The sequence below is a fragment of the Prunus dulcis genome, chromosome 3, assembly GCF_902201215.1.
Source record: "Prunus dulcis chromosome 3, ALMONDv2, whole genome shotgun sequence".
Taxonomy (NCBI): Eukaryota; Viridiplantae; Streptophyta; class Magnoliopsida; order Rosales; family Rosaceae; genus Prunus; species Prunus dulcis.
The window spans coordinates 12,483,872-12,555,448 of NC_047652.1; the positions used below are offsets into that span (position 1 = coordinate 12,483,872).

The following is a 71,577-nucleotide window of genomic DNA, read 5'->3' on the forward strand; positions in this document are numbered from 1 at the left end:
GACTGAATGCATAAGTAATATACATCAGATTATCACTTTTCACATGGTATCAGAGCAATAGGCTTTGGGATCTTCACCACGATTTGATTTCTTCTTAGCCTTATGGTCGTTTTTTATTATTTTGTTTGAGAGCTCTCTGTATCTCAAAATTCTACTCTTGATCATGGATCAGTTTTGCTCCACCTTTGCCAATCACGTGGAAACAAACATTACTGGTCTGGCAAGTTCTTATTTTTCTGATTTTCAAAATTCAGTTTCTTCCAATAATTTTTCACAGGTTTGGATTCTTGATAGTGGTGCAACGGATCACATCACATCCCAACCTTCAATTTTTTCTCAATCGTCTTCTTCATCGACTCTTTCATCTATTAAATTACCTACTGGCGCTAACGCTCCAATACATTCCATTGGGTCCATGTCTTTTGATTCCAATATTTCTTTACACAATGTTCTTTGTGTCCCTTCTTTTAGAGTTAATTTAATGTCTATTAGCAAGCTTACCAAATCTCTGAATTGTTGTGTCCTCTTTTTTCCTGATTTTTGTCTTTTGCAGGATTTGGCAACGAAGAAGACAATTGGCTTGGGTAAACAACATGGCGGATTCTATTATATTCACCTTATTCCTACTCATCCATCCTCAAATCACGTTTCCACTTCATCAAATTTTTGGCATCAACGTCTCGGTCACCCTTCACCTGCTCGCCTACAATTACTTACTAAAATAAATCCAGCTATTTCTTCTAACTCTTCTCATCATTGTGATGCATGTCATTATGCACGGCAAACTAGATTGCCTTTTGGTAGAAGTTCAATTTCTTCTACTGAACCTTTTTCTTTAATTCATTGTGATATTTGGGGACCTCATAAAGTTCCTTCTCATTATGGTGCACGCTACTTTTTAACCATTGTAGATGACTATACTCGTTGCACTTGGTTATATTTGATGCGCTTCAAATCTGAAACTCAGCCATTATTAAAATCTTTTCATGCTTTTGTTCGTACTCAATTTAATCGCGATATAAAAGCAATACGTGTTGACAATGGCAGCGAGTTTGCTTCTATGCGCCCATTTTTTATGGAGCATGGCATCCTTTATCAAACTACATGTGTCTATACTCCTCAACAAAATGGAGTGGTTGAGCGTAAACATCGCCACATTTTAAATGTTGCTCGTGCTTTACGATTTCATTCAAATGTTCCTTTAATCTTTTGGGGTGAATGTGTCCTTACTGCTACCTATCTAATTAATCGCATGCCCTCTCCTTTGTTGTCAGGAAAGTCCCCTTTTGAACTACTCTATGATCGTGCACCCTCATTGGATCACTTGCGAGTCTTTGGGTGTCTTTGCTATGCCACAAACGTCCATCCTGTCCAGAAATTTGACTCACGTGCTCGTCGTTGTATCTTCATTGGCTACCCTGTCGGGCAAAAGGCATATCGCCTTTATGATCTCACCACGAAACATTTTTCTCTAGTCGTGATGTCATTTTTTATGAGAATGTTTTTCCTTATTCAAACTCTGCAAGTGACACACGGCCAAACCCAATTGTTTTGCCATGCATAGACTCTTCTCATGAGCCATGTATGACTCCATCCTTCACATCTCCTCATCAACATGATGTTTCACCACATCTGGACCAATCCCATCCTTCAGTGGAGGAGTCACCTTCTGTCATTCCTGTGGATGAATCTAATAATTCTTCCACCATTCATGCGGACCACCATAACTCCTCTTGCAAAGACACTCATCTTGCCTCGCCGGATCCGGTTTCTCTTCCTCCAACTCTTCCCATCGCTTCCGCCCCTACAGAACCAGATTCCTCGGTGACGGCTCACCCATCTCCTCATCTAGAACCAACCCGTCACTCCACTCGTCCTACACGACCTCCTATTTGGCATCGTGATTATAAAGTGTCTCATGCTATGTTGCATACCCAAGTTCCATTGTCCGACTCTATGCCAAGTTCTAAGAAAGGTACTCGTTATCCCTTGTCAAATTTTGTTTCTTATGCACGTCTATCACCCGCACATCGTTCTTTCTTAGCTGTTATTTCAGGTCAAACAGAGCCCACTTCTTATGATCAAGCTGCAAATGACCCCAATTGGCAGCAAGCCATGACTGCCGAGATTACTGCTTTGGAGCAAAATAACACATGGACCCTTACGTCCCTGCCTCATGGTCACAAGCCCATTGGTTGCAAATGGGTGTATAAAATCAAACATCGTTCAGACGGCACCATTGAGCGTTATAAAGCTCGGTTAGTGGCTAAAGGCTACACCCAACAAGAAGGCCTTGACTATCATGAGACCTTCTCCCCCACCGCCAAACTTGTCACTGTCCGATGCTTGCTTGCTATTGCTGCTGCTAGACATTGGCCTCTTCACCAACTCGACGTCCAAAATGCGTTCCTCCACGGACATCTTGATGAGGAAGTATATATGCTTCCCCCACCGGGCTTTCGTCGACAAGGGGAGAATCTTGTGTGTCGACTCAACAAGTCACTATATGGACTTAAACAAGAATCACGAAATTGGTTTTCCAAATTTTCCAACGCTATAAAAATGGTGGGATTTAATCAGTCCAAGGCAGACTACTCTCTATTCACCAGGTCACATGGCTCATCTTTCACTGCTTTATTGATTTATGTTGACGACATTATAATTACAGGCAATGATCCAGCCTCCATTAAATCTCTCATGGGAGTCCTTCATGAAAAATTTCGTATCAAGGACCTAGGTGACCTTAAATACTTTTTGGGCATTGAAGTGTCAAGATCCAAGCGTGGAATTGTCATCTCTCAACGAAAATACACCTTGGATATTATAAAAGATGCTGGTCTTCTCGGAGCACGCCCATATGATTTTCCCATGGAGCAAAAGTTAAAGCTGACTCCAACTGATGGTGATTTGTTACATGACCCTGCTCACTATAGGAGACTTGTTGGGCGCCTCATATACCTTACTATAACCAGGCCAGACATTGTTTACTCAGTACATATACTTAGCCAATTCATGCACCAACCACGCAAGCCACACCTTGAGGCAGTACTTCAAGTTTTACGATATCTAAAGGGTTAACCCGGCCAAGGACTTTTGTTTCCTTCAGAAAACAACTTAAAGCTGACAGCCTTTTGTGACTCTGACTGGGCCAGCTGCCCAACTACAAGAAGATCTACCACTGGGTATTGTACCTTTCTTGGGGACGCACTAATATCATGGAAAACAAAGAAGCAGAATGTTGTCTCACGCTCTTCAGCCGAAGCCGAATATCGAGCCATGGCACATGCAACTTGTGAGATAACTTGGTTGAGATACTTGTTACAAGATTTTCAAGTCAATATTCAAGAGCCCGCTGTTTTGCATTGTGACAATCAAGCTGCACTACACATAGCAGCGAATCCAGTTTTTCATGAGCGTACAAAACATATCGAGTTGGACTGTCATTTGGTACGGGAGAAAATTCAATCTGGGATGATTACTACTGCATACACGCCTTCTTCCCACCAGTTGGCAGACATCTTCACAAAACCACTTGGAAGAGATTCCTTCAATATGATTATTCGCAAGTTAGGAGTTCTGAACCTTCACTCTCCAACTTGAGGGGGAGTGTTACGATATCAAATCTCAATCATAGGAGTAGATTGCTGCAGACCTTTAGTTGATTCTGTTTCCTTCTCTAGTCCAGCAATCCCTGTAGTTTAGGCTGTAGTTATTACTTCTTTCCATATATGTTTCTGTACAATTTGCTATATATCCTTGTAATTGTTATGACTGAATGTACAAGTAATATACATCAGATTATCACTTTTCACAAATTTTAACCATTTAGCACCCGTCATCAGCTGGCGCATTTTGGGAAGTTTGACCTCATATGTGTGCCCTTTTATTTGTTACGCATCTCTAAGCCTTTCGAGCAAGTACATGATTGTGCATAATGCTATTGTGATTCGCAAGGCCGTGACCATGTTTGTCGTTTTGGTCATGTCGGTTGTCCTTATGGCATCAACCGATCTTGACTTGGTCCTTTTGTTTGCAGAATTTGTCATGCCTTAGAGCAAGTCCACTCCAAAAGACTAAGACAAGACAAAGGTAAGGCAAGGTAGTGGCAGCCTTGCTTTTTTTGGTTCCACCCCAAAAGGCTAGGGTAAGGGCAAGAAAAAAAAGAAGATATTATGCAACAAAATATAAACAATTTAGAAATGCAAGAAATAAAATGATTATGCAAGAAAAAAATAAATATGAAAGAAAATATAAACAATTTATAAATGCAAGAAAAAAAAATACAATTTACAAATTACAAATATTGGAAGGAGAAGAGTTTGTATGAGGATTTAGTGTGGAAAGTGAATAAAATTGTTATGTATTTATAGGGAAAACATCAATAAGTTTTTGGTAATTTTTAAAAAAAAATTTGAATTTTTTTCGATTTATTTTGATTTTTTTTTTCACTCGCTAACGTCAGTGCCTTTGGGCTTGAGCCCAGGCAGATCTTGTCCATGGGCTTGCCCAGGTTGGTAGAACCCAGAACTTGTCCGAGCTGCATGTCGTGCGCTAGAGGGTCTTTTGGGCTGGCAGGGGGCCTTTTGCCCGGGTTGGTGGCATGCGCTGGACATGCTCTTAAGGTATGTCTCCGTTAGCTAAGAATGTGTTAGGTCACCTGCGATATTCAAATTTTGCATCTGACTATAATGAGTGGAGACTCTCCCTTCAATTTTTCGGTCTAGTCTCATATTTTCTTCTGGGTCTTTCGGCCTGTGTATTATTATCCCTTGCCTTGCTTTTCCGAGACATCTATTGGGCTTCTTTAAAACAACATTTTCTTCACTATTGGGCCTTTCGTTGTGAGAGGTTGTTTTGGGCTTATTGCATCCCCCCATGTTAAAATTACATCAATCTATAAATGAGTTATGATTAGTTGATAAATGTGTTAATGATGGTGGTGGTGGATGTGACAATTGGGGTGGTTCTGGTTGTTGCGTGTGGTGGTGGTGGTAGGGTGAGGATGGGGATGGTGGTGGTGACGATAGTGTTGAGGTTTGTGGTAAATAAAGACCATGAAAATAAAGTACGGATGTTGACAGAGACTTTAAGTTCAAATTTCTTGTTAAATAGGAAAAAGAAAGAAAATACAAAAAGAAAAGTATGGAGAAAGAAAGAAGACGGTAATTGGGAATGAGGAGAGAGAGAGAAAGACAGAGGCCCGTCCACAAAGGCAACATGTACTACTTTTTCTTGGCCGTAAGATCTGATTCTCGCTTCTCATCTCAGCTCTCTCTTCTGTGTGTGCATTGTATAATAAAATAATAATTTGTTTGTTGTATCTTTTTTTAATTATCATTAAACTTTTAATTAATAGATTGATATAGCGGCAGCCAGCGAAAATCTCCCATTCCCAGCGTCGTCTTCTTCTTCTTTTCCTTCTGGTCTTTTTCTACTACGCAGAAACAGAAACTGATACACCCACCCACCCATCGATCTCTCTCTGTCTTCTTCTCTGGGTGTTGTATGTAATATATCAATGCCTGCACAGAAGCGTTCTTTGCCAGAGAGCCTCAGCGACAGCGATGATGAAGACCCAACACATATCCACCACCACCAACAAGCCAAGCAATCTCGAGCTCAAGATGAATACCAACTACTGCAAGAAGAAGAAAAAGTAGTAGCAGTAGAGGAAAATGAAGAAAATGAAGAAGAAGAAGAAGAAGAAGAAGAAGAGGAGGAACACGATCGAGATGAAGCTGGCGGTTACGTATCATCTCTCTCCCCCATATTCTTTGTTTTTGCTCTGCGTGTATTTGTATATGTATTTTTTCATCTGGGTCGTGTTCTGTTTTTCGATTGATTGACTGAATTTATTTGCTTTTGTTTTTACATTTCAGATTCTGAGGGAAGCCCATCTTCTACTTCTGAAGAAAAACCCGAGTACTCTCCCTCTCTCTCTCTCTCTCTCTCTCTCTCTCTCTCTCTCTCTCTCTCTTGTGCACACACGCTACATTTTGGTTTAGTTTTATTTTATTCTATGTCATACTTCAATATCTTCTGTGCGCACTAGCTAGTTGTAGATTTTTGCTGATTTTAATAACATTTTCGAGCAGTTTCAGAAAGCTCAATGCTTTGAATGTTGATGGGTTTTCCACGTGTCCTAAGATACAAAGTGCCGATTTGTTTCGATGAATGTTGAGTTGTCGATGGTGTTGTTGTCAGTTTTGGTATTGTTATAAGCACATCCCTAAGTTTCAATTTTTGAAAGATACGAGGATTAATGCTTGAGAGTTTGATGAATGTTGGGATCTGAGCCTTGTTTTGTGCTTGTATTACTTTTACGAAGTCGATATATTAATTCTAAAGGGCGGGTACTGGTTTTCTGATTTTCCATAATCCGGTAGTGTTCTGTTACAAATTGTTATTCATGTCATGGTTGTGGATAAGAACTTCCTGGTGGTATCCTCCAACTAGTGTTCTATATGAATTCAAAATTGCACTTGTTTATCATTTTCAAAAAAAGAAAAAAAAAATTTGTACTTCTGAGTGTAATGCAAAGTAATGACTACGTACTTCTTGTTCCCTTGCAGATTTTTATTCGTACAACTGTCAGAAATTCGTAAAGATGTACACTGTCCAATATGTCTTGGTAACTTCTGCTTCCGAACTTTTTGAATGAAATGTCACGGTTTAAAAACAAAATTGGTATGCGTCCACTGGACTCAACTGATGAAGATGCCCCCTTGTGGCATATAGATAGATTGTTTTTTCCCTCCCCATAAAACATAAAGCACTGAGTAAAAGAGGAAGTTTAATGACGCATGTTTACTCTGTACCTCAATAGAAAGTGTCATGATATTGTTTACTCCTCTATGTTGATCTCACATATGAGTGTTGCTTGACTGGAACTTTAAAGTGGTATGTTAACAATTAATTACTGCACTATAACGATTCATGCATGTATATATCTATCAAAATTCTTAGTTCACATTTCTTTTTTCTGATGGTGGTTAACTACTGATTTTGCTATGCACGGCTTCTTCTTGTAGCTATGCACTGACTTCTTTTTGTTGGAATGGAATCCTGCATTGCTTGGCATGGATTCTCAGTGATGCAGAGAATGAATTGCCTATTATTAATAAGTTGTTAAGTGCTGATTCTTATAGTGTTCTCTGTAGTTCTACCACTGTTTTCAAAATATGAAATGCACTGTGGTCTATTTTGAGGCAAATTCTAGGTACTTAGCTATTTAGATAGTAAGTAAAACTAGCATTTGTTTAAAATTATACAAGAGTTGATTTGAGAAGGACAAATTCAAACAAATAGAATGCATTTCAAATTTGATGCTTATAAGCGGGTTTGGAAAACCATGCAGGGCCTGCCATTTGAATAGTTTGATTGGCTCCATACATCCCTCATCTTGTCAACCACAATAGTTTGTGGGTCAAGAATAATCTGGATCTGGAAATAAGGGTTAAATAAAACCAAAACCAACTATCAATGTGTGATTTAGTCGATACGTGAACAAGGGGAAGCTTAAGAAGGGTGTGACTTGAGATAAAATAGTGAGAAAAACTCAGTGATCATTGGTTTAGCATGCTGTTACATAATGGAGAAGGAAATCTGCCTCCTTACATTACACCCTTTTTCTGGGTTTATAAGAAAACTTCTTTTAGTTTGTAATCCCTGAATCCTAATTTTTGTTTGGAAATAAAGTGGTATATGTGGCGGAATACTATTATGTATTTAGTAGATGACTCGTCGGGCCATCGGAGCTGGACGTATTTTAAGATCTAAATAATGACAGAGATATTGATGTGGAAGAAGGGGAGCTCAAGGGTGTAGAAAACACATATATACTTGTGCTGCTGCACAGGCAGATTAAAACATTGAAACAACGATTATTCATTCAATTCCAGAGACATGGTGGTGAAGGTATTCAACTTTGATGATTCCCAAGCTTTCTGGACCTCACCTTCCACCTAGCATGCTCTTCATTACCAATGTTTGGTGTGAAAAATGTCCAGAAGGATCAATATAACAGAACACAATTTCTCTAAAAATGTTATTGTTGGAAAATTTAGTATAATACTCGATAACTTTAACACTTTTTGTATTGAGAAACAGAACTACACAAGATGAGGGATGGATATGTATCTGGAAGCATTGGGGAATAGTATGCTTCTGAACTTTTTGAATGAAATGTCATTTGATGAACATTGTCTACCTAGCTGCTCCATGTGAGTATCTTGAAGCATTGGGGAATAGTGAGTTTTTGGATCTGTGATAGGTTGTGAACCACCAAAATTTAGGATTTCCTGGGTGATGGATAATCCTTAATAGGTGGCCACTCTCCTTCTAGAAGAAAACAAACCATAGCTCGCCTTCTAATTGCCACCACCCCTTTCCTCAACTTTCTGCCTCCTGTTTTTCTCAATCTGGGTCTTAAAACCTTGCTTTTGAGCATTTTTTTTCTGCCTCCGCAAATGTGCTAAGGTGTCTTTTTGACCTCTTCCTCACAGTTCTGAACAATGACACTATAAATGAGATGGAATATGCACTGGCATATTCATTTGCCTTATATTGTGATAACAAGTATACCATTATGCTTGATCTGGTGCTGGTGTAGATATTTCTAATATACATGTATGTGGTTTGACTCACCTTCCCGCAGTGAAACAAGCAATTACACCCATAATTTGTTTTTCCTACTATAGTCCATAATCAAGATGAAATTTGGAAATAAGAGTAAGTTCTTTCCCAACCTTATTTATTAAATTTTAAGATCAGGAGATGGAAGCCTGTCAATGGCATCATAGTTTTCATTAGATTAAAATTTATTTTTTGAATTTTCAATATTATCCACCTTTAATGTAATATATATATATATATATATATATATATATATATGCCAAGTCTGACAAAAGAAATATTGAAATACAAAACGTAGTCACTTGGAAGAAGTCAAATTCAATTTGAGTTTCCTGGGGGGCTGGTATGGCAGTTATCCTCACACCCATAGACTGAATCTAACTCTTGTCTTTCCCTTCCCTTGAATAAAACAAAAAAGTCAATTTGAGTTTCTTCATCTTTGATGAATTGGCTTAGATATCTTAAAGAGAATGTGAAAGACTGAAGTCAGGATGGCCACATGCAAAAGTTTGATTGCTGATACAAAATTAAAAGCTCTGGTGACTATGAAGTGTGATTGCTGAAAATAAAACCAAAACCTCCTTGGAATTTTATAGGTTGAAATGAAGAAACTATACTTCCTTGCTAGAAAGTACAGAAGAAGTGACCATAAAGTACCAACCCTGTACCCTGCCCGTCGAGATCAGGGCCACAGCCAAAGATCAGCTGTGGAATCTTCAAATAAAGTTGTATCCTAAGACCCATTTCTTTTCTGTTTTCTCACTGTAATCTATAATTCACGATTCCTATTCGCAACAGCACAAATGAGAAATTTATTTTATTTTTTCAAATACAGAGCAAATTTCTTCTTTAGGACATGCCAGTATGTTGAAATTTTGACATGAAACGGTCACGATTGTTTGAATATATCAATTATTTAAGAAAGGATTAATTTATTTTTACATGCACATTGAATTCCTGTATGGATTTCCCAAGACTCTAAATTTGTCAGCTTTATATACTATCTGTCCCCAGAAGTTCTCATTAAACATCAGCAGCCATTTGGATGTGTTATTGCTAGTGGTACTGGTAACAATTACTAATGTTATGGTGATCTTGTTAAAAAAAGAAAACTGTGATTCCTGCTTCTTGTTTCGTCTCTTGAGTCTTGCTTACCTCTTCTGTTATTCATAATGCTTTATCAATCTGCTAAGCATTCATTCATCAATTTCTCTTTCCTTGACAGGGATTATTAAAAAAACAAGGACTGTAATGGAATGCCTACACAGGTTTTGCAGGGAGTGTATAGACAAGTCTATGCGGATGGGGTATCCACTGTTGAGCTCTTTACCTCTCTTAACTTTTTCTGATTTCTGTAATAGTGGCATTTTGATTATCTGATTGAAAAAAGGAATTTTTTTTGTTATAATGTAAGTTGAGAACCAATCAGCCTTATTCAGTTAGTTTGATATATAATTTCAGGAACAATGAATGCCCTGCTTGCCGCACACACTGTGCCAGTCGACGTTCTTTGAGAGATGATCCAAATTATGATGCCCTAATAGCAGCTTTATATCCAGATATTGAGAAATACGAGGAGGAGGTATAACTTTTGCTTTTGTACATTTATATTACTGGCAGGTTGACAAGTACATTGCATATGGTCAAGTATAATAAAGGTTGCTGAATATGGGAAAAATAGAAAGAATAACACTTCAAATTAGTTTTACTACAATCCAGTTTTTAACAGACGTAATGAGCAAGGAGATAAATAGGGTTACTGTTGCAGATTGTATGGCCAGCTTGGGTAATGATTGTAATCTGGGTTACCACGTTTTGAGTTGGTCCCATCCTCCATTGTATGCCTTTTGCGTGCTGATCTTCTTGTTTTATCTAGCCCCAGGCTTGTTCCAGTGTAGGTTCTTCCTCTGGCTTTTGGGCTCCCATGCACAAAAACTAAAAAGATAAATAGAGTTTATTATTCTCGTTTCCATAAATTTTTAAATATAGACATCTAAGTGAAGACATAATTAATGACAATTTTATAGTTAGATGATTCGTCATAGATATATGCTCTTTTTAACTTGATCATTTGAACTTGAAAGTAAGTTTTAATCAAGAAGATGGAAACAACAAACTGTCACTCTCACACACACATGCTCATGTATATATATATATATATATATGTTTATGCATAGAGAGAGAGAGAGAGAGAGAGAGAGAGAGAGAGAGAGAGAGAAATTTATTCCTCAAAAGGATGTAGTTTTATTAAGGGTTTTGTTTTGAGAATGTTATGCATCTATTTCGACTAAATAAAGATTAGTGTAAGTTTTTGTTTTTTTTAACGAAAAGATGTGTAAGTTTATCATGTTTTGCAAATTGAGAATTAATTTGTGTATGGTTTCAGGAATTGGCTTTCCATGAAGAAGAGAGGACTCGAAACGAGCAGGTTAGGTTTATGGCTAAAAAATTTATTGTAGAAATTTGGATGGTCTTGTATTTCTTAGGACATGAACACTACTCAGGAAATATGTTGTCCAGCCTGTATCTCTTTATTCATTTCACCTTATAATCATGTGGTTTCATTTGTAATCAACAGACAAATTAAGCAAAACCCTCACCAAAAGAAAGCAGGCTTTTTTAAGTCATTCTAAGATCTGAATCTTGGAACTTGACATGACCCTACTCTTTGACCCTTAAGCGAAGGACCAAGGCAATGGTGCAAATCCAAATGGCCTTACATTTTTTTCCCCTCTATGTTGGATACTGATGATTTTGTTCCTGGTGTGCTGTTTTAATGCTCCAAAACAGATCCAAGCATCAATTGCCCAAATTTTTCAACGACAATCAGAAGCTCTAATCAGGAGACGCACATTTGGAAAAGATACACCAGATGCATTTATTACGAGATCGCAGCGCAATAATCGGAGTTCCTTTTTAAGGAGACGGAGCTCTCGAGCCACTGAAATTCAAGGATCTGTAGACAATGAGGATGAAAATGACAATAATAACATGGGCAAAAATTCATCTTCCACTGATGAGCGACGTACTGAAGTTACGCCAAGACGGCTGAGGAGACGGGCAGGATCTCGATCCTCTCAGCCTTCTTCATCGCTGGCCAATTCAAGTGGCGGATGCACTGAAAATGATTTAGAAGTAAACCGAGAGAACCGCGGAATTTCTCCTGGTATTGTGTGGAGCTCTGAAATGCTTGCTTGGGGGCGGGGTGGTGCTCGAAGTCACACACGGCATGGCATTTCTAGTGGTTGCAGCAATAAGAATTCTCGAAGCACTCGCTTATCAAAGTTGGTTGATTATCTCCGGAGCATAGAGGAAAACAATGATGAGGTATAGGGATATTGTGTTGGACTATTTGTTGGGTCATTTAGGTCCATTCATTGCATGTGCCACCAGTGGAGTATCTTGCTGAATTGTAGTTTCTTGGGGGCTTGAATGAGATACTACTAACTAGTTACTTTGGCTTTCACTGAGCACCGAAGTGACCCAAATAGAATCAGTACTGCTTTCTTTTTCGTGGTTTTGTATCCCCTTTGATGAAATACTTCTTTGTCTGCAGTTAGATGTTCATCTCATGCTTATTTCTTTGGATAAAAGATGTACACCAAGTTTGCAGCAGCCGCACCTATGCTGTCGGCCAAGTTTGTCAGTCAAGCACCTTTGTGATGTGAGATTATTCTCCTGATATTACTAATCTAAAGATGTAAATTTCACTTGTGAAACTTGCCTTTGACTATGTAAAATTTATGATTTCTTCTTGTGCTTTTTTGGATTGAGAGTTACAATTGGGTTGTGAAACTTACTAGTCATGCCTCTTTACCTCATCCTCTGCTGGAATATTTGTTTGCATACTATTGATAGAGAACACAAGCATGACTCATTCTAATAATAAGGCCAACCTTAAGTTTACTAGTTGTTCATTCTAAAAATGTTAATGTACTGCTCTTTATTTCTTTGGTATTCTTCTACATTACACAATACCCATGTGCCTGCGTAATTTTCCCGTGCATTTTTTTATACAGTATGTATCTCGCCAGACGCCTTTGCTGGCAGAAGAAGTTGAATTTTTGGCAGTCAAAGGGTATCACAGTTCCAATGACGAGAAGTTGACCCTAAACCCTTCATCCTTAATGAATGATGTAGATTCTGCACCCCTTCTAGTTGATCCATGCAGATATGACCTGCAAATTCTGCAAGCAGAAGAAACTTTGGGAGGGGTTAAAGCCATTTGCACTTCCAGCAGGGACCATTTGGTGAGTAGACATTAGAAGGGTTATTGTGAGCTCTCAATTTTACAAGCTCTCTTAAGATCTCTACTTTTTACTATTGCCAAGCTAAAAGGTGCACACAACTCATCTTTGGAAAGAATATTGATCCAATGAGCAAAATTTAGTTGAATGTTTCAATAATAAGCATTGATCAAATAACAAATGCATCTCTAGTTAAAGTTCTCTCTGGTTGCATTTCATTTTACTGTTTTGAGCTTAAAATGAGAGAATAGAGTAACTTTTGATGCTCAAACGTGAAGATGCTTACATGATTTGCAGTGCAGAAAACACTATTTGAAAGACAGAATGCTTATAATAAGATCCATGAAACTCCTTCATATGGCAGTATTTGTAGCCATATTGTACAAATTGTCCTTATTGTCAATTATTTGAACCGGTTTGAAGAATGCAAGCCATTCATTCACTTTATTTTCGGTTTTAAAAGGTATTATCATTAACACCATAAATAAAGTTTTAAATTCATTTACAATCCTTTCAAATTTTTTTAAATGATTTTTAAACTTATTTCTGCTGTTAATGGTATTAAAATTACTTTTAAAATCTCTACATAATGGTTGCGTGAGTAATTTTCTCTTGCTAGACAGTGGTGTATTGTGGCTAGAATCATGTGTGAATATGCATAGTCCTGTTTAGAGATCATTCTCTATGATTGCATTGATATCAACAATAGTCAATGAAAACTAAATCATTATCTGCTACTCTTCTCAGATTCTAGCATACAGACGGAAGGAGATTTAGTTAGGAAATTTCAGACTTGCCAACTAAATTCGTACGAGAAGATTGTTGTATCTGGCTGTTGATAAAAGAGTTACTGTAAATCGTTGTAGTAAAAGATAGATACCGGGATGCATTGATCCCCAATTCAGACATTGTTGTATTCTTGATGTTGTAGACACATGTTTCTATTGTTTGTGTAATTTGATGATGTTACTTTTTTTGGCTTCATTTTAGCAGAAACAATTAGCTTACAATACATCAGTGGCAATTTCTATTTTATTTTTACAATTATGGGCAGGCTTTTTGGGATTTCCCAAATCCCACTTAACTCTCACACACTAAATATAGCGGCCGATGTGTGGCATTATATTTTTTTACACAAATTTTGGATCCTTGGATGGGATAAATTTTGACATGGCAAGTTTTCGAGAGGAATTGGTAAGCTGAGGTTGAGATTAAATGTGACATGACGAGTTAGTTTTTAGTTTTTGAGGGTTTAGGGGATTTGGAGGATCACTTTTCGTTGCTTCTTTCTGCTCAGACTGTAGAATTCATTCCACTCATTCATCATTCTTCATTCTCAAAATAGCTCCGGGCCTGTTCATCTTCATTCTCTTCAAGTACAGAGGGTCTCTCTCCTTTTAGATCTTTTGTGCCAAAGATAGTCTCTCTCATCTCCATCTAATGCTATGTCATAAATTTTTTTTTTCATCTCTCAGTTCATTATTTCTCTAGTATGGCTCACGCCCAAGATTTTTTTCTTCCAGATCACTTTTATTAAGGTAAAAATAAATAAATGATATTAAATAGGGAAGAGAGATAAATATTAAGTTAAGGAGAGGTAGTTTAAAAATCCAATAACGAAAAGCAGACATGAGCTTAATCAAAGTTGGCTAGAGAGGATGTGCTCCTCACTTTACATCCGAATTCGAATCCCCCTCCCATGGTTTAGATTAGATAAAAGTAGAATATCGTTTGTATTAAAAAAAAAAAAGCAATAACAAAAAATGAAATTCACCATTGTTACAATTTAGTTTATATTTTATTTAATTCACATGGCGATGTGTGGATCAAACAACTTGATGTGTGAGGGTTGAACTATATTTTTTTTGGGTCTAAAAGGTTAAACTAGGACAGAGAGCACTAAAGCGGACTCAAAGCTGATAGTTTCGTAAATTTCAAGTACGTTTTTGTGACAAAAACCCTTAAAAATATTTGAAAATTTTGAAGAAAGAATTATATTGCTGGGTGTCCTATGATCACCTTTTCTTTTGGGTGTGATTAAATAAAATAAAGGCTAATTTACTGTAGTGTCCCCCGAAACTATGATCAAATCCTACATTGCCCCCTGAAAGTTAAAGCGGCCCACCTTGCCCCCTTGACCAAGGTTTGGTGAATCACTTTACCCCATATCGTTATCTCATTTCTTGACTCCGTCATTTTTTATGACGTGGCAGGGGTATTTTAGTCCTTCTAGCACACGTGGCTCCCCACCCCCTATCCACACTTGTGACATGGCAAAAGTGGGGCCCATTCCAAATCTAAACTTGAGACTGTTGCAATAGTGGGGCCCACTCCCGCGTGGCAATAGTGGGGCCCACCTGTAAAAATTAAAAACTTGCGTATGCCCAATCAAAGCTTGCGACATGGCATAAGTGGAGCCCACCCAAATTCAAATCCCTCTCATTTACCCAACCCATTTCGTGACCCATATCCATCAACCGTTTTTGCCCACCCCCTTTCTCTTCCATTTAAGAGTCTGCAACTTTCGAAGCTCTCAATAAAAAATGGTCTACAACCCTAACAATTGGGCATTTGTTTGAATTGCATCAACAAGCTCCAAAGTTGTTCAATTAAACGGTCTACCAAGCTCTAAAATTTGGCCTTTGCTTGATTTGAACTAAAAGTCAAAGATGAAGCACAAACTTCCATAAGCAGAAGAGGCGAACGTTGCAGCCCCTCAATGCTACTATGGGAAGATTGCTAGGCTTCAAACTTCATGGACAGAATCAAACCCACTGTGGAGGTTCCATTCATGTCCAAAGGTAGGTATGAGTTGTAGTTTTTTTAAGAATGAATTTTCATATAAGTCATACCCTTATGATAATAGTGTGGGTATATACAGAGGCGAAACAATGGCTGTAGTTTTTTCCAATGGGTTGATGGTGAGTGCCTCCACATGAGAAAACTTTGATGGGTTGGCTATTGAGGACAATGAGAGAACTGGAAGACCTAGTTGGACGTGGAAGAGGAAGAGAGATGAAGCTATGGTTTGCTCCGTTGGTTTTATGGGGTGCACTGATTATTAAACACATTTTGAATTAATCTTGGGTTGGTTTGAGTGCAGCAAAATAGGAAGAATGGTTAACATGTTGAATTAATCTTGGATTGGTTTGAGTGCAATGGTAACATTTTGAGGCTAAGATCCATGAGATTGCTTTGTACAATGTTGGAATGGTTAACTTGGAAAAATTTGGAAGAATGGTTAACTTGTGTAATTTTGCTCAATGTAATTTTGAATGGTGAACTTGTGCAATTTTGCTCTGTGCATCGGTATTTTTGGGGACAATTTCATGAATTTGATAACAACTTTAAGAACGCAAACCTACACAACAATTTCATAACAGTGTGAGACATACATGTACAAAATACAATCTGCCTTAACAAGCCCATTGGTGATTTTGGTACAATTTGAAACTACGAACTGCCATCACAAGTTCACTTGCAAGTTCAAAATACAAATGCCACCAGATTCATTGGCAATTCCAGAATGAAATAAAGCATCCCTAACCAATTCAAAATGCAGTGGTGCCAATCTAACACAAACTTCATCATAATTTACAATTCAAAATACTAGTTTAACCTTCATCATTGCCTGGCCTTCAAAATAGCAGTTCAAACTACTACTCCCTTAACTGCCAGTCTAATACAAAACACAAACTGCTAATCCACCTTTTCAGTATCTCCACGGTTGATACTTTTCCAACAATGCTTTCCTCTTCATCAGGGCCCTCTTCTTTGTTGGGGACTTGAATATTTTATTCTTAGATACATTCCTATCCACGAACTCATTCCACCTTGTTGGGGACTTGAACCTTTTGTTTTGAGGCTGAGATGCTTGGGCAGAAGATTGAGCTTGAGATGATTGTGAGGCTAAGATGATTGTTGATGTTGAGATTCTTAAGAAGATTTCTTGTTTTGCCTAGTCTTTCTTCTCCCCTAAATAATGTGAGACATAATTGTCAATTGATGGCAGATTGTAAGAATTGAAACATAAACACAAAACATTTGAAACATAAATACAAATCAATTGAAATAAACCCACCAAAGTAGAGTACTTACAAGTTGTTTCCTTGTTGATTGCCTGGCAATTCTCTAATTGGATGTGCTTGTTTCTGGTTTCTTCTTAGTTTATTTATTTATTTATTTTTTTAATGATACCTAACAAAAATGAAATACAACATAAACACAATACAAGTTTAAAATAAATTGGAGTTAACACTAACAAGAATAAGACAAGTATACTTGACTGCTTGAGCCTCCTTCATGTGCCTTGGGAAATTTCCTCCTATTATGTCCAACTTGTTTACACATTGATCACTTGGTTTCCAAGTTATACTGCGACAACTTTATGGCATTAGGATTAGAAGTTGGGGATGGTTCACCTGCTGACTTTATTCTCTTTTTCCTTATCCTACCTGGTTGCTTGTGATACAAGGGTGGCATCAATTTTGGTAAGTTTGTCTTAGGGCACAAATCTTCGCTTGGCATTGGATGAACCATGGGAGTATAAACTCTCATATAAGCATCTTTCTTGTAACAATTATCCATATAGGCGTAATGATCACCATTTAATTGTCCAATGGCAGCACAAGCATGCATACTTGGGATCCCCATTGATATCCCATTGCCTACATGAATAACAACTCCTTGCCCAATCAACCACAACCTCAGATCCACCATGGTTTTTGACTTCATATGTCCTTGCTCCAGCTAGCTTTGGAATGCACCAAGTTGATTGCCTATTCTTCTTCTCGACAATCCCAAAAATTCTAGGGCCTACAGATGAAGCCATCTTTCCGTAGCTGCTCTCATACTTGCCATCAACATCATAACGTAATATCTAATCCTCTATAAACAAGTTATAATTGACTTGTCTCTAGCATCCATAATTGACCTATTAAATGCTTCAATGTTATTGAGTAGAATATCATATTTGGAATGAGTTTTAAAGTGAGATATACTGCATTGGTGTGCATCTAGCTTTGCCACCCAATCAAATGTTGACCCTCATAAATCTTGCAATTTCTTCATCTCAGCTTGAAACCAAGGCAAAGTTGTGCTTCTTGCAACAAATTCTAGTTGTTGTTGTAGTACAAGACCTCTATGACCAGCAAGCACAAAGTTTTCATGTAGATGTTTCAGGCAATGTCTATGTTCTGAATTTGGAAACAAGTCACCAATTGCATCCAGCAACCCCTTTTGTTTATTAGTAATGAACACATGAGTTGTTATTTTCAATACCAAGATCAGAGCCTAATAGTTCCAAGAATAATGTCCATGTGTCATAGTTCTCCACTTCTGCCACAACATATGCAGTAGGGTACATCATTGTTGGGATTAACTCCAACTGCAGCCATAATCTGGCCAGAGTGAGGCCCTTTTATATGGCAAGCATCCAATCCTATAACTGGCTTACAACCCTTAATAAAACCATTCTTTGTAGTTTCCAAACAAATATATATCCTTTCAAACCTAGGCCTTTCACCCTCCATTTTAGATTTGATAATTACTCTACTTCCCTCATTTGTTCTTTTCAACTCAGCAGAATACTCCCACAGTAATGTAAACTGTTTTGTGTAATTCCCCTCAACTTTTACTGTTGCATGTCTTCCTCTGTAAATCTGTGATCTTCAAGCTATTACACATAAGTCTTCCTTCACTTGGTCTTTAAAAGACCCCATATTCCAATTGTAAATTCTGGATAATTGTGTAGCAACCTCTCTGATAACCACTTTGAGTTAACATGTATATTTTGCTCAAATGTCCTACATGTATGATCATCCACGTAAGTTTTAAATTGCACCATGCTACTTCCGTTGACTGTTGATGCATAGCATATCCATGGGCATTTCCTATCTTCAACACCTACACAAACTGCCCTCACCTTGTCTCTATCATTCTTTGTGAATCTAAGTTCCCTCATATTCAACACAAAATAATTTCTCACTGCTTTTCAAAACATTTTTACACTTGGAAATTTTAAACCAATCTCAAAAATAGGGTTTGTCAAGTCTGTTTTAGGCTTGAAGTCCTCAATCTTAGGCAACTTGCTCTTCATTTTCTTCACAGGCCCCTCAACCTTTGAACCTGAGCTACTGTCCAAACTATTAACATCACTTGCAGCTACATTAACAGAGTCATCTTCTTCTTTTGCAACATTTGGGTCAGTATCAGGAGCATCGTGGTCAACGTAATTATCAAAAGCCTTGTCATCTTTCTCCAGCAAGCATTGGTCTTCATCACAATACTCATATGCAGAATCTACAACTTCAGGGTCGCTTTCTTGACCCTCAGAATCTTCACTATCTTCTACCATAACAAACTTCTCATTGTTTGCTCCCTCAAACTCCCCATGCCCAGAATCTTCATTATTTTCCGCCACAAACTCCTCATTGTTCGCTCCCTCAAACTCCTCATGCTCAGAATCTTCATTATTTTCCCCCACAAACTCCTCATTGTTCGCTCCCACAAACTCCTCATGCTGTCAATCTTCATTCCCCCCCCCCCCTCTCAAACTCCTCAGTATATACCCCCCCCAATCCTCATTGTTTGCTCTCTCAAATTCCTTACACAGATTTCTCACAGTTGAAGGCTTGTCATTCGTATCCAATACATTATCTTCCAAGTAAATTACCACCACTTTTTGATAGGAACGTGGTACCAAATCACACTGCTCAAGTAGCTTAGCATCTGTATCTATATCTAGCCATTCATCATTTTTTAGCCCTTTCACACAAACTATCTCAAAGTACCCAAGCTCCTTTGCAATATGATAAATCTCTAACAGAGAGATGTACTCCACCGGACACCAATCGTAATATGAGACAGTTCCACCCACAGAAGACCCCTTGTTGTGTTGAGACTTGACAATTGTACTCCCATGATGTATTTCAAATGTGACTAGGCCTTTGTCATCTACACAATACAAATAAAGACACCATCAACCATTGGAGTACAGTAGAATAAGGACATTATGAGTCAACAAAACAGTCCAACAAACATGTGTGACTCAACACTTACGAAAACTTAGAATCCTCTAATTTTCAAAATAGTTAAACGCTTATCAACAAAACAAGAAGGGACCACACCAATTTTAAATTCACTCCACAATAAGGAACCTTTATAAACCCTTTGCAAACTGACAACATAAAACATAGCATTACAATAAAGAACCTTTATACCCAAGACCACACCCTAAATATGTCATAGTCTTCGAATCCACTTACCAAGGTTGAGATTTTGATTCGTGCCTGGTTCCAAGATTTTGATTCCTTTGCTTCCTTGTTCAAACTCGAATATCACTATCTCTTTGTCTGCCTATCTCAGTCAATTAGCATGTGAAAACCCTAAATGGTCACACTCTTATTTTCCAGATCTAGGGATGGGCAAAAGGGGTTGATGGATGCGGCTGTTGAGGCCCAAATATATTCCCGGCCTAGTTCGACACCTTACTGAGAGGAAACCCGATTTGGGCACGCGAAGTTCGTCGTACGTGCTCGCACGTGCCACGGTCCACATGCCAAGCCAAGCAAATATGTAATCCGTCACGCTAAAAGTTGTAACGAGCCTGTAAAATGTACCGTCTCTATGAACCCATGCTCATTATCCCGTCAAAGGTCATTTTGACTCGACCATAGCCCTTTACAATACAATAAAATTCAAGCATGAGAATGTCAAACAACATGCAATGCCAAGCGGAAAATACTTATTTTGCACCTAGCCACGCTATAAGCTAAAGTGGGCCCAAGCGACGAAAATGCCGGGGCTTGTTGATTGGGTTGTGGTATGTATGGTACGAGCATTCACGAGGCTCATTGATGAGCCAAGAAGCGGAAGTTTTGGGCTGCTTGGGAGCTTCACAACTCGAGTCCATTTCTTGAGCCCAAATATGTGGGTAAGCATGAAAGAGAGAAAAAAAATAGCCCATCACCTTAGAAAATCCAAGACAGACCATCTGAAAAATGGAAGGATACTTGCGTGTGTAGGCTGCTAGGAGCAAAGCACCCTTCAGGCCAACACCATTTACCACTTCTTTCCCCCACCAGTTATTGCCATAAAATAAGGGAGGAAAGAAGGAGAGGGTATTGCTAGAGATAGGAGATTGCTACAGGTACAGCTGCGGGAAGACTCTAGAGCACTAAAAAAACTTGTCTGTGTGTGTTTCGATTAGGAGGATTTCACAAAATAGGGATGAATCAAAGGAAGAGAAGAGGAATGGAGGAGGAGATTTGGCAGATTTAGGAAGAACCTGTTAGAGAACAATCAGTATAAAACCAAATAACATAATAATAAACAAATTGAAATATGCTTTATATATGTATATATATATATATATATATGTGTGTGTGTGTGTATATATATATATATATATGTATAAACAAATCAATACAACAGTAGAATAAATTACAAAATACTGACTTGGATTGATGATAGACTTCTGTAGAGTTGCAGTGTCCTTTAGACAGTATTTCTCCTCTACCATTGTGCTTGTAGTTCAATTGGAGTCTGTCCACCAGGATTAAACTATAATAAATCAAAGCCTAAGCACTATGGCTTTGATTTCTGGCGAACAATGATATGATTTCTCTCAGGAAGTGCTTATGTGTGAGAATGATAATGCTGTTCAAAAGTTGTCTTTTTGGTTTGGACAAATTGTCAATATATAGAGGTCTGACACCTCTTCATCCAACAGTTATGTAACACCCCGACTCCAAATTTAATGTCTATTTTAATTGATTTAAAATGAATTACAAAATTACCCTTGAGATAGGGGTAAATCGGTCTTTTTTTATCCGGAAGGATTTTGGGACCACGAATGGTATTTTTGGGTAGGTGGTACTGAGACGAATTCGTAGACACGCGGTAAGCTTGAAACGGAGTTGTAACGAAGATTTGGCTATCAAAACATTATCAGTGGCAAAACTGTAATTATTTCGAAAAGGGATAGAGTAAAAATCTGATTTTTCATTTTTACCTCTCTCTCTCTCTCTCTCTCTCTCTCTCTCTCTCTCTCTCTCTCTTGCGTCGTTCTCCCCCCTCCTTCGACTGAAATTGCGCAGCAACCGTCACAGGCCAAGGCCAGCCTTGAGACCGGGCCCAAAACGTCCGACCAGACCTAGCCGACATTCCCTAGTCCACCTCCAGTCGTTAGCCGCCGCCAAGTTGTCGAAAAATACAAATTTCAGGTCAGTTTTCATCCGAATTTTCAGATACTCGATCTCTCTCCTCCCACCACTAATTCCGATGGGTGAGGTATGGTTTCTCATCCATTTTCCGAGTTCTAGCTGACTGTTGCATAGGTTTGGACCGATTTGTTGTCTAGAAAATCGATTTGAAAACCTAGGTTTTGGCCGGATTTCAAAGTGAAATTCCCGCCAGTGGCCACCCGAATTAGACCTTCCCGTAGTTGAATGAAGTGATCTTGACCTTGAGTAGAACCTAGGATAGGAAGGGTGAGCTCGGGTGTGGAGTTTTTCCGTCACCGGAATTTACTCTACACACCCGCCCGCTGCCGGTGCTTGTGGCGGCACGTGGGCGAGGCTGGTGAAGCTGCAATTTGACCCGATGAGATCCTTAGGTTGTCACGAGTGCATAGGAATTCGTGAATCTCAATTCGGACATCGTTTGACTATCGAACGGATTTTCACATATTGTGCTTTATCCGGGTTCGATAGGTTCTGACCGTTAGATCTTTTCTGAATTAAAATATGTTGTTCTAGGTATTCCTAAGACCGTATGGGACTTCACGGATTATGAATTGGAGCACCAGATGTTCCGATTCAATAATGCAAAGTTTGAGGGTTAGCGATAACCGTACAATCGTGAACGATTCCTAAAACTGTAATCGGACCTTAGGATACCTTCTTCAACGTGCACGTATTGGGAATTTGGGGATTTAAGTATTTAATTTGTGATTTCCGCTTCAACGTAATTTTATATTAATTAAAGATTCGTACCTCGAAATAGGTATTTCGACTGCATGTACTTAGCAGGCAGGACCCTCACGTGGTCAGGCAGCGTGGGAATATTTGTGAGTGGACTTTGTTTCAATCATATGCATGGTTTTATTGATGAAAGATTTATGCATAATGTTTTTAATGGGTTATTGAATATATTATATTCATGAGATGAATTTGATATGTATAGCGCTTTGGCAATATATATTGTGAGTTGGGCATTCTGGGTATTGAGAGTGTATTTTTATAAGGATTTTGGGGAAGTATATATCTATATATTCTCTATAGGCGAGATACTTGGGTTGTTGAAGTGTGCTGTGGAAGAACTTGATTATGAGGGGTTGTTGAGAGAAGTTGTATGATTACACTATGTAAGTACCTTCCGCAGTTATTAGACTTTCCACACGCGGCGTTGGATGTTCCAGCGTGTGGGAAGAATAGGTTATCCGTCTCCGGCATGTGAGACACTTTCCATATGCGGCGTTGGATGTTCCGGCGTATGGAAAGACTCTGTATAGTATTTAGGGTCATCACCCATGGCGTTGGATGTTCCGGTGTGTGATGATCCAGTCTGCGCGCGTAGGACATAGTTTGGGAGCTACACATGAAGTTGGATGTTCCGGTGTGTGAGCTTTGGAGTTTCGTCCCCTGGTTGGACCGCTCATCCCTAGACGCAGGATAGCACCTGGAAATCCTGTGGACTAGTCAAACAATCTCCCAGTTGGATTGTTTCCCTGGTACCTAGGAAGTGTGATGAGTATATCGTATAGCTATGTATATTTATATTTATACATATACATATATATATTTATATGTATATGTATAGTTGAGTGAGTGAAGAATTTGAGTTTTTCAGTGGTTTGGCAGGAGTTGTAAGATTGAGAGAATGAGGTTTACGAAGGAGATGACTTGTGTTTTGAAGAGTTTTAAATGAGTTATGTTTTGAGTACTTAAATATTGAATTGTGAACCTGCATGTCTTGAGCATTATTTTTACACGGTGGGGTTATTATATTGTTTTTAACTGCAAGTCTTGTTTTTGTCCACTCACATGTTTTCTGTTTTGCACCCCCCAGCTAGTAGTCGCTCCAGGAAGCGTGCAAGTGGTGTACAAGGCTCGAACTGTGAACTTTCCTAGTTAGGATTTGAGCAATTTCTTCTACTCAACTGTTCTTGTAATCTAAATTCAGTAGATGCTCTGTTATCGCCCATGATAGATTTTACTTGTGAGGCGGGAGGCCATGTAATATGACTTGTTGAATTATGAAAGCATGCTGTTGAGTTTGCTTAAATTACAGGGGAGACTCTGCCAAAATTTTGGTGGAAAGTCTCGGTTTCTTTGTAAGTGGGCCCGGCATCGGGAAGATGTCGGAACAAAGACGGGGTCCGCTTCGGTTTCTGGGAAATTCTGGGGCGGGTCCTGTCAAGTTATGTTAACTGTTTAACATATTTGAATTTCAGATTTTGATTTTATCTGAAAAATGAATTCCTAAGGCCCATCTCTTGACAATATATATATATATATATATTTATTTATTTATTCCAAGCCCAAACCATGATGAGGCCCAACTTTGCCTCCATTAGACCCATACCCTATTTAGTATTTCTAAAGTGTTGGTGCTTATAAACTATGGAAGGAAACAACTCCCTTCCAATGTGGGACTAAATGCAAGTGTATTTTTCCTATACAAACTCTAACAATGCCCCACATTTGTATAGAAAAATTATAACGTGCATATTTGAGATAAAACTTAGATATAACACACATCAGGAAGTGTGTCTTTTGGGCTTGAACCTACCCTAGTGAATACTTATCGGATTTACTAGGTGACGCAGTGAATATAAAATCTTGAAATGTTCACCTATTGTAGTAAACCGAGACAACAAGTATCACATATGTTACATCTTAACATACCACTTATTCATACGTTTGTGTTCATTTTGGTCCTGAACAAGTCCTAGATTCATAGGAGTTTTAGAGAATTTAGCCATCTCATTCTCATAAATACGACCCCACATTTACCCCTACATAGGTAATGTTGACTAAGAATAGTCTACTCTATTCCACCTGATTCGTAGCAATTTTCGGATCATTTTTCTAATTTTTGTGTATTTAGTTATGAATTTTCTAAGAAAAAGTAATAAAATAATAATTTAGGGTAAAATGCAAGGATGTGGCCATGTTGATTGACGTACACTTGTGCAAGTGGTGAAAGGTGATGGGCTGAGATCGCGCCAGGTGTCCTCTTGCAATTATTTTGGCTTTTTTAGTGCAAAAATCTTTGAAAAAAGGTAATAAATAGTAGGAAAATCCTAAAAATGCCCCGAAAATTACTCCGGCCTCCTTGTGACGTTATAAAACTAGGGGAACCTATAAATCATCCGTTCTCGCAATGAAAAAATCCAAATTGTTTTACATAACTCACTTTCCTCTTAACCCTAAGTATATATGTTTGTTAACTTTAACTTCAATAACCTACTTCAACAAGCATCTCCCGTTAATGTTCGGAATTATTTTTTAAAATGCGTAACCATGAATCGGGGAATTCAACAAGGGAGATGGAGTGTCAATGAGTTCGTAGCAATTTTCGGATCATTTTTCTAATTTTTGTGTATTTAGTTATGAATTTTCTAAGAAAAAGTAATAAAATAATAATTTATGATAAAAGGGCAAGGATGTGGCCATGTTGACTGACGTACACTTGTGCAAGTGGTGAAAGGTGACGGGCTGAGATCGCGCCTAGGTGTCCTCTTGCAATTATTTTGGCTTTTTTAGTGCAAAAATCTTTGAAAAAATGTAATAAATAGTAGGAAAATCCTAAAAATGCCCCGAAAATTACTCGGACCTCCTTGTGATGTTATAAAACTAGGGGAACCTATAAATCATCCGTTTCGCAATGAAAAAATCCAAATTATTTTTACATAACTCACTTTCCTCTTAACCCTAAGTATATATTTTTGTTCACTTTAACAAGTATATTTCCTTAATATTCGTTATATAATTTGTAATAATACAAGAATTAGTTTCCTTTCATATATAAGGATGTAAAATTATCTGTTTTGTTATAATAATGTACATATATAATAATTGCACATGCTTTGAAGCCATCATTGCAACTACGCCTAGAGCTTTGAACACGTCAGAGGTATTCAATAAGTTGTCCACATGCAACTGCACCTAGAGTTTTGAACACGTCAGAGGTATTCAATAAGTTGTCCATATGACGCCGCATTGGGAATCAGTAATATATTTTCTATCATGTCCAATCACATAAAATAATGCCATACTTTTTCTGAAAAACCTCACACAAGTCAAGCAATTTTAAAATATTAGTGAATATTTGTCCTAGTCTATATGAGTGATTATATATTCAGTCTGCATTTTTTTCACAGTATATGTTAACTTTGAGAGGGATTCCACAAACATATAATATAAAGAAAGAAAGAAATAGTAGGAGATGAACCAATACAAAAAACAATATATAAATGGTACATAATAATTCCATAACCTTGTCACAAACGCACTCACAAATGCTTTTCCATAAACCTTGTCCTAACATATAATAAATAAAGGCAACATTGCATATGATGCAACCATGTCCAAATCTGATACGTTATAAAAAAAAAATGGACATGGCAGCAACATATGACTGAAGTAGATGGGCTCTTTGCATCTTGTGTTATCGTAATTAAAGACATCAAAATATTAAGGTTGAAATCTTCCATAGTAGTAAGCATCAAAATAGGTTTGAAGCAGAGTTTAACGAAAATTCCAATTCCACTTATTTGCCTCTGCTCAAACACGAGAACCAAAATGGTTACTTCCCTTGCTGAGTATATTTGTTAACGTCGGAAACGGTAATAGATGACCAATCAAACCCGGGTACGACGAGTTTTGCATAGGATCGGAAGTAGTCGAATCCAGCTTGCATCACACGCTTCTTTGACTCCACTGCATTAGATGAGTTCTTGTATTTTTGAACAGCTACACTCCAAAGTCGTTTGTGTCTACGCTTCATGCGCTGCAACTTCGCCCTATCCAGATTGGCCTGCCTTTTGTCATCTTCAATTTGGCCTTCAACAAATTCCAAACGTGCCCTTGCCCTTTGGATTTCATCACCAAGTTGAAGATGCCTCTCCTTCCAAAAAGCAAGAACTCTTTCAGACTCAAAACTTCCAACAAAATGGTCATTCTGTCTAGGAATGTGACATTGCTTGTCTGGTGACTCACTTGCGTTTCAAAGGCGGTCTTTGTTTGGAGGGGTGTTTATTATGCTCACATCAAACTTGGTTAGTAAATCCATTCTATGGGGGGAGTGAGTTTCTATGGAGGAGAGAGTTTCAGTAGATGGAGACAGATTCGGTGGAGGAGTGAGTTTTTTGTGGAGGGAGAATTTCTATGAAATGGGTGATAGTAATACCAATAAAAGGGTTCCCGCCAAAAAATATTTGGTTGACAATGTATAAATTAATTTTTGGTCTGATACAATCTAAGTTTAATCCTAACTAGTTTGGTTAGTTTGGTTGAGTTCACTAACTAGATGTCACTTCCATTGAGTTTCTTTCAACCACTATCAGTGGTGTAAGGAGAGTGTGAGGTTGACATGCTTGAAAAGCAAAACCTGACCCCTCTTTTTTTAAAAATTGAAAAAAAGTACATATGTTGACTACACACAAGCTTTGGTATGTTGGTCTATAAACCTATGTTCCCTTTCTCAAACGAAATTGCATATGCAATCCTCATCCTCCCAAAACAAAGAGGATTATTCAAGCATGTCAACCTCTTCAGGCGCCAACAACACAATCGAAGATGACAAATTGGAGTCGCAAGTTCTATTTCCACATTGTACTCACCGACCCCTTCCTTTTTCAACATCATTTGGGAGTGAGGGGGACTCCGATGATCCATTAGAGGCAATACATGCAGTCAGTAGCAAGCTGGATTATAATTCCAAACTGATCAATTCATGGCACGAGAAATGTGTTGAAGACGAGGCCATTTTGGCTGATCTTAACATTAGAGTGAACAAAGCGTTCTCCCAAAAGAACAAGTACTTGAAGCTGAGTCATAAAAGGAAGCTGAAAGTTGAGGAGTTGGATACAGTAATGAATGATGAAATTAAAGGTTGTTTGATGAACCATATGCAATGCGAAGAGCACCATAGTGAACTGGAGTTGGCATTCAACGAAGGATTCAAAAAATTCCGAGCATTTGCGGCAAACTACTCATACAAGTTATAATTGGGACTATGTGTCCCCTGATGCTGTGAGAGAGATACTAGACGATGGTGGTGACATGAATGAGCATAAGCACGTCAAAGCTGCTCGGAAGAAGCCGACCGATACGACTAAGTGATTGCGGCTACCGCTGTTCAGTTGGTTGAGGGTGATCGTGGTATTGCACAAATTAGAAGTATATTCCCTTAATGTCATTATCTAATTTAAAATAACACAAATATCAGTTTCATTTGCTTCATATATAATTATTGGGACTATGTATTGCAAGTCATCATGTGTTCCTTCTGTCTAACATTATATTTTGCAAATATCAAAATATTATTCAATAAGCAGTCAATATCACAGCAAGTTGGGAATCAGTAAAGCCTCATTATCATGTCCATTCACATTAAAGAGCTGGCGTACTTTTTCTCAAAAAACTGACACGTGAGTCATAAGTAACATAACATGTGCTATACATTGTTTAGTGAATGGTTTATGGTTTATTTATATATAATAAAATTCCAAATATTGCTGAATATTTATTTCGTCTATATCACTAGGGACATGAGTGACCATAAGCATGTGAGACCTGCTAAGAAGAAGCTGACCAATACGACCCAGTGATTGTGGCTACCGTTGTTCAGTTGGTTGGGGAGATCGTGGTATTGCTAAGAGGGAGCACATAATATGTTTTGCAATCAAATTTTCTTTTGTGTGTGGAATTATGAGTAGTTCAAATGTTAGTGTACCCTTTAATATTCTCCAACCGTTCGAAATGTGATTAGCTGCAATGTACTTTTTTACACGCTGCTTTCTAATCGCTCTGTTCCAACAAAGTGCTTCAAGTATCCTTCAGTTACAAATGTTTACAAAATCGTGCCCCTAATAACCAGTCGAGCTCAGATCTTAATAACCAGTAAAACACTAGAACATAACATTCGAAAAAAGTGGGTGCTGCTGGAAATGATGAGTGCTGCTGGAAATCATTACTGGTAATGGAAACAACAGCTGGCTGCTGGAAATGCTGCATTAGCCTGTGATATAATCAATGAATCTCTGTTAAAACATAATTCACCATAAACTACCCATTTTACATGGTAAAAGTCATTGCTTCTTCACATAACTCAAAATTTGATACTTTATCAAATGTCTATGAAAATTTCTAAATAGGGAGAAGACGTAAAATTAACATGTGTCCAAATTTCATGCAAGAATGAAACCAAGCAAATTTTCATTTCAATTACCAGTGGACATAGTAAGAGCTCATCGGTGGACATGAACAAAAAAATAATAATAATAAAAACTGAATCTAGAAAACTTCACCTGATCATTAATCTTCATAACAACCGGATTTCGTCTAATAGAAACATAAATCATTCAGTTGGTCCGTGCATCATGTCAAATTCGTCGAATAATGGGTCACTACGATCTATTGGAGTTGATTCGTCATTGTTCGACGGTGATGTCCTGCATAAACATCAAACACAAGCACATAAAAAATTTACCTATTCAAATTTTAGGTGTTATTATAAATAGTGTTAGCATCTTACGGTGTGTTCAAATTTCTTGGGCATTGTCTTCTATCATGACCAATGTGTCCACACTCCCGACAGTGTCTAATCCCTCGCTTCATTGCCTTTTCCTTTGCTCCCGTTACTCCTTTTGACCTTCCTTTGCACCTCACTCTCTTAGGGTCTTTCATATATTGTGTTTGAGAGCTGGACCCTCCAACTTCGTTATTACTTGGTCCATCCTTCAACAACTTCAACTTCACCTGCAAACTTTTTAGAGTCTCTAACAGTAGCTCACATCCTTCTTCACTCATTAATGCATCCTCAACCACATCTGAAGCAAGTCGAGACATTGTACTCCGCTTTATTAAAAGACCAGGATCTGCAGAGTCTTTAATTTCGTTGCCATTTGCATCTGACACCAATCCAGATTTTGCAGTTTTCTTCCACCTCTTCAAAATATATTTATCGGGCATATATTCAATCTGGTCCCTTCTGAACAATGCTAGGATGTGCTTGCAAATAATTCCAACAAATTCAAATCTTTTGCAGCTACACGATGCGTGGTCAGAATCTTTGACATATACGACTTCTGCCACTCTTGTTTCCCAATTTTTCCTTTCGCTCACGTTAAAGACAACTTTACAAGCATCCTCTGTTTTGAGCTCTAGGAAACATGTTGTACTTTGTATTAGTTCTTGCTCAAACTTTTGAAACATTGTCCTTGTGTACAAGGTAGCCATTTGTTTGTTCATTGGCATCGGTAGAATACATTGAGCCACTTCAAATGCATCTACGTGATCAGCAACTAACTCTTTTTGACGTTGATGAGAAAGTGCCCTCTCAAATCGTATTATGAAATCCATCAACGAATTTCTCCTTGATATGTATTGCTTGAAAAAACCATGAGAACCTTCCGCTCTTTGGCTGCTTGACATTCCAGCGGCAAAAATTGTCGTGCGTAGGCTGGAACCCAAGATTCCCTTAAATCAAACATTGAACTTAGCCATGGATGGTCAGTCAAACCAGCCTTTGTAACCACAATATTCCATTTTGCATCAAACTCATCCTTATTGTCAATATCCCATATGGCTTTCTGAAATTCACGCCAATACTCCTTATAAGCAGAATGTGGTAACTTAACAGAGAACTTTGATGTGATGTGCCATATGCAAAGTCGATGAAATGTAGTCGGGAAGGCTATTGAAATCGCTATGGCCATTGCCGCATCTTGATCTGTAATGATCGTTTTAGGTTCCCCACCTGGCATGGCTTTCTTAAACTCCTCAAACATCCAAACAAACGTCTCAGTCGTTTCCTTGCTCAAAAATGCGCATGCTAAGACAATTGTCTGACCATGGTTATTAACTCCCAACATTGGTGCAAATGTCAAGTCGTATCGATTCGTGTTGAATGTGGTATCGAATACAACAACATCTCCATAAAAACCATACGCCCGTCTAGAAGTTGCATCTGCCCAAAAACATCGACTAAACCTGTCATGGCCATCTCCCTCAATCTTGAAATAAAAAGCCTCATTTTTTTTTATGTTCAGCCATAAAATACTCGGTCACTAGTTCAACATCGTGGTTCCTCAACTTCCCATTCACACTACATTCAAGATTGTAGATATCTTTTTTGATAAAACCGATTTTATCCATTCCTCCGGATTGCACCTCAAAAATACTTACCTTCTGATGAATGGGAATATTAACTGATCCCAACTGTTTTGTGAGTACTTTTGTAGAATCTGAAATATGACGGTGTGATCTCAATAAATGCATTCTTTCTGAGGGTGTCATCTTATGATTGTGTCCCTCTGCAAAAAGAGATATGGTATACTTCTTGCTCCCATTTGTCTTCACAACAACAATCTTAGCTTTGCAATTGCATCTACTTATTCCCCGTTGTCTTTTTCTCTCCCGAGTTTCATCTCTCCTGTATGCACCTTGTTTGCAACATACAAATTCTTTCCTCAAAATCTCTTTCTTATTTTCCCCCCAAAAGCTGGAATGAAGTCGAATACCAAAGCCAGCCAAGAATGCATATCTATTATAGAAATTGTAAACGAGGTCAAGCGAGTCAAACTTCATCCCAACTGCTGGTGTTTCCTCATTTCTTACTTCAGGAATATAAACCCTCCCATTAGCTGTTGCACATTCATCACTCTCTAAGCCCCCAGACATTTTATCTACGTATATTATTGATCCACTTCTATATTACTGCATAGCAATTATTAATTCATTAATCAGTCATTACTGCATCACAACATATCAATGCATTCCACTTACACAAAACATTGCCCAAATTGACACAAAATACGCATAGCCTAACTTCCGATTACACAAAACGCAAGCAAAATTTAATAATAGTTACGTCATCTCTTGTGAAATAATCTGGAAAAAAAATAACATTAGAACCAACATGTTCAACTAAGAACACAAATGTAATTCAAACCACCAATTATAGAACTTCACCCAATATCCTCTCCAAATGCTTACTCCTAATGTCATTAAGCCTAAGTTTAGGATCTTTTACCTACATTTCATAATTTTCCACCCCCACCAAAAACAATCAACTAAGTATATTGAATATTCATAAGGAAATGACACATTATTGATTCCAAAAATGACGCATTATTGATGCCACAAATGATGAATTTCCCACCCTCACAAAAAATAAACCAAACCCAATAAAATCAATCCAGCAAGTGAACTTACCTCTCAAAATCAATCGGGAGCTCTGAAGTCAGTCAGCTTGAGAGAATGTGGTGGACATTAGAGAAGACTCTTTGGTATTGGAGACTCCATCTCTACCAAAATCGAGGAACAAACTGCTGCTGCGGCGTCTAGCTACAGAAAGAGATATGCTACTTTGCTTTCATCTGGAATCTTGTCTGCTGAATGAAAAAGAGAAGGGGTTTTCACTTGAGCCATAGAATCAAAATAGGGCAACAGCTAGGTAAGAACCATTAATCGTCATACCAAAAATACCATAGATGGCAGGCCTCCCAAGGAGTTGATGACAATAAAGCGACTATATGGTTTGGGAGCTTTGGATCCTTCTAATTGTGGGCTTGTGTTACATTCAAAAAAAGAGGATTGTGTTCTTGAGTTTTTCACAGAGAGGGAAAGAGGGAAAGATCTTCAACTGAAGTTGGGTTTTCAAAGGGTCAAATTTCAATCCGTTCTACATGCACTCTCTTTTAAAAACTCACTGCTCGTACATACCCCTCAAAAACACCCATCGTAACTTTTCACTCACTGTAGAAGCTCCCAAAATAAAACCACTATGAAATGATGTGAAAGAGAAACACATCACTTGTTCCCAACTCACCAATAAAGCAAAACACTCGAGGCGTTCCAATTTGCAAAGTTCTCACCTTTCCACTTCCGACTCTAAACACTGAAAAGGAAACCTAAATCCTCCTTCTCACTCCGACAGTGACGCAAAACGTGGTGAGCATTCTCTCCGACTCTTTCTCTAACTTTTTATTTTGTTAATTCGTTCCATTTACGTTGGAGATGATTTGATAAATTTTTTCAGAACTAGGTTAGGCTGTGTGAGCCAATACTTATTGCAAACCCATTTGGAACAAGTTGCTTACAAATCAGAATTTTGGTCAAATTGTTGCCAGTTGTTTCGATTGTCCAGTTGGGTTTGTTGGATATCTTGTGGTCGAACTAGGAGATCCATAAATTAATAGTCAGTGTTCAAATAAATGCTCAGCATCCTTGCTGAAGTGAGGAATGTTGTAGTTGTTTGAATGATGTTTGACAAAAGTCCTGAGTCATAGTTGGTTCTGTTTCATATGATAAACAAAATTCTTTACTGATAGTACAGGAACGGGTGTTTCAATTGGTTTCACTCCTACATATATGATATCATTGCCACTATATCATTCCTCTATTTGCATGAAAATCACAGAGTTGTTCTCATTTGGTGGACTAATGACGGTGCCGGCACAAGAGGTTAGAGTTGAAACTGATACTCTCGGAGGATCATTAAAAACCAGAAAGTGAGATTGGATAAGAGAATGGACATTTAAGATTCTGTCGTATGGTTACTGTATTGGTTACAGTTGAAGGGTAAGGAATAACAATAACATCTAGAATGAGGACTACAGTTTTTGCCAATGCTAAACGAATGCTGCAATAAGATTCTGGAAATTGATAATGACCTAGATGATATGTTAAGTCTTTTGCATTAGTAACTTTTTCATTGGTTTATTTTTTCAATGGTTAGGTAGTATTGTTATTATTCTTCATTTTTATTTTTATTTTGGGTTGAAATCTTAACAAGATTTATACAATTTAGCCAACTTCTTGAAATTTGTCTCTTATCAGGGTTTTACACATTGTGGTATATGGGGACTCCAGAAGCAGAGTATGCTGCATTTGAGGAGAGGGTCAAACAAACTGTTTACCTAGATAACATCTCACCACAGGTCACCGATATTGTTGTCAGAACTGCTCTTTCTCAGTTTGGGACTGTGAAAAATGTTCAGTTCATTCCAGACTACTTCAAATCAAGGAACATCGGACAGTGTGCACTGGTGGAGATGGAGAACCCTAAACAGGCTGATGCTATTGTCTCAGAGATAGCTCAATTCCCATTCATGATGGCGGGGATGCCAAGGCCTGTGAGGGCATGTCCTGCTAAAGTGGAGATGTTTGATGATCGCCCTGCGAAGCCTGGAAGAAATATATCTTGTCGTTGGTTGGAGCCAAATGATCCTGATTTTGAAGTGGCACAAAAACTGAAGTGTCTTACTAAAAAGCATGCTGCTGAAGCGTCATCTTTGCTCAAGCAACAACTCCAGGAAGAAGAGAATCTTGCGAAGCAGCAGAATGAGGCTCTTAAAGCAAATCATAAGAAGTATGAAATGATAGATAGTGTGATAGCTGATGGAACTGCTCGTCATTTGGCAAAACGTTATAAAATGAGAATTGCAGATGACTGGTAGGTTTTTTATTGAGGTTCTCCCTCAAGAAAGTTTAGTAAATTTGTAAAAAATGCAATCGTTAGTACATGATGGTTGCTTCTAGTAAAGGACTTCATTTGCTTGGAAAAAGAGTTCAGTTTGGGAGTATCCTATTGTTCTTTTGATGAATTGTGATATATGCTGTTGCTTTTTTATTTCTTCTTTAATATATATCTTTTTTATATTTGTTATATTTTATAAATATGATAATGGAAAATGATAAGGATGAATTGTGTAATAGCATCTGCCTAGGTTCTATTTCCTAACCCAGAGCTGTCAAGTTGTTTACCAAGATCTTTAAACTTGATTTTGCAATGATTTCTTGTCTTTTTCTTTCCCTTGATTTTGCAATTTGTTGCTTGGAATAAGAATAAAGCCAAGGCAGGTATCAGATTTATGATGCAGATTATTGGCAATTTATTAGGTTCGTCCCATTTTTTAGTCTTGCTCTTAGTATTCTGCAGATAAATATTTAGAGGCTTCACCAAAACAGAAAGCCTGTTTAATTTCAAAGCCATGCTTATTTGTTATTTTTAGGGGTTGAACAGAAGTGTTGGAGAAACATTTTCTATGTGCTTCGATATTGGACTCATTTTCGGTGTGAAACCAAGCATTTATTTTTATGAGTAAACAGAATTAGGCCTAAGATGTGTTAGGGGTTGAACAGAAGTGTTGGAGAAACATTTTCTATGTGCTTCGATATTGGACTCATTTTCGGTGTGAAACCAAGCATTTCAGCCGATTTTTATGAGTAAACAGAATTAGGCCTAAGATGTGTTGGCAGGGTGATCCAATACTCAAATTGCTCAAATTGCTAAAATTTAAACACACAAAAATTGCTAAAATTAAATGTACAAAGAACAAAATCCAGACTCAAGCGTCAGGGATGAAAACTGAAATTTGGCCTTTCTAATATCTAATGAACCTACCTTAAAACTTCATACAAAAACGTTGAGTATGATCAGAAAAGAGAGAGAGAGAGAGAGAGAGAGAGAGAGAGAGAGAGACAGAGAGAGAAAGAAGATTGAGCGAATGACATTCAATTGGCATTCATGGGTTGTCATTGTAATTGAAACTTTACAGTAATCTTGAAAGAATTGTGTTTAGTTGGCGTCAAAAGAATGGTACACTAATTCTGTTAAGCCAGAAATTGGAGGTACAGCCCTTGTACAGGATTCAAGAGTTCTTGAACAAACTACATTTCAATATCATCTCATCTGCGCGGCAGCGCTGGAAATGGCAGAGTTTATCATCATCCTCCGCCTTTCTTTCCTTTCAAGCACACGTAAATGTGGCGACTTTGCTTTTGTTGGTTCCTTTGGACACCTAGATCATGAAACAAACCAATATCAATCAAGACAACAAAAATGCAGCAATCTTTATAGAAGCAATGAGCAATTTTTATTCGTAAGCTTGCATTTTTGTTATTTCCTTACTTCTGGGGGCAGAATGGATGTTCAAAAGTAGGCACTGGCCTTGCATGGGGTACCAGAGTCCTTCGTAGTTGTTTCAATGCCTTCTCTTCCTCCACCTGCAAATGTTTCAAGTATATTTCAGTTAAATCAAGCAAGCTAGTAGTATCAAACAACTATACACAAAAACCGACACGGAAACACGCATACCATCCTTGCTGCATCGCTCTCTTCTCTGTATCTCTTGTACATCATTTCTTTCTCCCTAACCTGTAGATCTTAACTCTGTTAGTACTGGAAAACAATGTTCTTTTTACTTTATTTTTCAGTTTCAGTGACTTTCCTTTCCCTTTATATGTTACTGAAGGGAAGAGTAACAATGTTACCTTTTGATCAAATTCTGCTCTACCAACAGCCCGATGATCAACATGGAGATTGAATTGTTGAACTTGGGTAAGAGGCTTGCGCACTTTTTCTGGAACAGGAATTGGGTCCCTGCATGGAAGTGGGATATGAATGAATCATTCATGTTTTTATGAAATTCAAAAAATAGAATTTAGTTTGCTTACTCTTTCAAGATTGGTTGTGCCTTAAAAAGTCTTATCTGGGCTGCTTCTTTCTCCAGCCTCTGTCTTTCTTCCATATCCCTCTGCAGTTCCTCCTCATGCCTCACCAAACTCTCTAGTTGGAAAGGTTCTGGTTTTGTGCATTGCTTGGGCTCTGGTTTTGGTGGGATCTGCATTTAAGACAGCATGAACCATTGTATCATCTTTCTTGCAATTGCATGTAATTAAAACTCATCAAAAATATTGTTAAGTTTCTGTACCACAGGGTAATCAGTGGTATAAGGATATGGATTAGCTTTGGGAACCCTAGCTCTTTCTTCTTCCAATTGTTTCTGCCACACTACGGTAATAAATTTCCTTTCTTTCTCAGCCCCTCTTTCCTGATGACATAAAGACATAACAAATAAGCAGGTTAAAAGCAGATTGCATCACTGAATTGGCTAACTTGTAAAGCTGGAGGAAATGATTGTCATACCTCTGTGTGGAGATGAAATGGGTTTGGTGTTGTGTTTCTGGGAATTGGATTCTGGTGGGGCTCTGAGTTCAAAGACAACTGAAAAACAAAAAGAAAGATGCATAAGAAGCTGTACTCATACAAAAAGAAAGATGCATTAGAAGCTTTACTCATACTTTCATACTTTTCTTTTGTAGCAAGTTAAAAAACGTTCATTCCACTACCTTATCAAATATATCAAAAATGGAAGAAGGTGGCGGTGGTATTCTTTCATTTGTTGCAAAATGGAATTCCTGAGGTTTAGTCACATTTTTCTTGGCATTACAGAATACCCCCAGATCTCCTTTACTTTCAAATATCTACAAACATTTTACAGAAGCAACATTAGATATCAATTCCAAATGTTTCTAAGATGAATATCATTAAAAGGCAATGAAAAGGTTGGAAGTACCTTCTTGTTTAGAGCCTTCGCCTTAAATTTTGGGATTTTTTCAAGCTCTTCCTGCTCAATTTCAAACGAACTTTTCACCCTGGGTGGACGGGCCCTCAATGATGTATGTAGCACAGGGGTTTTAGGTTCAGTAAGATGATGAGACTTCCCTTGATTATTCTATGATGCAATGGAGAAAAAAAGAACATTGTCACCTCAATTGGCTTAGCAAGAATGAAGAGTGGAAATATCAAATACGATTCTATTTATACCTGACGGGACACCTCCGTTGAAGCTACTGAAGCCGTTTCTGCATTCTGGTTTGCCCTTGCCATTGTCTCCAAATGGAATTCCTGCATCAATTAGATATAAGAGTCTTATTATTCACAGAAAATCTTGCATTTACTTCTGAGCAACATGCAGTCTACAATAACTTTACCTGAAATTCCGGTGGCTGAGGTGTACTTCTCGATATTGCAGGTAATGATGGGGCTTCTAGAATCTGTAATGAGCAACAAGATCCAATGAATCCAACAAATATAAGCTGGAAATCAAATGAGGAATAAAAAAAGAGTAAAACAAATTACAAAGTTACCTTTTTGTTTAATGGTCGAGCCTTGAACTTCGGAATTTTGGCCATCATCTCTTCTTCAAGCTCAGCAGTACTCTTTACTCTCACTGAACGAACACGTTGGGATGTTTCAAATTCAGGCTCCTTAGGCCTTGTCAAGGTGAGTTTGGGCTTCATCTGAATAATAGAAACAGCATTAACCTCAATACTAAATATGTTGACAAAATAAAACCAAAGGAGACATGAAAAAGAACTCAAAGAAATCACAGATGGAGATAAGTATCTTTACTTGTGAAAGAGAACCATTAACATGCTGCATTGACAAGTCTCTGGTACTTGATTGGAACCTTTTCATCATTTCGGCCATCGAAACAAATGGTGCTGCAGATTCCCGAACATACACCTTTCTGTCCTCTTTTTGCATAGTAGCAGTTGAAGAGCTTAAATTGAAACTGCCACTGGTATGACCCAATTTTGACTTGTGGGGCAATGTTTGGGGTTTGGGATTAAGAATCTGTATTAGAGGAGGGGACAAAAAGAAAACCAATTAAGGAAAATGTCTAGAAATAACAGTCAAGTTAATACAGTAGTAAAAGTTACATGTCTAGATCTTCCTCCGTCCAACTTCTGTCGCTTAATTGCCTGATTTTCCTGAGCTAAATTGGGAGTCCCAGTTGCATTTTTCACCTTTTTTTCTCTGGAAGTTCAAGTAAAGTATGTAATCAGTACATTGGCATGTATGAATAAATTAACACATATATAATATACACGAACCTTTTCACACTACTTGGTTTGATGTTTTTAGTTTGTGACGACTGTAAATGACTTTTTTGCTTCAGTGCTGACGGGTTTCTGACAATGCTTGCTATCGGGTTTCTGACAATGCTTGCTATCTTTTTAGCTGTCTGGTCCTCCTCTTTATCAACTTCGCTAATACTTTTATCAGTAGAGACCTAAAGGGATTAGATTATGATTAGATGCGAAAAAGCAATCAATCATGGCTTTTCAGAGGAGTAAAAGTTCAAATTACTACATTAGCTTGGCTTACATTGCTTTCTTCTTTAGCTACCCTGGGGATTATATCAACTTTGACTTCAGCAGGTATGAGCTCCGATTGAGGCTTAGTTTCCACAGACTTATCATGAGCTTTTAATTCAGAGGATGATTCCAAGTTCTGTAAAAGATAAAAGCGCAATAAGCTAGAAGTCCAAGTTTTAAAGGATATAGAAGGAAAAAAAAAATTAGAAGATGAATACCTTCTGCATTTCCTCTGCTTCACTAAAATCGCACATGCTCTCAACCGTAAAAGATCTACCAGCCTTGATCCTAGGCATGAAGGCTGCACAAATAGACGAGTACCAATATAATCAGAACCTTTACATTCTTCTTATGCACCAAAAGAAACAAGAAAATAGGTCATGCTTGCAAACATAAAATTCACTTTCACTGAGAGATGTAGATATGATTAAAGCATAGCCAATATGACAGTTCCCTGCTCCTTCAAAAGAAAATTCCAGTCAAGTTATACTAAAAAAATACGTAAATTGTGAACCTAATTTGGCAAGTTTGGGAAAGAAATGAAGGAAATCCCAAAACTTTAAATCTTAAAATTCTTTTAACAGCTTCACTAGGAATGTTATCCTGATCAAAAAATCTCTCTCACTCAATTTGATCAACTGTAGTTAGAATTTTCTGGAAGCATAACCTCTGTTTAATGTCTGAGAGTATTAACAGAAGAAAGTAGAACAACAAAAAAAATCTTTCTCTCAACAATGTGGAGCACCTTATTGAGTGTAATTTTGCATTTAGACAAACGAAATCACTACCAAAAATAATGAAGAAATCGAATTTTATTTTCCAGTCCCCAAGTTTCTAGGGAAACAAACACAACTAACTGCGCAAGTGAACAGCGCAAAAGGCATGCAGTACAGCAATTGCTTCCCCATCGATTTCAAGAAACGCTACGAACGGGAGCAAAATTGGCCGCCAAAAAGAAACTTCAAACACTAAATCTCAAGAAAATTACAGATAGCAACGGAAATCAGAGAAGAAAAGCAAGAACCCTAAAATCCAAAGCAAACGCAATGCAAGAAAGACAGATCTGAGAGAAACCCTAACAAAGAAGAAGCAATACATCACAGATTCTAACATATGAAAGCAGAAAAAGGCAAAAGACATGGAAATTGAAGAAATCTCATAAAAAAAGAGGGAGACAGAAGAAGAAGAGAATATTAGGGATCAAGGAAGACGTACGAGAAGGCGCATATGGAAGAGCGGCGTCGAACCAGAGCTCGGCCTGGCGCTTGTCGTCGTCGCTCTCGTCCTTTATGAAGTCGTAGAAGCGCGGGGCCGAGAACTCGTAGGTCTCGTCGATCATCTTCGTCGTCATCGTCGCCGTGGCGGTGGCGGTGGCCGCAGCCGCGGCCGCTGCGTTGGGTTCGAGATCGGGCATTTGGGGGATTAATTGTTGTTTGGGGTTTAGGGATTTAGAAGAGGAGGATGAAGAATTAGAGAGAGAGAGAGAGAGAGATTTGGGGGATTAATGAAGAAATAAATTATGAATGAATGAGAGAGAGCCTGGAGAGAACGTGTCTGAGTGGTGTGGTGTGGAGGAGGAGTATAACGTTAGGGGAAGGGGTCTCTCCAACGGTCTAATTTTTTGAATTGGGGGCCATCGGCCAACTATGTGACTGTTGGGGCTGTGCTGTTTCTAACGGCTCTTTTTTTTTTTTCTTTTTTTTTTCCCCCCCTTGCCTTTTAGGGACGGGACGCTGTCGTTTTGGTAGCGGGCGCGTGGTGAGATGTTTTACAACTTGCCTTTTGCATTTCTTCTCTCTTAATTTTCCTTTGTATTGTGCGACCCTAACCAGTCACCATGTCATGTGTCTCCACTTATTCATTAAAGGGGTAATTACAATTTTGGTCAATTGAGTTAGGGTTAAATTTAATTTTAGTCATCGAAATTTTAATTTTTCAATTTTAATCATTGTATTTGTATTGGTTAGCAAATCAGGTCATACGTTTGTCAGTTTTATTAATTAAAAAATACATTTTAAATATTAAATTAAAAATAAATAATTCAGTCAGTTTTATTAATTAAAAAATTGTTTAATATTAAGTTAAAAATAATTAACTTCAATATAATATTTAAAATAAGTCCTTAATTCTAAATTGCAACCAGGTGTTTGTTCACAAATTTCTTTCAAAATTATCCTTCTGCTTCTCAATTACAACCATTGTTTTCTCAATCCAAAATTCAGAATACAATTGATGAATTGGGTTGGCGGCAACAATAGTTAGGTGGGGAATTTGGTCTAAAAGGTGGTGGGCGTAAACCAGGGGCAGATCCACAAAAGGAGCAAGAGTGGTCAATTGACCCCTGCAACCTCTGAAATCCTCCATTAGAGCAGCCAAACTTGACCCTTGCAAAGTGTTCGACGAAATGCCCCAAAGGGGCAACCTGTGTGCAGCTGGGTGGGACTATAAGTGCTGGGCTTTCGAGGCTGGGGGATGGGGAGGAGGGATGAGAAGGAAGAAGAAGAAGAGTGTCTCATTTGGTGGTGGTTGTGGAAAGCAGCAACTGCTGCTTGTGGCTGGAGGTCGCGAGCTTGATGAGGTGGTTGCTGTCAACGCGAAGGAGCTCTGGAACCAAGTCCTAGACTAAGCAAAGTGATGGGCATGTACTAGACTAAGCAAAAACTTAAAAAATAAAAATGGTAGGCCAGATACTGATGCAACGCTAAGCACAAAGTGATGGGCATGTAATTGTAGCAACAAAAAACTAAAAAAATAATAAAGAAAAGTAGGCCAAATCCACGGGTTGGTCCAAGGATTTTTTTTATTTTTTTTTTGGGGTCAAACGGTCTAAGTCTCTAACTCAAAAATATGTTCATTTATTTTTCAGGTAATTAAAAATATGTTCATTGTCATTAAACAATCAATCCAGGTCTAAGTCTCTAAAAATTTTAAAAGACAGAGAAAGCCATGGGTGTGTAGCTTAAGGTGGAAAGCCCAAAAACACGAAGTAGAAATCACAGAGAGAAAAGCCACAATGCCACAATGTGAAGCTCAAGGGTCATAATGGACGTCTATAAAAGAAAATAATGAGAGAAAAACCCTAGCTCCACCAATTTTCTTCCTTTCCATTTCTCTCGATCTAAACCTATCTCTTCAAACTCATAAATAAAATAGCATCTTTATTCCCATTTTCTCTGGATCTAAACATAGCTCCGCCAACACAGACATAGGCTTAAGGAGCTGCACTTGTAAGATGTTGACCCTTGCAAGCAAAATTCCTGGATCCGCCACTGGCGTAAACCATGGAGGTAACAGGTGGGTTTTTTTTTAAGATCCCAGATGTGCTTCCCATTAGCCCATTCTCTCTCCCAAAATGGCTCTTAGCCCGGTCTGGATGGCTCTGACTTCTCTGCATTTTGAGTTTGTCTAATCATTTGGACACGGATTTGGTGCTTTGTTTTGTTGTACTGTTCTTTTGCTTCTGGCTGTAGCGACGTCCTTTTTTTTTTTTTTTTTTTTGGGTCAAGGTACTTCATTCCATTAAGATGAAAGGGATTAGAGAGTCAGAAAATGCAAAAATAAAAAACAGCCCAACACTGGTAAGTACAAGACCGACCTAACAGAAATAAAAAGAAGCCACATAAAGGAAAAACCCTAAAACAAACATCTAGCCCAGTACAAGCACAGAGGAATAAAAATTATCCTTCTGGCTGTAGCGATGTCTATTCTCAGCTTTTATGGTTCCAGTATCTTGTTTCTCAATGCCCTATTTCGGGACCATTCCTTTGTTTATCAATGAAGCTCGGTTCATCTGATTTGACCAGAAAAAATAAAACCATTATGTTATTACCTAAGCTCATCAATTTCTTCTCTCTTAACCCACCTGTTACCTCCATGGTTTACGCCCACCACCTTTTAGACCAAAATCCCCACCTAACTATTGTTGCCACCAACCCAATTCGTCAATTGCATTCTTGAATTTTGGATTGAGAAAACAATGGTTGTAATTGAGGGTAGAAGGGTAATTTTGAAAGAAATTTGGTGAAGAAACACCTAGTTGCAATTTAGATTTAAGGACTTTTTTTTTAATAGAAACTAGCATCTCCGCACGCGCTTCAGCGCCTGCCAGATGTTTTTTTTTTTTATTTATTTATAAAATTTAATGTTTAAATTTATTTTAGAATTAAAAAAGATAATGGATAGTTGTGTTCCATAAAAATAGAATTCATTATCTGAATTTTCTTTTTCTTTTATTTTATTTTTAAATATGAAAAAGTGTGAATTTACCATATTATCCTCATTTAATTAATAATTTCAATTCTTAATGTTTACATTAACCAATGACATTTTCTGGTATTTTGAATGTTTTACCATTCTCTCCCTTTTGTTTTATAGATATTAAATATTATACTAAATTTAATTATTTTTAACCTAATATTAAAATTTTTTAACTAATGAAACTGACGGATTTGCTAATTAACAAATGCAAATACAGTGATCAAAATCAAAAAATTGAAATTTTGATGGCCAAAATTAAATACGACCCTAACCACAATGACCAAAATTATAATTACCCCTTTTTTAATTAATGAAATTGGCGAAATTGAAGCATATGACTTCATTTGCTAACACATGCAAATACAATTACCAATATTGAAAAATTGAAATTTCGATAATCAAAATTCGACTCTAATTTTAATGACCAAAATTGTTATTACCCCTTCATTAAACTAGGAAACATATTTGTCATATGGGCCAAATGGAAGAACGTATGAATATTTTTTTAATAATATTATATGGCCCATATTATATGCGTTAACATAGGTTGATCTGCGCACCAGCATCTCCAAGTCCCCATCTACTGACCTGGCTCACCTCACTTGCTCTAGTCAAGTCCCACCAATCAAGGGAGGGCCATGCTTGCTCCGGTCAAGTCCCACCAATTAAGGAATTGCACATGATCCACCAATCAAGGTAGAAGCTAGATCTTGCTCACTCTCCTACATGAGCAGACCCCCCGAATCAAGGAAGAGACCATACCTCCTTGTTTGATGGGAAGGAGCTGGGGGCGATCAGAAGAAAGGGGCTGGCTACCATCTTCTCCAAAGCTCTTATTCTCCTCTCCAGAAAGCTCCCCCGCCCCTCTCTATGTAATCTGCATATCTCCCTGTTTGGGGGTGGTCAAAATTCACCCAAATTTCCAAGGAAGAATTCATAGTGGCTGAGAATACTTAGCGGCCGAAGAATTCCTAGCAGTTGAAGAATTCCTAACGGCCGAGAATTCCTAACGACCGAAGAATTTCTAGCGGTGGAGAATTTCTAGTGGCCTAATTCCTAACGGCCGAGAATTCCTAGCAGTTGAAGAATTCCTAGCGGTGGAATTCCTAACGGCCGAGGAATTCTTAGCTGCCGAGAATTCCTAGTGGCGCAATTTCTAGTGGCTAAAGAATTCCTAGTGGCCGAGAATTCCTAGCTGCCGAGTTGCTTTCTCAAAATGGCCGCCGAGGTCTTTTCTTCAAAGGCCGTGGTGCCTTCTAAAAAATGCGACCTAGGTGTTTTCTTCAAAGGCCATGGTGCCTTCTCAAAAATGTGGCAAATGTGTTTTCTTCAAAGGCCGTGGTGCCTTCTCAAAAATATGGTCGGGCGCTCCCTTTTGCAAAAATGACCAGGCACTTCCCTTTGCAAAGGTGGTTGGGCGTATCCTTGCAAAAGTGGTTGTGCGTATCCTTGCAAAATTGGCCAAATGCTTCCTTTTGAAAAAGTGGTCGGGCACTTCTCAAAAAGTTGGGTTGGGCACTTCTTAAATACCTTGGTCGGCCACCCCTCATAGAAAAAGTTGGGTCAGGGCGAATTTTCTCCTTGTGCACCTTGGCGCCCTCCTCGAAACACTTGGGCAAGCAAAGTTGGCCTGAAGGAGTTGAAGTTCGGCAGAAGGTATTTCCGTCAAGGGAGTTGAAGTTCGGGGGGAGGTATGTCCATTGAGTTCCCAACATTCAAATATTTTGAGAACTCAAAGATAGTCAAACGTGGAGCTAAGCCCGACATCCAAATATTTGAAGTTCCCATAGCACCCATCTTGGCAGATGGTTAGCCAACTCTAGAATTCTAAAAACTCAAAGGGCACGAGGTTCCACAGAGGTCAGTGTGCACGTGACTGAGGCTTGACAAGGAAAGAAATCAAGGAGGTTGATGACGATTCGGAATTTTCCAAAACGAGAGAAAATCAAGCAACCATAATATCTCCGCCGACATGATCCATGGATTTTGGGGGCTTCAAAAGGAAAGAGTTTTAAAAGAGTTGACATTTGATCATTCAATGGCCAGCCCATGGGCTAACGGATGCCTTACATAAACTTCACCGAACGAAGGCAGAAGACACACATCATTAGACACACAAACCTCTTTTTTGTCTCGCACTTTTCTTTTCTTAGACTTAGGATTTTACTTTTCAAGCACCTAGTGTAGCCAATTCTTTATTTCCTTAGTGTAAGTTTAAATTTTTGCAATTTACATTACCTTATCATTTAAATTCAAGTTTATTTCAATTGCTTAACTTTCATTGTCATCACACTTTTATTAAGTTTAAATTCAAGTTTAATTTAGTTTATCGTTCTTATTTCTTTCTTGTTTATTTATCGCTTTGATCTACTTTATCGAACTGTAATTCTCATCTTTACGTTATTTATTTTACGTATTTGTCTTTAAATTGTATTTAAGTTAAAACACCTTTATTTTACGCACTTGTTCCTCGTTTCATTACATTTCACCTTCAATCTTCATCTCCACCCACTCCACATCATCGTTTCGCCTTGACCCTGAGGTAGTGAAAGAACTTAGGCTGTGAGGAGGTTACTTGCTCGGCCGAACAATGGTTTGATTAAAGTCAGATCTCGAACACAAAATATCCATCTACTCACATTCCATTCAAGCCCAAATTCGTGCTTGGTGGTGGCACGCCCTGCAGTAAAAAGAAGAAGGACCAAAAGTTCCTTCTGTCGGCCTTCTTGGTCGAAAAGAGGGAAACACTCCCCTATGAATACTAATCGGCTCGACCAAAACTCATGTTACTTGTAAAAGTCCTCACCCAAAGAGTTGCTTTTTACTAAGGACTTGGTGGCTTCTATTAACATAGGTTAACCTCGTCTAAACCCCAAGTCTGATTTCCCCAAACATCTCCAATCACCCAGTATAGTCGACCACATAGCATAGCACCAGGCATCGCCGGGCACTATGCATACGTGAGCACCTGGCATATGTGAGCACCAGCATCTCCAAGTCAGTTTCCATTGACATAGCTCACCTCACCTGCTCCAGTCAAGGCCCACCAATCAAAGGGGGGGCCATGCGTACTGACATGGCTCACCTCACATGTACGAAAGAGATCATCAACAATACGGTTCATGTGACATATCAATTATTTGGGTTTTATAAAAATATTTGGAAACGATCCTATTGGTCAAAATAAAGAGAAATAGTTTTCTATTTTATTACCGTTATGGATGATAATTGATTATGGGTTACATTAAAAAACATGTCCTCTTTATGTCTATAATAGTGCACATACCCATCTTATGTGTACACAGATGTATTGCAAAACGAATGTTAGAAACACGTGAATATGAAGCTTAATCAATACTTTTGCATTGAATAATCAAGAAAAGTAATTTCTAATAAAATTATTCATATATAAATATTAAATTAAGAAGGCTCTTTTTAATTCTCGTTCTTTTATGAGAGATTCACTATTATACCAATATAAGGGCCTAAATTATAAAAAAAACCATACATGAAATGTAATTTAGGAACACACCCAAAACCCATTTACAAAATAACAAAGAGGCTTCGAACTTCCTACAAATTACAAAACTACCATTGATTTCTTAAAACAAGTCCAACCCCAAAACTACCATTGAGTTTTTTTTTTTAACTATAACAAAATTACAAAGATGATTTTATGAGGATCCCTAAATTCCTCTTATCATACATGAGTTTTAGCTCAACTACTACTAGAATCATACAAATGAAATATCCTCATTGGATTTTATGAGACGACTAATCAAGGATGTGTATGAGTGTATAACCTCTACTTTTAGGGCAATATTTAAAGGCCTCGTTTGGTTGGTTGGACTAAACTAACTAGGATTGGACTGGCTTGGATTAGGATAGACTTCAAGTCGATCCTATTGAGTTGTTTGGTAGGAACTAGACTGGAACTTGAGTTTTGTGGATGTCAAAGAGAGAGAAAGAGAAGGGTTAGGTGGTGGGAGAAGAGGTAGAGAGAGGGTGCTGTATGTGAGGTTGTTGGCTGTCACATAGAGAGATAGGGATATGAGAGATAAAGAAGGAGAAGGGAGAAGGTGAAACTGAAGCTTACTCGAGGGTTGTGATTTTTCTACTGGATAAAAGAGACCCAGATGCTAAGAAGCATGGATCCGCCAATTTAGTGGAGTATCCCGTATCGGATACTCGTTTGGATACGATATGCTTCAGATACGGTCTGATATGCATTGGATGCGTATCGCAGTCAACGGATACGTTAGTTGACTGATGGATACGAGTATCCCACATTCCAGACATGAGTATCTGACTTTTCGGATACGAACCACCGGGCGAAGTTTGCCGTTGAGGGGCTGTTGAGGAGCCCTTGGGCGCTGCGTGTGAAGAGAGAGGGAGGGAGGGAGAGGGAAGAAGAAGAAGAAGATGTCAGACTGGAGGGAGGGAGAGAGGAAGGGAGAGACAGAGAAGAAGAAGATGTCAGACTTGAGGGGGAGAGAGACAGAGAGACGGAGAGGGAGAGAAGAAGAAGATGTCAGACTGATCTCAAGTGACGACGTCGTTTGCTAAAACAGGATTTGTAATATATATATATATATATTTCATAGATCTGTTTATGGGTTAGGTCTTAAGCAATAATATTAAAATGGGCTTTGGGTAATGATATATTTGGGTGAAAAAAGCTATACTTGCCTAAAAATATAAAGAATCAGAAAAGAAAGCCAAAATGCTACACTATATTTATAATTTATAATTTATAATTTATTTAAGATATAATTTAGGTTATATATTTTTAATAACCGTATCCATGACGTATCGTATCCTAGTTTTTGAAAATTTATCGTATCCCCGTGTCGTGTCGTATCGTATCGCCTTATCCGTGTCCGTGCTTCTTAGCCCAGATGTAACTTACTAATGTTAATCATTAGATCGATATGATGGCTATAAAGTAAACCCTACACAACTTACCCCGCATTATAGACACGCTAGGATTTTAGTCCATTTTAATTTGAGAAATCTGATCTAGTCCTGCCAAACAAACATGCCCAAAGAATTCAATTGTAATCGTCTGCTTATTGTAAGGACCACAGGACCTTTCAATTAATGTCTGTCCGTGCACACAGAGAGAGAGAGAGAGAGAGAGAGAGAGAGAGAGAGAGAGAGAGAGAGAGTGCAGAAATGATGGCAAAGACTTCTCTATAAATGAAGACGTCAGGGTGGATGAGACGGGAAGTTAATTGGATGGGTGGGGCGGTGGTGGTGGGTGGTCCAATTCTGTGAACAAGGGAAGGATTTTTTATGAAAGGGGCCTTCGTATTTATCTCTGCATCTGAACACGAACAGCAGAAACTAAATACCCATTTGAAAAAGTAACTTACTGTACAAGGGGGCTTCCCCTCCGTGTCTAACTTTCACGGTGATTTCATGATCTTTGTGCTTGTCTAAAATTTGTTGAGATTTCTATGTAATTACCTTTTCAATACAAATTCTAAATACCAAGCTCTGGAAAGCTTAACCCTCAAACCTAGGACAACAACGTTACCAAGAATATCACTAGGGAATTTTCTCCATTTTTACAACATACAATTATTTAAAGAAGAATGTAAAAATGGTAGATGTGGGTTAGGCTAGTTGGATATAGAGCAGTGAGTCCGTCCACGTGCATCCAAGTTCGAGTTCTCATTCTTGGAGTTTAGATTAATTTATAGTAGTTTAGACTATCACTTGTACCAAAAAAAAAGAAAAAAAGAAGGTAAAAAAGAAGGGGACATTTGTCAGTTTCACGTTTAGCCACATGAATTAGTTTGAAGGACCAATGAAAAACAAGTATCTTTCCCTTCTTTTGGCTGGTCACTCTGCTATAAATACATAATCGATGTGCTATGAAGATTTGGAGTACAAACCAAGAAGATGGAGTTGGAGGAGTTGGAAGGACTGGAGCCAGTGAGCCCAAATGGTCAGTACTTCAGTAGCGATGCGTTATCTGTTTCGTTTCTTGCTGTTTTGGAATCTGAGATTCCAATCGATCTGGAGTCTCAATCAATGTTTTTGCTTAAGAACGTCTTCCTCCCCATTAGCCCGCGTTTCTCCTCTATCATGGTGTGTTCTCCTTCATCTCTTTATTGCAATATAATATCTACCTTATTTGTTGAATAAAAAACAAAAAATTGATTGAAGACACTTCATATTTTTGTACAATTACCTTATTTTTACCGGCATCATCTTCTTGATATAGGGAGTCTCTTGGCATCATCCCTTTGTTTCAATTTTTTCATATAAAAAAATTACTAATATTTAATACGTACTTATGACACCCACGTCATCATGACAAAGATATAACAGATCTATAATAGACAGTTGAAAACTTGAGCAATTGTTAATTTGGAAACAGGTTGAAAATAATGGAAAGAAAGAGTGGAAAAGGGTCGAAGTGAAGCTTGAAGACCACTTGCACATCCCTACTTTCCCTTCCAACTTGTCCCCAAAATCATATGACAAGTATATTGATGACTATTTGTCAAAGCTATCAACAGAAAGATTTCCACAAGGCAAACCACTGTGGGAAGTTCATATTGTCAACTACCCAACTAGCAATGCAGCTGGGAATATAATCTTCAAGTTTCACCATGCCCTAGGAGATGGCTACTCTCTCATGGGTGCCCTTATTTCCTCTCTACAAAGGGCTGATGACCCTTCTCTTCCCTTAACTTTTCCTTCACAGCAGCGATCCGAATCAAAAGAAAATTTTGTGACTAAAACTTTCTCAGCTGTCGGCAACACCATTTCAGACTTTTGGTCGGCCAGTTTAAAGATCATGAAGGAAGATGATCTAACACCAATCAAGTCTGGTAATGATGCAATTGAGTTTCGGCCAAGTACTGTATCAACTATGACATTCTCTCTGGATCAAATCAAATCAATCAAGAACAAGCTTGGAATGGTAAGATTTATAATAGGATTTCGTCTGAGTAATGTCATATGCAATTTTATTCTCTCTTAAACTTCATTTCCTTAAGGTTTTTTTTTTTTTTTTACTTTTGACACAAGCAATATTAATTAGGGGAGGGGAATTTAAATATAGGACTTCGGGTGCAAGGATAACTTCTCCTAACCACTTTAGCTACAAGCAAAGATGGAGCCATGTTTGGGCCTAACATGGCCCTGGTCCCCCCAAAATTTTCTCCTATAATATAATATATTTATGTTACGGTACAAATATATTAGAGAAAAATACTGTTTCACTCTTATGGCCCGTCCAATATATGCATGTAACTCTTGAATTTTGCTCTATTTTCTTGTTTTTGAGTAAATTTGGTATTTCATAATTTACTCCTGAAAATTCTATAAGTATACTATTTATCCAACATCTCATACACCACCAATATGAACAGAAGAACTATTTTCGATCATGGGACTTGAGGGTTTGTTTAATATGGATGGAGCTAATTTATTCATTGTAAATTTAATTTACTTTTTCACTTACTATTACAGACTGTAAATGATGTTCTCACCGGGATGATCTTCTTTGGAACTCGGCTGTACATGCAAGAGATTAACCAAAGTTCAAGCAAAGCAGATTGTACATCAATTATGTTGATCAACACAAGGCTCATAGGGGATTATGTGCCGATTGAGGAGATGATGAAACCCAACGGCAAGACGCCATGGGGAAATCGTTTCACTTGGGTGCATATACCCGTACCCAAGTTAACTCAACTCTCAAATGCTCTGGACTTTATCTGGAACACACAAAAAATAATAAAGAAGAAGAGAATCTCTTTAGCTGCTTATTTCTCGAGCAGGCTGTTGGTGATTCTGGACAAATTTGGAAGCCATGAGGTTAGTACAGTAGAAGAGACTATACGCTAGACCACTGGTCTGCAAGTCAAGACGTTGGGAATGCTAGCTTGTCCCGCTTAAGAAAAAAATTGAAAGCTCAAATTTAAATATGTATTTTTTATTTTATGTTAACATATTGCAGGCATCCAGCAGATACATTCATCACACAGTGAAGAACTCCAGCATGGTAATTTCAAATATGATTGGACCTGTGGAAAAAATGTCTCTGGCTAATCATCCAATTAAAGGCTTATACTTTTTGATGGGAGGTATACCTCAGGTATGTTACACATTGTTATGAATCATTAAATCAATCTATAACTCTAGATAATTTTTCAAAATACAAACATTGATCATATATTTATTATTTCTTCGAAATATAAGCGGTTAAAAAAATTGTAAGGAAAGATTCTATTGTAGTGTGATTCTTACCACGTTGATAAAAATAGGAAACAATTCTAGCTGCAGACAACTTTAGTGTAGTAAAACTTTTATGGTTCTGAATGAAATACAATCCTAGTTTTTTTTTTTTTTTTTTGGCCAAAGTTGAAAGGTTGTCATTTATCTTTTAAGTCTACATTGAGAGATTATTCTTGCAAAAAAAAATTACATAAATTGGCCGTGATTAAGATATGTAGTTATGAATGCAATATAGAGTAGACCCCACAAGATGTCCCTTAATTAAGATTATACATATATATATATACAGTCCCGATCTCTTGGACCACAGGGGTCCAAGAGATTTATGGTCACTCACCGTTAGATGTAAATTCAACGGTTGACTTGAATCGGATAATAATCATTTATGTCATATTGCATTTATATATATCATTTTGAATCATTGGATTAATATCCAACTTGATATACCTCCCATCAAAAAGTATAAACCTGATAAACCATCAATACAATACATGTATGTAAAGGTGTATCATATAATTGGTCCACCAACATATACCACAATAAATGACTAGTCTCTCTAGACGCGCTTTCGTCCATGCAAGAGGTTTTTTATTATTATTTATTCATGCGCGCTATGCATGACTTACAAAGTTAATATTTATTTTTGCAATTGTGTTTTTTTAGATGTCCGACTTTTATCATTTGACTTACAAAGTATTTTGTTAGATGCCCGTCTTAACAATTTATACATGTGATTAAAAGAAAGAAATGGTTGAGACGGACATCTAGCAAAATACAATTGCAAAAATAAAATAAAAAAATTTGTAAGTCGAGCGATAAAAGATGGACATTTAAAAAAATATAATTACAAAAATATTTAACTCCTAGAAAACATAACTTAATTCCCTTCTACTCTTTGCACAACTTATTATTCCTTAAACAAGTAATTACTCAATAAATGGTTCAACCGAAGAAAAAAAAGAGTAAAATTGATGAATCTTCAAGTTTAATTTGTATTATATTTGTTTTTCCATATGGAATTTTGCAACTAATGTAACATGACTTACATATGGATTTGCAGGGCTTTCAGATAACCATTGTTAGTTACATGGGAAAGGTGAGGCTAGGCTTCAAAATGGAAAAAGGTCTCATCGATCCACAGAAGTTCAAGTCATGCATGCAAAATGCCTGGGAAATGATACTCAAAGACTCCGATCTGATGCGGAACAATTAAGATGTGCACATGTCGAAGTTCCACCACTTTTTAAAATAAAAGACTTTATTTTCCAGCATTTTTGCTTTTAATAAAAATGTCTTTAAAAAAATGCCAATTAATTTTACTAGTGTTTCCCTCTTTTCGACCGAGGCGGCTAACGGAAAAAACTTTTGCTTCTTCTTCTTTTAATTGCGGGCGTGCCACCACCAAACCACGAATTTGGGCATGAATGGAATGTGAGTAGATGGATGTGTTGCACTTCTAACTTCTGATCGACCAAGCAAGGAACCTCCTCTTGGCCTAGGTTCTTTCACTTCCTCAAGCTCGAGGATGATTAGGTTTTGTACGGATGTTTTTGTGATTTTTAGGGTTTTAAGTAAAAATAATGCAATTAAACTAAATGTGCGTTTGTTTGGGCCTGGTTGAAATTTGACCGGGTCAGGCCCGAGATCCGACAATTAAACTAATAGTGAGCCCAAGTTATATTTCGGTGGGCCTAATCAATAAGGTTAGATAAAAGCCCAAAATCATAAATATAGCAAAATATCTACATATGGTGGAATACACCAATTTGGCCGAACACTCCACCAATTTGGCCGAACACATCAATATGGCCGAGAGCATAAAAGTGGTCGAAAGTCTATATGCGGCCGAAAGTGTAGATACAGTCGAAAGACTAAAAGCGGCCGAATATATAAAATCAGCAAATGCTTAAATAAGGAGAGAGATAATCCGTAGGAGGATTTTCTCATAGGTTACAATTCAAATATAGAAGGAATTATGCCAACTTGATGGTTAACTAAAGTTATTGTAGGAGAGCTCAAGATGGAAGGAAAATCAAATCAAATATTATTATTCACATTAAATCACATGCATGAGACAATGAATTGAAGATATTCTGGAGCAAATATGATTGATTTGAAGGCCAATTGATGACCGATCAAATTGAGACGCACTGAAGCCCCTATAAATACCAAGCTTATGGAAGAGAGAAAGGACCCCCGACACAACACAGAACTTGTCATTTTACATTCTCTTCAATTTCTATCCTAGGAGTGTAAGAACCCAAAACAAAATATCTAGAAAAGAAAGGAAATATCTAAAAAGTAAAGAAAATATCTTTTAGCAAAAAGACGATTTTGCCCTCGAATATTTTAATAGGGAAAAATTTGACTTTTTGACCGGAAAAGAATTTGGGAATTCCGTTTACGCCGTTGCATAGAGCACGGCGAAACGAGTCCGTAGACACGGAGTAGACCCAAATCGGAGTTTTAACGAAGAAATTACGATCAAAACATCGCGAGGGGCAAAATCGTAATTTGGACAAAGTCAGATTTTTATCCCTGTTTCTCTCTCTCTCCCCGCGTCATTCTCTCTCCTCTCTCCCGATTGCACAGCCGATTCGACCCCCTCCCCTTCCAGCCGACCTAGCATACCACCACCACATGACTTCGATCTAGAGCCTTGGAACCGAATCGAACACTTGACTCTACCTGCCGCCGTGCATTCGAAACTTGACCCTTCCTATGCGCCCGCATCGGATCATCATGTTCCGGAAAATAAAACCCATTTTACTTTGCGTCATTTAATTTCGATAGATTCGATCTCTAGTTTCTATTCTAAATTGAGCCAGTGGCCTTGGGGTCCATTAATGTCAATGAGAGGACCCTGAAGGATATTCATTGTGCATTATAATTGAGTGGACTTTTCTTTCTCAAAAAGATTTTATAATTATATTTTATATTTGATCTTGAATAAGTGATTTCAGCATAAATTTTATGATGCAAATACCCTTATTTTATAAAATTAGACTAGCAGCAGATTTGTAATTTTGAGGCCAAATTAGTGGTTTAGTTCAGATTTACCAGAGTTCAGAGTAGATCAGTTTTTATCAGAAACAGTTATTTTAGACCACCATGTACCCGCCCTACATTTGGTGATTACCCAGAGTTGGACCGATGTCGACGGACATTCGGTCTGATTTCAGTTAGTCAGTGCACTTGACTTGCCTCACGAGTTCCGGGGACGCTCGGACAGTGAGTGCCAAGATTTGCGGCTCGGCAGACTTGGTGTCCCGAGACCTGTCAGGATTGCGGCTCGGCTGACTCTGTGTCCCCGAGACCTGCCAGGATAGTGGATCAGGCTGATTACGGTCCCCTGCATCCTGCCTGAGCGACTTGAGTGACTTGGTGTCACCGAGGACCTGCCGGCGGATCAGGCTGATCATAGTCCCCTGATTTCGCCAGTTTTCGGCTCGGGTAGCCTGTGTGACGCCCGAGACCTGCCAGGGAATTGACGGCTATCAGGGGTACAGTTAGGTGGCAGTTTTAAAGGATTTTAAAGTTTTTAATGCAGTTATGGTTTACTCATTTTTATTAGTAAGTTCACTTGAGTTATACTAATATATCTTTGTTTAGTATATGATTATAATCATGTTAACTATATTTCTTTGAATATGTCAAGTTGATTATGCTCATATTTTAGTTCTATATCCCTATGTTTTTCAAACGGGGGTTAGTATATTCTCAAATGATTTTCACGAACATTATTTTTTGTCCACTCACACTTTTAAATTTGTTTTTCGCCCCCAGGCCGTAGAAGAACGAGGGAAACCACCCGGGCCGTCTTCCTAGCTTCCGACCCACCACCAAAGTGTAGGAACTCGTTGTAACTTAATGTAAATTCTGTAAATTTGTTTAGAAATTGCTCTGATATCTTGTTGAACATAAGGAACTGAGGTTGAAAACTGTTTGTTGAATTAGTCTGGCTGTTGGTAGGATTTCTGAGATTGTTTGGCAGGTGGAAGACTTTGGGTATGGTCAAAATACAGGGGAGACTCTGCCGAATTTTCCGCAGAAGTCGGAAGGAAATTAATTAAGGAAAAGGGTAAAAAGGTCATTTGTGTCCGACAATTGCCAGGTGTCGGACACGCACAGGAGTCGGCTCGGTTTTCAAAGCGAAAATTGGGTCGGATCCACATCAGGTAGCATAATCTTCAACCACGCCAACCTAAGTTCTTTTTTCTTTTTTTTTTTTCAGCTCCCCGTTTCATTCATTATGCCTTTACATTCTTGTTCTTGTTTTTCAATTCTATTTTAATTGCAATTCTTTTAATTCATGTCTTCGCTTAATCTTTACTGTTCTTCGTAATCTAGTTTACTTTTCGCACTTTACTTTAAGCACTAGCATTTCAATTATTTAACAATTTACATTACGCACTCGTCTTTACGTTCTTTATTTTACGCACTTTACTTTCTACACTTGTCTTTCAATTATATTTAAATTGAAGCACCTTTTACTTTACGCATGTGTTCTTCGAATCTTTACATTTCACTTTCAATCTTCATCTCCACCCACTTCATATCATTTGGTTGCTCACATAAAGCCTTGACTCCGAGGTAGTGAAAGAACCTAGGCCGTGAGGAGGTTCCTTGCTCGGCTGAACAATCGTTTGATTAAAGTCAGATTTCGAACGCATCATCTACTCACATTTCATTCAAGCCCAATTTGTGGCTTGGTGGTAGCACACCCCGCACTCAATTAAAGAAGGACAAAAAACTCCTTCAATCGGCCTACCCGGCCGAAAAGAGGGAAACATAATTTGGCACGCCCAGTGGAACACACTATGTGAGTGATCAAAATCAATGGAACTATTCCTACCAACTGATTAGCTATAACGGCTATAATTCCTATGGCTCGAGTAGCCAATCCACCGGTCAGTATGGTAACCACAATCAAAATGGCCAATATAATTATACACATCAAGGTTGCTATAGCGGCCAGTGCGATTCTAGATATCAATATGGCTCTGGTAAACAATTCAATGGCCAGTGTGGCGGAAACAACAATTATGGCCAAAATAATATGATATATCAAAATTATGTGAATGGCTAACATGGCTATAATGGCCAGTACAATCAGGTGGCCGGAGGACAATATACTTACCCATATGGCCAAAATAATTAAGCCAATATTTATAATCAGCCTAGTTATGGCTTCCATCAAGCTAATCATATTTTTAACTATAACGACCAAAATAATATTAACATAGGTGAAAGGCCATATGTTGACTGCGTGGACAAAGAACATCAAAATTTCATAAAGGAAATATCTAAAGTGAAAGATGTATATATGGAGATGGCGGATGGGTTCTAGGCTTCCAATGAACTTTTGATCCAAAGTTTGCATGAAATTGCCTTGCGACTTGCGGTCGAAGAGCAAACTCTTAGTCACAATCTTAAATCTCATTCACAGCAGGAAAACCATCAAATGACTAAAATACAGTCACTTATTCTACCTACCTATGTGGAGAAAAATGAGGTTGGAATATATAAAGGAAAATGATGTGGATGAATCGGCCTTGGAATTCAGTACTCCAACCCATTTACCTTTTGAAAACCTCACATTGGTTGAAAAAGAGGAAGGTCTTGGTATGGTTGAAGTTCGGCCATCCATTTCACCAACATTTCTAGAGGAAAATGAAGTTAATCGGGAATATGTGAATGAGAGAGAAGTGGACGGGTCGGCCTTAGAGTTGAAAACTCAAATTGACTTTCCTATTGAAACTCTCATGTTGGTTTAGGAATAAAAATCCACCCAAGAGAATGCGATCCAACAAGCAGTCGAAGTTGAACACTAAAATATGATCCAACTTGATACATCCATCCTTGAAATTAATGACCAACATGATCAAAAAGAGAAATGTCTGAACACAACCCAACTTGAAGCAGTCATAATAGACACGGTTGTAGGGGACCAGTCGGATATAATTAGACCACAATTTGAAATGGTCAAATTTATCAGACCCCAACAGAAGGCCAAGTTCGACCAATCAAGTGGACTTGTTGGGCAAGGAAATTCAGCTAGTATAAAAGGAAAAAGCATTTATGGTTGTACCAAGGTGACTTGTACACCAATTTACAACTTGGGCAATCGTGAAATCAATGCCGAAAATAAGAAGGGCTCACAGCTTGGAATTAAGCATGGGTGGCCACCCCCTTGGTCTCCATAAAAATATTATTTTCAACGGCCGCTACCCAAATAAGTAGGCCGACAACGTTCCCAATAAAGGTCATGTTAGTATTATGGCCATAAATATATTTTTTTAAATATGAAAGAAATAAAGAACTTGTTAGTGATTAGGCACTACAAAAGTTCACAGACAAAAGTGGCCGAATAGTGTCGGCCGTCAAAGATTTCTTGTATTAGGCACTACAAAAGTTCACAGACAAAAGTGGCCGAATAGTGTCGGCCGTCAAAGATTTCTTCTCAATACAAGAGCGCCCGAACTAAAGCCTATTATTTAGCTACAAATTATTTCTATGAAGAAATACATGCAAAGGTGTTAAGCCAATTACGGCCTAAACTTAGAAGCAAAATATTAGATAAAGGCTGATACTATTTTCTTCAAAAACAAGAAATTTGGTCGTATCCAAAGCCTAAAATAAAGGCCGAAATTTATTGATGAAAATCAAAAGTTCATCAACCAAATAAAAGAGAAATAATTTGAGGTTCAAATGCAGCCTAGCTATAAAAATACAAAATGATCATAAAAGGACCGTGACAGGTTTTAAAGATGCTTTTGGATAACAATTTTGAAGTTAACCCATAATTTGACCCTTGCACTCATCAAGGTCTTGTAGTCATCTTCCTTCTCTTGGAAATCGGCATGTTGCTGCATAAACTTTTCTAGTTCGACCTGATGTGGCCGAGAGTCTTGGACCGCATTGTCAACTTAGCAAGGATGGTTGATTTTTTGGCCTCAATCTTTTTCTGCTCCTCCTCAAGTTTGTCCAGTTCTTCTTTTCCCTCATAGTAGATATGAAGGTGGGCTTGCGAAATATGGTTAGTTGATTGAATATTTTTAGTTAAGGTTTAGCTAGCATTGTACTCCATCACAGCTTGGTTGTAGGCCTGGATGCCCTCTGCCAGTTGCTTCATGAACCCTTTGATTGTGGACTCATCCTCAGTTGGGAAAAAATGAGCATCAATGAGACTTTGAATGGACGAACAAAGATGAGCTTGTTGAGCTTTATTAGCTAAATCCGCATAGTCTTTGTTGAGGATGGTTTGGACGGTGGCTTTGGCTGCAATATTTAAGGAGGAATTGTATGAAGAAGTGGATGTGGCCTTTGCTTAAGCAAAGTAATCCCTCATGTGTTAAAGTGACTCCAATATAGCCTATGAGGGGAGTGCTTCCTGCCAAAGGTGCATAACATGAGCAACATATTGGAAGTCGAGCATTCGATTAATATATATTTTTTAAAACAAGTACCTTTTCAAGCTACAGAACACTTGTTTCATGTGTTGTAATTGCAGCAGTGTCTTGAATAGGTAAAGCAAATTCAACTCCGACCGAAGTCTTTGATGAAGCCACAATTTTTGAAGTCCCAACATTAATTTCATGCGGAAAAATCGAGGGTTGAGCATCCATAAAGGATAAGGTAGAAGGTTTATCCTAGCCTATTTCAACCACATTGAAAGGGGAGACATGTTTGCCTTGGTTGTCATCAGCTAAGGCCACAACAATGGCCTCATTAACCTCAGCTATTGACAGTATTGTCGACCGGCGAATCAAATTGGTCTTCGGTCTCAAAGCCTATAAACTCTTGAAAATGACCGGGTGAGGAAAGGTCAGGTAGGTCCTACAAAAATAATGGTTAGTCCGTGCAAGAATATTATGAAAAAAAAAAAACGGTAACATAATTCTTTAGGTGAGAGTACCTCAATGACAGGATCTTTCTTGGGCCGTTTTGTTGGACCTTTTGCTATTTCATCATCATCTTCATCACCACTTGACTCATACATCATACTAGTCTTTCGGCAAGCTACAGGTCAAGTAAAGTTATAATATTATTGTATAGGCAAAGAAAAGAAGTTAGGGGAAAAGCGACAGTGACATACTATGAATGACAAGAGATTTAGACCCTGAGACTACTTTAGGCTTGGTCGAAGTAGCAGCTTGACCATGACCAGGTGAATCCCCTGATTTAAAGCCAAATAATCAAATAATTACGAAGCTTGAGAATAAGATGCTCTGAGAGAAGTAAGGACGTTACCAGTCATGGTTGAGTGGTTTCGCTTGTTGAGCAGTATTTTCTTTGGTAATGCTGGCGAAGCAGAACTGATCTCTTTGGCAACGTTACCTACAGTAAAAATTGTTGAGAATCATTATAATGTGGGCAGTTGAAAATCAAACTTGCAGCCATGAATAATGCATACCTATTTCATTCACCAAGTTGCAAGAAGTAGCATCCTTAATTGTCGACGGCCATTTCTGAAAAAGCTTGGCAAAAATTATATCAGCAGTCGATGTAAACCAGTCACGGGTGACGTGTTTCCACCAAGTATCAAAGTGGGTTGTAGAATTAAATTTGGCATCCCAAATATGCAGATTAAATGTTTTCCACATTCGCTTGCTGTCCGCGGAAACCACATTATGTTCGGCTTTTATTTTGTACTTAGCTCTGTGGGATGTGCCCATACTGCAAGATTCTGTGATCGGAAGAGGGATAGCTTGAGTGAAACCCAATTGACGACCGGTTACAGAAGGAAAATAAACCTCAACCCTGCATGGGTAGTTGGCATGTGTACCCATTGACAGGCGGGTGGTGTAAGTCTCTACTCAATAAAATGCTAGCCCAAAGGCTTCTACGGAAAGCATCTTAACAGTTATTAGTTGGGGAAGGAAAACTTAGTTTTAGCCCAAGATAAGAAGGAAATCCTAAGTCTAGACAAGCAGAAAATTCGTCTGGGGAGCGACTGTATAAAATTCCAAAGGGATCTTCAACTTTGAGGCCAGAAAGGGAAAGAGACAAAAGATTTACTCCAATAAGAGAATTAGGAGCAAATAAATCATGAGCTAGGCTTACTTCTGGAAAGTATACTTGAAGCCACAATTGAAACCACCAAATCAGCCCGGTAGTATTACAATTCACTGGGTTGAGTGACAGCATATTTTAGAGACCTCGATATAAATACGCCAACACCATTGGCCCAAGGACCAACCGATGGCCTTTTGCTAGTGCTTCGGTTAGAGGCTGAACTTCTAAGGTAACTTGTGTCGATGCCATGCAGAAGACATATTTGAATAACCAAATCATGAGAAAAGTTGTATGTTCTTTATGCGTGAGTGGCCCTGTTTTATTGAGCATTAGCTGCCATGAAAATTGGTAGCTTTTGTTCTTCTTGGTGAAACTGAAACCAACCTCACATTTTGATGGAGATAAAGCACTTACTTCACCATCACATGGTTGAAAACCCACCATGGCGGCTAAGTCAAGAAGAGTAATTTAAGTCGATATCTACATATTTACAAGTATTATACTAACTTAATCTCGGATTTCCACCAAAGGAGTGCGTCTTTATTGTTAACTCAAATATAATTAAGGTTCGGAATATTTCAGTATGATTCTATGCTTCTCGCAAGGAGGCACTTATAGTGATAGAAATACAAGCCTATCTAGGAAATATATACAATCCTGATCAAACCGATATTCCTATAATTACAAATCAATTATAATAAAGGTAATAATTATAATTCATAATCCACACCAATACTCCCCCTCAAGATGGCGCATAAATGTTGCATATGCACAGCTTGACAAGTGAATCCATAAAGACTTGATTTGATACGGCCTTGGTCAACATATCCGCCAAGTGTTCAGTAGTCTTAACGTGCGGAACTTCAATAATCTTCCCTTCTAATTTCTCATAAATAAAGTTCCAATCAACTCCACATGTTTCGTTCTATCATGCTGAACTGGATTATCAACAATCTTAATTGTTGACTGATTATCACAATACAACTTCATAGTATTCTCAGTAGGAATACTCAACTCCCCCATAAGCCTTTTTAACCATAGCAATTCACAAACACCTTTCACCATAGCTTGATACTGTGCCTTTACACTGGACGAAGAAACAACCTTCTGCTTTTTACTCCTAAAAGTAACCAAGTTACCTCTTATAAAAGTGAAATAACCAGACTTCGATCTCCTCTTATCCTCTTTTCCTGCCCAATCTGAATCCGTACACCCCACAATCTTTACATGCCTTTGGTTTAAGAACATCAAACATTTTCCTGGTGCAAACATCAAATACCTCAAAATTCAGACTACTGCATCCATTTGTCAGTTTGTTTCAGCGCAGTGAGAAACATGGGGTTATCTTATTAAAGTTGGCTTACCATAGATGCGAAAGGAGGAAAAAGAAAAGGCAAAAAAAAGTGTTTCAGACCAGTGCTCTAGGTTTTGGCGCTTGAGTGGAAGTTGCAGGCACTCGAGCGGCAGAGGCACGAATTTCCACCCAGTCCCAAGTGCTCAAGCGGAAGTGCTGGAGCTCGAGCGGATGTCACAAATTCAGTGCGGACCCTTGGTGTATTTGACTAGGTTTTTCCTATTATTTTAGGATTTTCTAGCCTAATTTAATAAGGTTTTAGTTTCTTATTCCTAGTTAACTTGTACCAAAAGTCCTATGCATTATAAATAGGACTTTTAGGGCTAGGTTAAAATCAAGAGAGAGACACAAGAGAATTCAAAGGGGAATTCTAGGGTGTTTATGAAGTGCATCAAGGTTTAAGTAAGGGTGAGAGAAAATAGAGCTAGTGTTCTTGAGAGATCTACGGGTGTTCTTAATTGTAACCAAAGTTGTCCTTATATACTAGTGAATTTCTCGAGTGGATCACCAAAAGGACGTATGCATGAGCCGAACCTCTATAAATCTTTGTGTTCTTGCATGTGTTTGCTTCCTCTCTTCGGTGTGTATATTTTATTATCAAGTGGTTCGTGTGTGTGTCGTCGCATAGTTCATCAACGACAAGGTCTTGGAGTATTTTCACACAACAAGTGGTATCAGAGCCGCTGTTGCTGGGATTTATGCCCAAGTGCTCTTACTATTTTAAGAGCGGTGGCATGTTGATGATGGCAAGTGACAAGGAGGCGGTGGGAGAAAGCTCCCAAGAGAAGACACCACAACATGTGTTGAGTACGAAGGTAGAGTTGAAGTCGTTCATTGGCAATGAGAACTTCATGCTTTGGCAAAGGAGGATGAACCATGTCCTTAAGCAACAAGGTCTCAGCTTTGTTTCGGCAGGCAATGAGAAGAAGCCGAACACCACGATGGAAGCGGAATGGGAAGACCGAGATGAGCTTGCTAGAGGATCTATCGAACAACACCTTACTGACGGAGTGTTGTGTAACACAATAGAAGATACGACAAAGTATACATGGGAGAAGCTTGAAGAGTTGTTTGCGTCAAGATTGTTGTCCAACAAGCTCTTTTTGAAGGAGGAGCTCCACTCCCTGAAGATGGAGGAGGGCGCAAACATGATGGAGCGTGTTAGTGCCTTGAATAGGTGTATTGTAGATTTGCAAGGAATGGATGAGGTTTATAAGTCAGAAGACAAAGCCATGATGTTGTTAACATCCCTGCCTTTGTCTTATAAACATTTCCGCACGACGCTTATGTTAGGTAAGGGAACTTTGAGTATAAAGTGGTCATGCAAGACACCTAGACACATGACAGGATGCTTCAACATTCTAGATATGGCTCTCAAAGTGAAGGTCTCATGGCAAGGACCGAAAGGAGAGGTTGTTCAAACAAGCGTGGAGACAAGTCAAGTAAAGGTAGGAATTCTAGATTCGAGGATGATGAAGGGTGCTTCAAGTATGGATCTAAGGACCATTGGAAGTGGAATTGTCCAGTATGGAAGGTGAAAAGGAACAAGATGAAGGATGCAAAAAGTTCTGGTGCAATAAACGTATCAACTGGTTGTGAAACCGATGACGAACTTTTGACGGTTATGGATGAAGAGCATAACGGGGAAGTCGTGGCACATTCTTTAGGTAAAAGTTCTACTTCAGTTTGGATTCTAGATTCCAATTGTTCATTTCATGTGTGTTCAAATAGAATGGGGTTTAATACATATGAAGAAAGGAATGGTAGCAAGATTTTATTGGGAGACAAAACAAGTTGTGATGTTTTGGACATGGGAACAGTGAAGATCAATACGCAAGATGGTGTTGTTAGGAGCCTTAGTGAGGTGAGGCATGTACCAAAACTAAGAAGGAATCTAATTTCCCTTGGTGCTCTTGATAGAGAAGGGTATTCATACAAGGCCAAAGAAGGGATGCTCTTAGTCACACGAGGTTCGGTGGTGATTTCGAGGGGGAAGATTCAACCTAACAATGTTTATCAGCATTTGGGGGGTATAATTGCAAGTAGAACAGAAAATTCTACAAATGAGGTGATTTGTACCAAAGAAAAGCTAGCAAGGGATCTAGTCAAGGAGTCGGTGCAATGGAATGAAGCTACAACTATGCTCAAGACTAGTTGAGCAAGGAAGGTTAATCAAGGTTGTGTGATTAACAGTTTATCATCAAGTGAGCTTGATTTCAAAGATATAGAAATGGTGGAGTCGGAGGATATGATCCACAAGGGTGAAGTCAAGACAAAGGATGATGGGGAGAATGTTGTTAGGTCAGTGGCAACCGAAAATATGCTTCTTACCAAGGTGATCTTGGAAGGCACTCCAAGGCGGGTGGAGCTTGACACAAGGGTTGAAGAAGATGGGTATCAACAACAAACTCACAAAGGGGATTCACTTGAGGTGGAGCCTTAATCACAAGCAAGGTCTAAGCCTAAGGAATCCATCAAATCATCCCTAGGTTTTGGATGGATGTACATAGAAGATTCAACTACGTTTCAAAGTGCTTTGGGGCATATGAAGTTGGAAGGTTGGATGGGTGCTTCGATGAAAAGGAAGGAGTTAGTTCATCAAATTCAAGAGTAAAGTTGGTGGCTACGTAGTGATTTATTGAATAAGGGTTGGTATGCGGTTTGTGTATCAAGGCATGTCAAGAATTCAAGGTTCGAAGAAGGTGAGGAGCAAGAAGTTTGGCATGAGGGATCTCTTTTCTATAGAAGAGGTTCGAATGGCCCAAGTCTAGCATTGGGTGGAGCACATTCTCACCTAAGGTGCATTGAGGCAAGAGTTTTCTTGCCATGATGGAGCTCTTGGGAATTACTAGAACTGTTTTCAAGACTTTGAAGATGTTCTAGGGGTCAACAAATGTTCATAGGTGATTAATGGTTTGCCAAGGTGGAGATTGTTAAAGTTGGCTCACCATAGATGCGAAAGGAGGAAGAAGAAACTGCAGAAAAAGAAGTTTCAAACTGCTCTAGGTTCTTGGGCGGAAGCTGCAGGCGCTCGAGAGGCAAAGAGACATTTTTCCACCCAATTCCAGGCACTCTAACAGAAGTGCAGGCTCTCAAGTGGACGTCGTGAATCCAGCGTGGATCCTTGGCGGGTTCGACTTGATTTTTCCTATTTTTTTGGGGTTTTCTAGCCTAATTTAATTGGGTTTTAGTTTCCTATTCCTAGTTAACTTGTAGCAAAATTCCTTTGCATTATAAATAGGACTTTTAGGGCTAGGTTAAAATCAAGAGAAAGGAAAATTCAAGAGAGAATTTTCAAGAGAAAGACACAAGAGAATTCAAAGGGGAGTCCTAGGGTGTTTTTCAAGTGCATCAAGGTTTGAGCAAGGGTGAGAGAAAAGAGAGCCAATGTTCTTGTGAGGGGGTTCTTGATTGTAACCAAAGTTTTTCTTACATACTAGTGAATTTGTCGGGTGGATCACCAAGAGGACGTAGACATGAGGCCGAACCTCTATAAATCTTTGTGTTCTTGCGTATGCTCAAGTGGTTTGTGTGTGTCGTCTCATAGTCCATCAACGACAAGGTCTTGGAGTGTTTTTGCACAACAGTTTCAAGTACCACCTAATGAGCTATATAGATTTTCTCATCGAATTCTGTCATTCAAGATGACTAGTGATGAAAGAGATGGTGTTTCGAAAGAATCCTTTGAGTTTGAGCCTGCTTTCTTTACCCTCCAATCTTGATGATTTCATTGATTTGAAAAAGGATAATAGAGCCATGAATACTGAACCTAATGGTTTGTCCCGTCAGTTCTAGAAAGTGAAGGCAAACCTGTAATGGGATTGTGCATTGTACAATTACATAAAGAAAATTCATTGAAAGGTGCATGTACTGCCAGATATTTCACTTAGGATTGCTAAATTTTGGTTTAATGATGTAGTTTTCTTTTAATGCACCAGCATACAATAATCTGCTATATAGGTGTTCGTAATTTCATTTCCTTTCAGACATATTCCAATATTCTTCTTTCTTGTTTCAATAATTTTCTGTTTTTGAATTTGTTTTTGTTGAAGTTCAACTTGATATCATTATTGGTTTTGTAAGTAGTAATCAATACTTCGTTTGATAATAGAATATTGACATTGTCTTCCTGCTAACAAACAAATTTTATGTCCGTTTTACGTGTTTAAGTCTACAAAATTAAGAAGTCTCTGTAGGGTTTTGTTGCGATACACATCTGAAAGAACTTCATGACTTGGTGAAAGGCAATGGTAGCGAAGTGGCTAGGCATATTGAATTTTTGCTTAGTAAATCACTGTGAGGTATAAAAGCCATGTCAAAATGTGCCACAGCAGTTTACTAAATGAAAGATTTTTATGCAAACCTAAAATCTAAAAGAGGGCACAAATTCATGTAAAAAGAGAAACCTAGTTTAGGATTGGTAATAGGGTGTTGTGTAATAGATTGTATTAGGGTATACTAGGATAATTTTTAGTAGTTAAATAGGGTGTACTTAGTTAATTTTACATTTTGATTAAAATATTACTCTGTACTAAAATCATAGAGTGTACTCAGTTAATTTTAGGATTCATTTAACACCACTCTATTTATATTTTAATATTTAATCAGCTCTAATCTCTAATTAAAAAAGAAAAAGAAAAAAGAAATCTTTGATTTTGATTTGGGCTCCCTATCATAGTGGACTGGGCCTTTAGTTTATATTCCTTCGATTAGGCCAATCTCTGATGGATCCTCTTTATATCAGCTCACCCTCTAGTTTGCCTCTCATTTTTTTTTCTTACGCCCAATGTGCTCTCAAGAAAGAAAGAACCATCAAAATTCAGTACACTCTTCCGCCAAGCAAAAGAAACAGAAAATGAGTGAGAACCAAAAACGATCAATGACTGTAGTTGTAGGCCCCAAATGAGGGCATATTTACAGTGTCTATAGTCTATCCATTTGATGTCTTGGACAAGTTTGATAAATTTGTTGATAGTACGGGAGCGTTATCTCCAATGGCGGATCCAGGATTCATCAACCATGTGGTCTTAGTGTAAAAGTTGGAAATTTTTTTTTAGACGAAATACATTAAAAAAATTAAAGCCATAGCACTTTTATTCCTAATCAACCAACAATTGAAAAAAACTAATCAAAACACAAAACCCTAATCAATTAATCAAAAGAAAAAGCCCTAATCAATTAATCAAGATACAAACCTTAATCAATTAATTAAAACACAAGCCTTAACTGATTACAAACTATTGAAAATTGTATATTTTTTGTGTGGACAAATTTAGGACTGTAGTTGTAGGCCCAAATGGGGGCGTATTTACAGTGTCTATGGTCTATCCATCTAATGTCTTGGAAAAGTTTGATAAATTTGTTGGTAGTATGGAGGTGTTACCGCTAGTGGCTGATCCAAGATTTATCAGCCATAGGGTCTTAGTGTAAAAGTTGGAAAATATTTTTAGACGAAATAGCGTTGAAAAATTAAAGCCATAACACTTTCATTGCTAATCAACCAGCAGCAAAAAAACTAACCAAAACACAAAACCCTAATCAATTAATCAAAAGAAAAATCCCTAATCATTTAATCAAAACACAAGCCTTAATCAATTAATTAAAACACAAGCCTTAGGGCCAGTTTGACATTGTTGTACTGTGAAAATAATCATTGTCAGATTTGCTATAGAGAAAGTAGTTTGACGTTTGGTAAACTTTTTGTTAAAAGTATTGTTGGTACTGATTCTCGCATTATCAGAAAATGATTGTCGCATAATCATTAAACCCAGAGTTTCTTCGAAACTGATTCCTGAATAATCAGAAAATGAAAGCACTTCATTAGCTGCTTTCCCTTATAGTTTTCTCTCACAATAATTTTTAGGGAGATTCACTATTATACCCAATATGAGGGCCCAAATTATAAAAATACCCTATATAAAATGGACTTTAGAAACACACCCAAAGCCCATTTACAACATAACAAAAAAGCTTTCAACTTCTTATAAATTACAAAATTGCCATCAATTTCTTAAAACAAGCCCAACCCCAAAATCTCATAAAAATACCCAAAGCACTCAATAGGGCATCAAAGTAATTTAATAATCAATATTACATTCAATAAGGCTAGCTATCATTTTTTGGGTTTTTTTTGGGTTTGTTTATAGGAATTCAATTGTGTAGGGTTTATTTATAATATTAGTGCTAGAAATGGGTATATCACTAAATATCTCTAATTTTTAACAATAAGTGATTTTATCATAGTTTACCAAATGGGCTTTGCTTCCCAAAATTTAAAAAAAATCACTTATCACCCCAAATAACCAATGCCAAATGGGTACTTAACTGATTACAAACTCTTGAAAACTATATATTTTTTGTGTGGATAAATTTAGGACTATAGTTGTAGGCCCCAAATGGGGGCGTATTTATAGTGTCTATTGTCTATCCATCTGATGTCTTGGAAAAGTTTAATAAATTTGTTGATAGTATGGAGGTGTTACCGCCAATGGCGGATCCAGGATTCATCAACCATGGGCTCTTAGTATGAAAGTTGGAAAATATATTTTAGACAAAATAGCATTGAAAAATTAAAGCCATAGCACTTTCATTGCTAATCAACCAACAACAAAAAAATTAATCAAAACACAAAACCCTAATCAATTAATCAAAAGAAAATTCATAATCAATTAATCAAAACATAAGCCTTAATCAAGTAATTAAAACACAAGCCTTAACTGATTACAAACTCTTGAAAACTATATATTTTTTGTGTGGATAAATTTAGGATTATAGTTGTGGGCCCCAAATGGGGGCGTATTTACAGTGTCTATAGTCTATCTATCTAATATCTTGGAAAAATTTGATAAATTTGTTGATAATATGGAGGCGTTACAGCCAGTGGCAGATCCAGGATTCATCAGCCATGGGGTCTTTGTGTAAAAGTTGGAAAGTGTTTTTTAGACGAAATAACATTGAAAAATTAAAGCCATAGCATTTTCATTCCAACCAAAAACAAAAAAACTAATCAAAACACAAAACCCTAATCAATTAATCAAAATAAAAATCCCTAATCAATTAATCAAAATACAATCCTTAATCAATTTGGCCTTAACTGATTACAAACTCTTGAAAACAGTATATTTGTTGTGTGGTCAAATTTAGGACTATAGTTGTAGGCCCCAAATGGGGGTGTATTTATAGTGTCCATAGTCTATCCATCTGATGTCTTGGAAAAGTTTGATAAATTTGTTGATAGTATGGACACGTTGTACCCGGATAGAGATGATGGTCTTCCTCTGATGCCTCCAAGCTGCCATAATAGAATAGATAGGGGAAGCAGCCAGTGGTAGTCTGTTCTCGCCTATCGATAGATAGTAGGTTGCTTCCAACAAGGAAATGAGGGCTTTCTGCCATGCTATTAGTTTCCCTTCTTTTTGGCCCATAGAAATAATAGGTTAACATGTCCTGATCTGTGGACTGGATTGGGCCCCATATTACAAGTTTAAATTCGGGGACCAAATTATAGATTTCTACATTTCAATTCTAGATCATCTATCTTGGGGAGTTTATACATTTTTGCAATCTTAACAATGCATGGAAGGGGACATAGATGCCCTGATGTAAGTATTACTTTAAACATAAGAAACTATTAATGTGCAAAATGGTAAACTGATTTAGCATGTAATGTTTTTGTTTAGTGTTAATACTTAGCTCATAGGCTAAGCTCTTTATACTAGTCAACGGTTTGTTAAGTCTCATAGAACTTGACTGGACATGTGTCTTAATCCTACTGATAGAGTTGTTGGATGGTTGAGATTGAAGCTAGGAATTTTCTAGCTCTCTCTCTCCTCTAACGGTAAGATGAGCTGTGAGTGTAAATGATATACTGTGCCTCACTCTCACGAAATTTACAAGTTATTACAGAGCATATTGTTCACTCACTCTCTTCTTCAATAGTCCCAATTCTTCATTTTCACATTAGCACAGATTAGCTTGTCATACACTGACATGGCCTCAGAGCCTGGTTCGTTCTGAATTTCTGGGCGTCGAGGTTGTTAGGGTGAGCTCGGATTCACAAGCAAAGACTTATTGCAGTGATTCAAGCTTACATAGGCGATCGAGTCTAATATGGCTGGATCTGGAGGAGGGGAACTCAGGGTACCAATCTTCAATGGTGAATTTTTTGATTTCTGGCAAATCAAAATGAAAACCATCTTCCGTTCGCACGAGCTGTGGGATCTTATGGAGAATGGGTACAAAACTCCGACGAAAGAGGAAGAGGAGCTCACGGAGGCAGAGAGGAAGTTGATGCGTGAGAAAGTGGTGAAGGATGCTAGAGCTCTGGGGATTATCCAAGGGGCTATATCAAACCAAATTTTTCAAAGAATAGCAACTCAGGAAACTGCAAAGGTTGCGTGGGATATTCTGAAGCAAGAATTTGTTGGTGATAAGCAGGTCAAATCTGTGAAACTTCAAGGTCTTAAGCGTGATTTTGAATATACTCGGATGAATGATAATGAATCTTTGTCTGGATATATTGCTAAGTTGTTTGATTTGATCAATCAAATGAAGAGCATGGTGAGGATCTGAGCAATCAACGAATTATTCAGAAACTACTTATTAGTCTGCCTAAGTCCTATGATAGTATTGCAGCTGTGATAGACAATAAAAAAGATCTAGACACTATTGATGCTCAGGATGTTGTTGCTATTTTAAAAGGATATGAGCAGAGGCTTGATAGGCACGGTGACAACAGTGCAGAGAAAGCATTTGCTAGCTTAAACGTTGGATCAAAATTAGCTCGGTCTAATGGTCACACCAGTAAGTCTCAGAAGAATGTCAAACCATTAGGGCAGCAATGGGGCAACAAGGGTGATGGAGGTAATAAGACTTATCCCTCTATGAAAAATGAGATAGACAATACTGGGAATAAATGCAAATTCTGTGATAAATTGCATTATGGAGAGTGTTGGCTTAAGAATAAGGTCAAGTGTCACAAGTGTAACAAAATTGGGCACATTGCAAGGTACTGTCATACAAACAAAGCTGTGCAATAGGTGAACTTTGCTAACCAAGTTAAAGAACCTGGAAATTTATTTTATGCTAATCACTCTGGAAAGGACAGAAGAAGAATAGGTGATGAGTGGTATATTGACAGTGGTTGCAGCAACCACATGACATCAAGGGCCGATTTGCTTGTGGATATTGATAGAAGGGTGAAAGCCAAGGTTTAGGTAGGCATTGGTACTTTGGTTGATGTAGCAGGAAATTGGACTTTGGTTATTGATACAATGACAGGGAGACAGTGTATTAAAGAAGTTATGCTAGTACCCGGTCTTGCAGAGAATCTACTTAGTGTAGGGCAGATGACTGAGTGCGGCTATTTCCTTGTATTTGGAGATCACAAGGTCGACATCTTTGATGATAGTTCCTTAAGTAACATGGTAGTAAGTGTAAAGCAAAAGGGGAACAAGTGTTTTCCTTTAACTTTCAACACAATCAAAGAGGTTGCCTTGAAAACAAATGTGCAAGAATGCTCCAAGATATGGCACAAGAGATTTAGGCACTTAAACTTTCGAAGTCTCAAGCTGCTGCAGAATCAAGCAATGGTATTGGGGCTGCCTGAAATCCAAAATGGTGAAGTGGTGTG

General features: G+C 38.0%; 4 protein-coding genes and 1 long non-coding RNA gene across 10 annotated transcripts; 4 read left to right on the top strand and 1 right to left on the bottom strand.

The window, feature by feature from the left end:
* The first annotated feature begins 5,130 nt into the window (after nt 1-5,130).
* On the top strand, nt 5,131-13,914 carry LOC117622867 (putative E3 ubiquitin-protein ligase RING1a). Of its 5 annotated transcripts, none has more exons than XM_034353652.1 (11): nt 5,131-5,238; nt 5,357-5,744; nt 5,880-5,922; nt 6,573-6,631; nt 9,860-9,950; nt 10,096-10,216; nt 11,021-11,062; nt 11,425-11,961; nt 12,191-12,298; nt 12,654-12,884; nt 13,629-13,914. In XM_034353652.1, exons 2-11 carry the CDS (start codon nt 5,519-5,521, stop codon nt 13,656-13,658), a joined length of 1,488 nt encoding a protein of 495 aa, XP_034209543.1. In that variant the 5' UTR covers nt 5,131-5,238; nt 5,357-5,518; the 3' UTR covers nt 13,659-13,914. The 5 variants fall into 5 exon arrangements, with proteins under 5 accessions (XP_034209543.1, XP_034209544.1, XP_034209545.1 ...); XM_034353653.1 differs by having other exon boundaries at nt 9,860-9,941; XM_034353654.1 differs by lacking the exon at nt 6,573-6,631 and having other exon boundaries at nt 5,357-5,749.
* A 1,464-nt stretch (nt 13,915-15,378) lies between these two features.
* On the top strand, nt 15,379-16,181 carry LOC117622740. Its single transcript, XR_004585028.1, has 2 exons — nt 15,379-15,682; nt 15,763-16,181. It is a non-coding gene; the product is annotated as an uncharacterized LOC117622740 (long non-coding RNA).
* A 16,683-nt stretch (nt 16,182-32,864) lies between these two features.
* On the top strand, nt 32,865-34,774 carry LOC117622619. Of its 2 annotated transcripts, XM_034353362.1 has the most exons (3): nt 32,865-33,064; nt 33,534-33,694; nt 33,953-34,774. In XM_034353362.1, exon 3 carries the CDS (start codon nt 33,973-33,975, stop codon nt 34,570-34,572), a length of 600 nt encoding a protein of 199 aa, XP_034209253.1. In that variant the 5' UTR covers nt 32,865-33,064; nt 33,534-33,694; nt 33,953-33,972; the 3' UTR covers nt 34,573-34,774. The 2 variants fall into 2 exon arrangements, with proteins under 2 accessions (XP_034209253.1, XP_034209252.1); XM_034353361.1 differs by lacking the exon at nt 33,534-33,694.
* An 840-nt stretch (nt 34,775-35,614) lies between these two features.
* LOC117622077 (protein TPX2) lies at nt 35,615-40,541 on the bottom strand. The gene is made up of 18 exons (XM_034352607.1): nt 40,277-40,541; nt 39,280-39,362; nt 39,072-39,197; nt 38,798-38,976; nt 38,624-38,720; nt 38,313-38,537; nt 38,048-38,200; nt 37,892-37,954; nt 37,725-37,805; nt 37,474-37,632; nt 37,247-37,381; nt 37,044-37,121; nt 36,829-36,948; nt 36,572-36,738; nt 36,389-36,497; nt 36,213-36,272; nt 36,027-36,121; nt 35,615-35,916 (listed from the first exon to the last, which is right to left on the bottom strand). Exons 1-18 carry the CDS (start codon nt 40,473-40,475, stop codon nt 35,799-35,801), a joined length of 2,247 nt encoding a protein of 748 aa, XP_034208498.1. The 5' UTR covers nt 40,476-40,541; the 3' UTR covers nt 35,615-35,798.
* Nucleotides 40,542-49,176: 8,635 nt separating this feature from the next.
* Nucleotides 49,177-52,868, top strand: LOC117622918 (O-acyltransferase WSD1-like). The gene is made up of 5 exons (XM_034353735.1): nt 49,177-49,414; nt 49,707-50,255; nt 50,807-51,154; nt 51,297-51,434; nt 52,635-52,868. The coding sequence occupies exons 1-5, from the start codon at nt 49,226-49,228 to the stop codon at nt 52,785-52,787; spliced, it is 1,377 nt and encodes a 458-aa protein (XP_034209626.1). The 5' UTR covers nt 49,177-49,225; the 3' UTR covers nt 52,788-52,868.
* Nucleotides 52,869-71,577: the final 18,709 nt, after the last annotated feature.

What these genes read in the sequence shown, in the direction of transcription:
- LOC117622077 (XM_034352607.1), bottom strand. Translation starts at nt 40,475, where the DNA reads ATGCCCGATCTCGAACCCAACGCAGCGGCCGCGGCTGCGGCCACCGCC. An exon ending in ATACCACTGATTACCCTGTG is followed by an intron (nt 36,739 to 36,828) that starts GTACAGAAACTT and finishes TCTTAAATGCAG; the next exon opens with ATCCCACCAAAACCAGAGCC. An exon ending in GCACAACCAATCTTGAAAGA is followed by an intron (nt 36,498 to 36,571) that starts GTAAGCAAACTA and finishes ACTTCCATGCAG; the next exon opens with GGACCCAATTCCTGTTCCAG.
- LOC117622867 (XM_034353652.1), top strand. Translation starts at nt 5,519, where the DNA reads ATGCCTGCACAGAAGCGTTCTTTGCCAGAGAGCCTCAGCGACAGCGAT. An exon ending in TTGAGAAATACGAGGAGGAG is followed by an intron (nt 10,217 to 11,020) that starts GTATAACTTTTG and finishes GTATGGTTTCAG; the next exon opens with GAATTGGCTTTCCATGAAGA. An exon ending in AGAGGACTCGAAACGAGCAG is followed by an intron (nt 11,063 to 11,424) that starts GTTAGGTTTATG and finishes GCTCCAAAACAG; the next exon opens with ATCCAAGCATCAATTGCCCA.
- LOC117622918 (XM_034353735.1), top strand. Translation starts at nt 49,226, where the DNA reads ATGGAGTTGGAGGAGTTGGAAGGACTGGAGCCAGTGAGCCCAAATGGT. An exon ending in CGCGTTTCTCCTCTATCATG is followed by an intron (nt 49,415 to 49,706) that starts GTGTGTTCTCCT and finishes ATTTGGAAACAG; the next exon opens with GTTGAAAATAATGGAAAGAA. An exon ending in ACAAATTTGGAAGCCATGAG is followed by an intron (nt 51,155 to 51,296) that starts GTTAGTACAGTA and finishes AACATATTGCAG; the next exon opens with GCATCCAGCAGATACATTCA.
- LOC117622619 (XM_034353362.1), top strand. Translation starts at nt 33,973, where the DNA reads ATGGGGACTCCAGAAGCAGAGTATGCTGCATTTGAGGAGAGGGTCAAA.